At 41.0% G+C, this 72,089-nt stretch overlaps 1 protein-coding gene across 18 annotated transcripts; it reads left to right on the forward strand.

Annotated features, from left to right (window-relative positions):
* Positions 1-11,351: 11,351 nt before the first annotated feature.
* On the forward strand, positions 11,352-49,561 carry abi3bpb (ABI family, member 3 (NESH) binding protein b). Of its 18 annotated transcripts, XM_036565085.1 has the most exons (23): positions 11,352-11,699; positions 20,227-20,406; positions 22,686-22,754; positions 23,042-23,174; positions 24,351-24,532; positions 25,503-25,552; positions 26,352-26,397; positions 26,600-26,686; positions 27,878-27,952; positions 29,888-30,097; positions 31,999-32,175; positions 34,044-34,109; positions 35,717-35,803; positions 38,928-38,996; positions 40,699-40,797; positions 41,010-41,099; positions 41,859-42,068; positions 42,257-42,362; positions 44,018-44,097; positions 45,210-45,239; positions 47,149-47,307; positions 47,981-48,103; positions 48,355-49,561. In XM_036565085.1, the coding sequence occupies exons 1-23, from the start codon at positions 11,606-11,608 to the stop codon at positions 48,468-48,470; spliced, it is 2,538 nt and encodes an 845-aa protein (XP_036420978.1). In that variant the 5' UTR covers positions 11,352-11,605; the 3' UTR covers positions 48,471-49,561. The 18 variants fall into 18 exon arrangements, with proteins under 18 accessions (XP_036420978.1, XP_036420980.1, XP_036420979.1 ...); XM_036565087.1 differs by lacking the exon at positions 27,878-27,952; XM_036565086.1 differs by lacking the exon at positions 34,044-34,109 and having other exon boundaries at positions 11,353-11,699.
* The last annotated feature ends 22,528 nt before the right edge of the window (positions 49,562-72,089 follow it).

Consider the following 72,089-nt stretch of genomic DNA (forward strand, 5'->3'; position numbering starts at 1 on the left):
GGATGCAGAGAGGGACATGTCAAAACATGGACAAGTCTTTTCATTGCAGAGACAAAGCATGAAGCCTCTCCCTGAAGCTCAGTGCTTTCATTAAGGATATTTTGTGTTTGGTAGACTAGGCTATGGTTACAACCTGTTTAAAATATTATTTTATAAATGCCATGAAACATAGCATTATATAAAATTTGTACCATATGTGATTTCTTTAGATCTGTGAAATGAAGCAAATTTTACTGTAAATCTTTCAGAGCCCCATTTATTGTGCACCAGAGCGAACCCTAGCTGGCCTGGAGGTGTGATCAAGCCCTCCAGAGGCAAAGAGGACGTAGGTCCTGACGCATAGCAGTCTCTTCATCATCTATGGACATGTGGAATACTCAAAACCATGTGACATTCCGGCAGCCATGGATGCAGGAGCTGTCCTTTGTTTAACAGGCGATAAAAGAAAAAACGGCAGGCTGGGAAAGAGCTGATCTGGATTGCTTAAGCAGAGTAAATAGAAGTTCTGACCTACATTAGCCAGCGCTCTACTTTCAGCCTACACGCAGTGGAAAAAGAGATACAGGCCGCCCTTCTCGCTCCCAGGGCCCATCCATAACTCCTTATCCCACTCCAGGTGCGTATTAAGCCCCATTAATGCACTCAGGCCGGCCCCCTCCTCTGCTGTCTTCCCGCAACTACCTCCACTTCTATTTCTTGCTCTCGAGAATGGATTCCATCTGTGTAGACACTGCACAATTTACTTAGTGTGTAGATACATCCATCATGGAGAGGTATCAAGAACAGACCACACAACTGTATTAAAATTCGGATATTTCAAGCTGAATATGTAGCTAAACGTCGCTAAAAACTAATGAAAGCTAGCTCACAGTTTGAGGACAGGTGCCAGTTAACTTAATGAAATCAAGCTAACTTAACTCACCACTAGCTTCTGTTCACTATTAGCCATGACAGTATCTTTTGGTTGAGGCATTTGCATTCATTATTGCAACTTCAGCCATGCTAAACCACAAAGCTAAACGAAGCTAATAATGAATGGTGAATGAATTAAATGAATGAAAGCTGGTTGACAGTTTGAGAACAGTTATCATTAAGCTAATAAAATCAAGCTAACTTCACCACTGTCTTCTGTTCACTATTAGCCACATTGGTTTCTTTTGATTGAAGCATTTTATTCATCTTCGTCCACAACAATGCTAAACCACAGCGAAAGCACAACTTCAAAACAGCAGCTTCTTACATTCTTAACTGAAAAATGCTAAAACTTGCTAAGAATGTGAGCTGGGCTACTAGAGGTTAGTTAGCATTGTACAAACATGATTATGCTAGTTAATACTAATTAGTTTTTCATAATTCTAGCTATGTTAGCATCATTCAGTGGACAACGACATCTCAACAGAGGTTGCTGTAGCACAGGTCAGTTCCAAAGCATTTTGTTGAACCTTGCTATGTGCTTATGCTAACCAGACAAGCTTAGACACAAAAATACAGAGAGGCCAATTTATACATCCCCAAACCACATAATATCCTTCGGTAGTAATAGTTCACATGGTTGTTAACTGTCTATGTTGTCTGAATATGAATTTGATCTCATTAATAAGCACCTTCCCTAATTATGAATGCAGTGGTAAACAGTCATTAGCATGTTCTTAGATGGCGGTCAGATTACCTGCTGTTTGATTTACTGGCTGATGTTCTCCAGAAGATCAGGACAGAAGGGAGGCTTCTTGTCTGACTGGCGTGGAAGTGGACCTAATGGAGATGGATGAGGCTTTGTAGCAGGTTAATGGCCTACTAGCATATGTTTGGGATCTTCTTGGGTTAGCATGCTCTGTCTCCAGGGGTCAGGGCATGAGAAGCAGGCCAAAACATGGCAGCATGCTGAGAGCATGACACAAACCAGGTGGTGACCCCTTCTTTAAAGAATCGTCTGACCCAAAAAGTCTAGCATTGCTACTAATAAATGAAAGTTGGTTGGTATTATATTCATGCGATTACACTAACATGCTAACAGGTCACCTTTAGTTACCTAGTTTGGACTAGGTATTCCTTCCTAGTACACCCTCTGAGAATGTCAATGGGAAGTGGTAGTACAGACCGAGGCCGAAGTCTGTTACAGATTGTAGTGTTTTTTAGGCCTTGATGCTAAGGAGTTATGATGAGTCGATCTGCGGTTAGCGCTTTCACAATAACGTTTGACAGCGCTACATGCCAGTTTGACATGGCGAGGATGACGCACCTCAAAACAGAGCCAGGGATTTCTATTCAGCTGTGAACGTCAGTGTTTTTAGGCCTTGACGCTAAAAAGATGTGATGAAACATTCTGTTGTTAACAGTTTCACAATGTTGTTTGACACAGCTAGCTGCCAATTGAATAACACGCTGCACAACAACATGATTCATGCTAATATTTCATTCTGAATTTCTTGTAATCATATGAACACATGCACAGCTTTCCAATTTACTCACTGATGATAATACGTATGCACCCACAAAGTTTTCCCATGTTGCTTCATTGATGATGACAAACACAATCCCACACAGTTTCACATATTATCGAATTAAAGACCACTGCCTTGTCTTTTTCCGACCTTATTCCTTAGCTGCCTTAGCCATGCTAAACCACAGAGAAAGCACAGCTTCAGTTTCTAAACATCAGAAAAGAAGCAAAAGTAAATTCTGGCTTTCTGGCTTTTCACTTTCTGCCAAAAAGTCTAGCATTGCTAATAAATGTTGGACCAGTTTGCATTGTTGTCATGAGATTTTTGCCAGTTTATCCTGATTAGCCATGCTGGCAGCTTTTGGCGAGTCTTCCCTCAAGAACAATCTAGAACGTCTTGTCTGCTGAAGTGCTTTTGGCATCAAAGGAAGCATACAGGCATTCTGTGGTGAGCCAGAGATAAATCTGAGTTGGGTGAGTGCAGGGGGAAGGTGTGGACTGGGGTAATTTAGGACCGTTTTAGTCAGGGTTAATATCTGCATGAAATGTATCACAGATGGCTTTGACAATGCCTCTTTCATTCGTTCTCTTCCCCTACTTAGGTGCTCACTGTTTGCAGGTCTAGCTGCAGTTTCTGCACATATGTTACTGAAATAAGCAGTAGGGTACTACACTGGTGTCAAAAGTACAGGGTCATTTTGTAGTTGGTTTCATGCCCATATAAGGAACTCCAGGTCTAGGCTGTTTTTCTCTATGGAAAAAATAAAAGACATTATTCAAATTGCCACTGTCGCAGTCTTTGGTAAACAAAAGTGTTCCAAAACCAGTACATTTTGTCCTATGCAATTGGATCTCTAAGTACCCTATAGAGACAAAATACAAATATCACCATCGCCATATCCATGTCATTTAAAGTCTACTATTAACATTAGCAATATTTAGCTCTGTCTTTCAGTTTACATTGATTTTGAGTATTTAAAAATATCTGATATTAAATATACAGCTCAATTTGTTATTAAAAATAAAGCCTGTTCTGCTGTGTATATGAGATTTAGCACTCTATAAATCTATAAAAACATGGCTGCCTCACGCTAATTGTTTATTTTTACTCAGTTGTGACCAGTACAATGAATCACCATCAAAATTCTTGCACTTTCAGCTCACAGACACTCCAAACTAACAATTTCTGAAAAGGTATCTAAACCCCAAAAAAAAACGTACAAAATTTTGCAGGCGCTAGGTAAATTTATGAGCAAAAATGAACCAAATTCATAAAGATGTCCAATTCCTGTTAGCATTTACATGTCAAACAATGGCACATCTGAGTAGCCCAGGGTCTCCTGAAAATACACCATATGGCAAATGTGTCTCATGTAAATAATTGTTGTTGTAATTGACCCAAAACACCAAAATTACGCAAAATAATCCTAGGGTTGTAAGGGTTGATGCTACTATGCTTGATAAAACTTGCTGGTTTGTGTGGGGTATTTTGGTAAGGTTGTTTTACGATGTCAATTCAGTTGCCGCAGTGTTAACTTTCATGGAGCTTAGCAGCCTCATAATTCAGAGGACATTCGAGGGTTAAAATGTACATAGGAAATTTGGAAAACTTTTATCCACCACAAAGTGTGATGGTAGCGATTTTTAAAAAATGGCGTTCATTTTTCCCAAAGTGAAAAACACACTGAGACCTGGAGTTCCTTATTTTGGCATTGTGCAGACTTCAAATTGATGACGCAGCTTCAGAAATCAATGCTTGATTTCCATTTTTACTTTTATTTTCAAATAAGAATTAAAAAGTCTTGTTAGCTGCTTCTTCGAGTTAGAGCTCCAAACCAAAAACTTGTGAAGTTATTTCAAATCTTTCTGAAAATCTACATGAGCCCAATCTTCTGACAGGCAGGTGTATAAGTACGATACTGTGTTTCTAAGAAATGCTTTTAGCTTGTAAGTTGTTTGAGGACATCTACTGCTAATACAATACAAATGGTCCAAAAAGACTTGAAATACATCTTTTACTGTAATGAGATTTTAAGTCATGTTTTTTATATTCCTTCTGTAAAGTTATCATTCTGGAGATATGAGGTTTTCTTAGAACAATGGGCTTCATTCACCAACCGTTCTTAAGAAGAAACATCTTCCTAAAACCCACTTACGCAGTTTTTACGAAGATTCTGACATTCACAAATATTTTCTTATTTGGGATTTGCTCTTAGGTAAGAACAGAATCTGCATACATTCAAGACCACAAAGGTGTGAACAGTTCTTTGGTTCAAGAATCTGACAAAGACCTTTTCTTAGGACCTTTCTCAAGAACAAATTTAAGTAAAAACTTTTTTTCGGTGAACGAGGCCCAGTGACAATATCCAACTGGACCTTTATTTAGATCTAAATTCCCTCCTATCCAAACCAGCTGAAGTCATGGATCCAATCTTAGCTGCAAGCTACTACCATTGCCCTGGAACGGTTTTCCAATGCCTTGGGCACAAAACGTGAGCTAGAAGAGTAACTGTTAAATTTGGAGTCCAGCTGGCTGAGACAAACTCCAAGCCAAGCCTGGGTAGAAGGACGAGTACCCACACTAGTGATTTAAGGAGACCAGAAATACTACCTTTCAGTGAGCTCATGGAATATGGCATTTATGTAAGCCAGATAGCTCGGTGAGGACTGCTTGGGAAGTGTTTTTTGCAGGGGATTTGCTGGATTCAATGGTTTGCTCAGGAACTGAAGGACAAAGGTGGTATTGTGAAACAGAGAATGACTTCTCCTTGAAGATGTGTAGACCAGGCCTAAATTGTTACATAAGTCCAATCATTTGGCCTCTTTCTCTTTCATTCACGCTTACATACGTATGTGCCACACACCTTGTGGTTTAAACTCTCATTTTCGTGATATCTTGCAGGTGCTGATTTGACGCAGGAGCTCTGTTTGTGTGTGTGTGTGTGTGTGTGTGTGTGTGTGTGTGATGCTCTGGCTACTCACAATACACTTGACTCAGACTTCATTGCTTCAGAACAGCTCTTCTCTCAGTGTCCTTCAACCTGTTCCATCCTCTTGCTCACATTCCCAGAATCCTCCTCTTCAAACCACCCCAGCATACAGTATAGCTTGAAATATTTGTCCAAACCCCACAGGACCTGACTGACTATTCATGACAGCGTTCAGTCAGATTCAAACTAGATGGGCTAGAGTTGAGTTAAACAACATTTTGTTGGGGGCTATAGTCGAGATTGAACAGAATTTTGTTTCAGGGCTATAGTAATGTTGCACAAAATTTTGTCGGGGCTATAGTTGAGTTGAACAAAATTTTGTCGGGGCTATAGTTGAGTTGAACAAAATTTTGTTGGTGGCTATAGTTGAGTTGAACAAAAAATTTGTTGGGGGTTGTAGTTGTGTTTGAACAAAATTTTGTCAAGGGCTATAGTTGAGATTAAACAGAATTTGTTTGAAGCTATAGTTAAGTTGACCAAAATTTTATTGGGGTTTATAGCCAAGATTGAAATTAAATTCATCTGAGGCTACAGTCAAGTTGAACAAAATTTTGTCAGGGGCTGTAGTCAAGTTGAACACAATTTTGTCAGGGGCTATAGTTGAGATTGAACAGAATTTGTCTGAGGCCATAGTCAAGTTGAATAGAATTTTATCCAGGGCAATAGTAGACATTGAATGGAATTTTGTTGGGGGCTAAAGTCAAGTTAAACAGAATTATGTCTGAGGCTATAGTCAAGTTGAACAAAATTGTGTCCGGGGCTACAGTTGAGATTGAACAGAATTTTGTTGGAGGCTAAAGTCAAGTTGAACAGAATTCTGTTTCAGGGCTATAGTCAAGATTGAAAGGAATTTTGTCAGGGGCTACAGTCAAGGTGGGACAGAACCATGTCGGAGGCTATAGTTGGGTCCAGAGAGAATTTTATCTGGCTGCACTCAAGTTCAGACAGAACTTTGTTTAGCTTCTGTGTGGTTAGAACTTTGTCATGTTCAGACAGAACTTTTTCTGACTACTGTTGGGATTGGATAAAACTGTGAAGCTACAGCTGGGTTCACAAAAAAAAATGTCCGGCTACGGTCAGGGTCGAATAGGATTCTGTCAGATTACATGTGGGTTCAGACAAAACTTTGTCAAGTTACAGTTGGGTTGGGACAGAACTTTGCCAGGCTACAGTAAGGTTAGGACAGAATTTTGTAGGGCTACAGTTGGGTTTGTATTGATTTTTGTCAGGTTTTTACAAAATTTTATTAGGCTTCAGTCAGGTTTGGACAGAATTTTGTCCAAATGGCTAGGTTGCCATTGAGTTGGGACACAACTTTATTGGGCTACAATTGAGTTCAGATAGAATTTTATCAGGCTGTAGTCAGGTTCAGACAGAATTTTGTTTGGCTACCATTGGGTTGGGACAGAATTTCATCAGGCTACAGTCGGGTTCAGAGTCCCAGTATGCTGTCAGGTTGGACATGATGTTCTCAGACTATATTCAGGTTCATTTTGATTAATGCTCTAGAGTATGCCAGGCCTCCACTTTCATGTCCTCATTAGTATAGGCACACAAGCTTCATTCCCTATGCTTGAGTACCAGTATGCATCCACCCAACTAGGCCAGTTTAATGAGAGCTCATAAGATAGCAGGCCCAGCCTGCAAAAAAGCGCTCACATGAGTGTCATTAAGAGCTACAAAGAGCACAAAAACAAACCAGTGAAAAGTTTATTAGCTGAAGGCAGTAAACACCTCACACTCCTCTTGATCAGAACTCAGCAAAACAACTCAGTGGTGTTTCTTGCTAGGTTGAGAGTGAATCTATGGTTGGAAACTGACCACTGATGACGGGTTGGAGAATGACACAAACTATCCATCTCCAGATGGGCTAAAGTCACTAACTGTACGCCAACAAGGGTGGATGTCTGTACTCTTCATGTATAACCATTCACACACACACAAAAAATGAAACTCATTTGAGATCTGTAGACTCTAAAAATCCTGAGAAATCACTTTGTCTGGCAGGCCTACTTTTACTTTAGGAAATCACTAAGGCCAACGGATCACTCAAAAATGTTTCCAATGATCACTTTTCCTGCTCTACAAAGCAAAGATTTCGCAGCGCAGATGAGATGAAGATATTCAAAGGTCAGCCGAGAACTTGAGCAGCCACTGGTTTGACCTAGAGGTCATCGTTAGGCACTAAGTGGAATTCAATGCAGGCTCCAAGAAAAGGCCAAAGGCCAGCATGTGTTGTGTTACGGAAGCAAATCCAGAGTTCCCTGCACAGTCCTCTGTCTCCCTGTGTCACAGTTTGGGCACTAGGCACAATTTTCTGAAGGCCTTTACACGGCAAAAGCAAATTATTTGGTTGTCAATAAATTCATCTGAACACATGTATCTTGATTTTTTTAGGTGACGAATTATTTCATTCACCTTCTGTTTAATTTTTGCAAACCTGGCTTGAATTCACTCAACCAATCACTGATGTCTCTGCGGCTGGTACGGTGACAACCAAGGGGACAAATTGTCCTAGCAACCTATACGTTCAGACAATGCCACAAGGATTAGTTTGTCTTCCACTTCATCATGTGGTATGCTAGTTTCAAAAGCAACCCAATATACAGACATCTAAGCTACAGTTGTATGCAAAAGTTTGTTTCCTATAGAGGATGTGTACTAGTTTTACACTAGTACAAAAACATGTAATTTGACTGGGGGTATACAACAGTCTGCGTATGACTGTATGTGCCAAAGCACTCAAAGTTTAAGTTTCTGAATGAGATGGTTAAACTTTCCATCCTTTCGTTCCCCTTTTTCACAACTTGCACCATGTTCGGTGTGTAAAGCCTTTTACCTGGTATACTATTTATTCTACTTCAATCTCTATCTATTTTTGTAGGGTAGTATTATCTTAAATTAACTGGTAATGGTAAACTACCATGTGGTTTCTCACGTCACTGAATTGTGCCTGCATAGCCTCCATATTAACAAACATGTCTGCCACACAAAAGTGGCTCTACTGCATCAAGTGTGCACAGTGCCAGCGCAGTAAAAGTGGCTAGTACACTGCGGAAGTATTAATATGAGACACAGAACATCTCTCTGACTTTGCCGTGCTTTCAGAGCACCTCGTTAAGACTTTACTAGCTTCACTAATCTTTGAGATCTGGAGTGCTGTTCTGCATTGTAGCATAACCGGCTTGTGGTTTAGTAGATGATGAAGGCTGAACGGACTGAACTTCATGTTCCAAGAAAGTCTGCCAACTTGCTTGTTCATACGTTGTCACTTTAGCAAAGCCTCAGACTGACATGGAGTCATCCTTCCCATTGATCCATGAGAGAGAGACACCTAAGCATGCGCATGCAGGGATAGAAGCACTCCTTTGAGGCGTTTTTTTTCCTCCTGGTCGTTTTCTTGCTTTCCTCTCTGAAAATGTTTTGCGTTCATGTTTTATGACCCTGGCCAGAACCCTGCGCACCCGCCGCTTTCCTATTGCATAATTTCTGGCATTAGTGTTGGCCTGTATGATTCACTTCCTATGGGTAGTCCCTCGCTTGAAGCTGCTCTCGCTCTCCCCTGTCCGTCATCCTCGTCGCATGCCATGGCACGTGTGAGGAGTGTTTGACAAATACACTATCGTTCGAAAGTCGAATCACTAGTACTGTTTTTACTATATACAAAACTAAATTAGAACCAAATGAATCTACTTTTTTGGTGAGGTCTCTGCCTCTGCTATACAGCTTTCACAATCATCTGCACTGCCAATTATGAAGTAGTCACACTGAAAAATTTCACAAAATTCCAGTAACACTTCAATATAGTGAGTCACTATAGTGTTCTTGAACTACTCTTATTAAAGTTGGCAGAATACTTCGAACAGCAAAAAGCTACCACAGAACACACTGTTGTAGGTATACTTACGCAAAAGGTAGTGTCTGCAATTCCCTGTGCAGTGATGCAGGCAACAATATAGCATATGGACCAATCATAATCAGGGGTCTTGTAACATATGATGCTGATTAGGACTAATTACAGTCAGGGAAAGGTCTCTGGACAAATAACGCATGGGTTAGAACCTATCGCAGTCAGGGTGGGTCTCTGAAAAAATGACTCTGGGATTAGAATTTATAGCAGTTAGGGGAAGGTTCCTGAAACACGGATTCAGAGATCAGAACCAATCACAGTCAGGTGGAAGTCTTTTAACAAATGACTCAGGGATTAGAACCAATCGCAGTCAGATAAAGATCTCTGAACAAGTGACTCAGGGATTAGAACCCGTTGCAGTCAAGGGGAGGTTTTAACAAGTTACTCAGGGATTACAGCCAATCGCAGTCAGGGGGAGGTCTCTTAACAAATGGCTCAGGGATTAGAACCTGTATCAGTCAGTGAAAAACTGACTCAGAGATTAGAACCAATCGCAGTCAGATAAAGCTCTCTGAACAAGTGACTCAGGGATTAGAACCCATCGCAGTCAGGGGAAGGTCTCTGAAAAACGACTCATGGATTAGAACCTATTGCAGTTGGGAGAGGTCTCTGAAGAAACAACACAGAGATTAGAACCAATCACAGACAGGTGAAGCTCTCCGAACAAACGATTCAGGGATTAGAACCAATCGCAGACAGGGGAAGGTCATAGAACAAGGTGAGTAAAACAAATCACAGTGAGGGGGATGGAACAAACAAAATGGTGATTAAAACCAATCAGAGTTAGGAGGGCAGTATTAGAACAAACAACAAGATGACTTTGGGTTGAGGTTAAGGTTAGCATTAGGGCCAGTGTGAGGGTTAGGTTTTGGGTAAGGTTGGTAAGATTAGGTTCTGCGTAATGGATGTAACATATTAACAATCTACATCTACCTAACAACATCTACTTAATGTAAGTATCAACAGAACATCTACAAGATATTTACTTCAGTGCATTCACTGTGCTTCACTAGTCAGTGCTTCACTACTGCCACTTCACTGATATGTTGTTGATGTGTTACTGATAATCTGTTAAGAGTTTATTAATCATCTACAAAGGACCACTCCAAATAAACTGTTACAAACAGTTCATGCAGAGCCCATTGTCAGATCAAGCCCACACCAGAAGTTGTCATCTTCTTAGTACATGATGTGCTCTTCATTTTAGAAAAGTGGAACAGTAAATCTAGAACTAATTGGTTTAGTATAACTAGTAATTCACCCTAGTTATTGTAATAATATGGTAATAAGCAGCCAGTTACCAGCTACTGGCTTGACAGGGCATTACAGCTTCCTTCCATCTGAACAAGACTAGCATATTAGAATCATCTTCTACATTTTTTGTAATTAAAGCGGTTTTATGTTATTGAAAACATTTATTCCAAACATCTGAACAGTAATGTATTCCCTTATTTTTGAAGATGCATGGACACCCCCACTGCCTATCTTCATCTTAACCTCCTACACCCCCCTCACCCCCCTTCTCTCTGTCTCCCTGGACCTTGCTGGGAACATGACGCCAATGCTGCAGATTTCAGCACAGTCAGCTCATAACAAGACGTGTAACAGGGGTGCCAGGCTGATAGATACCGTAAGAGCTTCTGGCTCTAAATGACTAGCACTGAATGTTTTTTGCAAGAGCAGAAAAAAAGACTTTTTTCTCTCTCTCTCAATCTCTTGTTTCTTTCTTTGTCACTCTCTCCCTCCCCTTTTTCTCTTTTTTTCTTTTCCTCCCCCTCTCTTTCTTTCTGCTCCCCCCTCTCTCTCTCTTTCTCTCTCTCTTTCCTTTCTTTCACCACTCTCTTTATCACTCTCTCTCTCTATCACTCTCTGGGCCAATTGTCTGCTTCTTGTACTTTCTGAAACAAAAACACACAGACAGACACCCACTCAGGCAAAAGAGAGGGAGAGAGAGAGAGAGAGAGGAGTGGAGAAAGAGAGAGAGAGAGAGAGAGAGAGAGAGAACACAAATCAAAGCCATGAACCCTCCTCCCTGGGCATGTGGGTGTGGGTGTGCTTGCCTCTTCGTGTGTGGTGTGACATCACCACTCCCCTCCCTCCCTGTCCTGTATAGATTACAAGGGGACGCTCTGGAGGTCCGTCATTCAGCAGCTGAGCAACTCTTCTACACCTCCAGCAGCAGCAGCAGCAACAGGTTTCACTGTAGTCGTCCAGCAGCATCCATCCGACCCCTCGTCCAGAGACCCCGAGACCCAGGGATCCGTCATGGCCGTCTCTGCGCTCCTCCGCCCCTGCTTCCTCCTCCTCTTCGCGGCCGGGATACTACTGCTCTCCCTCTCCTCCGCACAGAGAATCAGAGGCAAGTGCATCCACACACCTGGGCTTATTACATCCTGAGGCTTATTGCTCAGTGATAACATGAAATAATGCAAAGTGTGATATTCTGAAGTTCTAGAAGTCAGTAATAAAGGCTTGGAGGCCATTTATAGGGTCAATAATAATCAGGTTTGGAGCAGTTCATTCAAACTCATGCTGAAATTGAGTGCACTTGCACTTGTATTTAGCTTGTGGGGATGCAGACCGTCAGCATGTCGTTCTGCAAGCAGCTGCAAGTCCTAATGCAATACTCACAAGTGTGTTTGAAGAATACTTACAAAAAACTCATTTATCTTTGGTTATGTGGTTTCTGACACTGTATACCATACACAAATATATACATACATGCAGTCTTATGCAAATGTGTAAACACCCCCGGTCCATTTACATGTTTTGTTGATTTTCTAAGTGAAAATAAAATAAAAGTCCTCTGCAGGGAACACACTTCATTTGCATTTTTCTGCACCTTTTTTATTTATGTGCGACTTAACCATATTGGGAAAAAATATCGTAAGTGTACAGGCACAGGCCACGCTTTTGTATGTTTTATTTGTTAAATTCGGCAAATAAACAGTAACAAATGTACACTGAAATGTGCAGAAGTGTGTAGAGGAACTTATTTTCAACAAAACGGCATTTGACCAGGGGTGCACAAACTTTTGCACGCGACTTCATCTGTAATAATGGACAAATGTTTATCAATAAAGCTTCCCTCAATAAATAAAATATGTATGCAATTACTCAATGACTCAGTGCAGTTTGACGCAAGTGTGCAAAGTTAGCCATGCAGTTTGCAGTGCCAATTGGTGGGGTGTAAGTGGTTCCACCTTGTTTGGATAGCCCCCTGTAGATTATCTACAGATGTTCAAATTGGGAACCGACTGTCTGGAGAAACTCGGTTCATTCTCAACAGTAGTAGGTTTAGATTAGGATTTGGACCAGGTTAAGGTGTAGGTTTTGGGCTGAGGTAAAGTCCAAGTTTCGGCTTAGTGAAAGTTAAGGTGAATTCTGTAGTGAAATGTAAGTTATGATTTACAAACAATGCGATCCAAATAAAATGCTACTATATTAGCTTGCAGTGCTTGTTAACTATGTTAGCCTTGTAGTTCCAGAGCAAAACTGAAAAAGCCAACTCCACACACCAAACATGTCTTGGCTGGTCAGCTACATTCGGAGGCGAAATCTGTTTAGACTATTCCTTCAAGGTTTCAGTGAATGCACAGTTGCGGTCATGCAGTGCTGGTCCTGCAGGTGAACTTGCGCCTGTGTCTTGTGTGCTCGTATCTGGAGTCTGGGATTGTTGCATATTTGTCCAGCGCAAATGCCCAGTTCATGTAGATCTCCTGATTCTGATTCTAATTCATGGAAATGTGCACATATAGGCTGGTGGTGGGCTATTTTCTGCAGATGTATTCAGTTAGGGCTGGAACTGCATTGAATGTGCACATTCTGCAGAGCTGGCAGATGTGATGTGTGTTGGCACAAGTGGTCTGGGTTTGTTTCTGGTAGATGGGATCCGATTGGTTCTACTGGGGCTGAACAAGAAGCAAAGCAGCAGAGAGGCGGAGCTTCGGCCAAGCAAAGGCCAAAAGATGCTGGAAAATGTAAAAAATCTGTAAAGCTTTCAAAAGAGCGCATAAGTCTTTTTGCAAACTTATGCAATATGACAGATTTAATTTCGAGGACGAGAGCCGGAGAGCCAGGTTTAGAACAATAAAGCGTTATGGTTCCAGATTACATCATAGACTGATGATGGCCAAGATTGCTGTTTTTCTTATGCAGATGTGTGTGCGTGTGTGCTTTGCAAAAATTGTGTGCAGGTGTGTGTGTGCATACAAGTGCTGAAAAGCTAGAAAAAAAACACACCATAATGATCATTTTTTGTTAGCGCCCCTATGGGATTTCTAATAATATGTTAGTGATAAGCTAATGCTGGTGCTCATGAACATTTTTTGGCCATAACGCAGACATTTGAAGCAAAGGTCTATACAAGGTGCCCCATGTGATCTGTAAAAACAATTTGAGGCGGGATTCATTTTAAGGCACTGCAGTCGTAGCGGGTAAACAGTTAAAAGTTTGCAGGTTTATGCAGTTTGGGTGGGGCAGCCTGGACAATTACAGGCTGCTTGTGGAAGCAGACAAGAGGGCAGCAAATAAGCGACAAGTATGCAGCAGAGGAAAACACATTAGTAATTATTGCATGGTGCACAGATAAGCCATATAACGTTCATTAAATAATTTTCCAAGAAAATTGTTTTGGCTTTTCAAACCATGTCGTAAAATTTCACATCTACCTATATCTGCTTTAAGTTAATTTTGGCTGACTTTTAAACGCTTTGTGGTGTAGTTAGCTAATAAATTAATTTCAATACCTATAAAAGATAATATTGAGACAAAGTATTGTTACACAAAATTGATTAAAAAAAAAAATTGTGGCAGGGTTTGTGGAGGTACAGCAGGTTTGGAGGCTGTCCCTTCATGTTTTGGTGGTTGCATGCACCAGTGGAGTGGATTATAATGGCTAAACACAGGCTGGTACAGAAAAGGACCACAGCCCAAAGTAGGCAGGTGCAGGTAAAAGGGCCATATTAGAAAATCTCAACAAATCTGTGGGCTAGAAAAATAGTTTTTATTTCATTTTTAATTAAAGTTGTGCTATAACTCAAACCGACCATTGTTTATTCAAAATACACAATAACCTCAACAGTAAAATACAGGCACTTGTTGTAGACCTTAGAATATTACATGAATACTTAAAATATTCAATATTTAAATGTCCCCAGGAGCTCAGTCTTTTAAACCTACCTATCTCCTTAAACTAGACACCTGGCATCCTTTCTTTGCTGCATTAAGACTTGGGCTCAGTTTCTGAGCTGCTGAGCTGGTGTTTAGTTGGTTGAAATGCAGCTGGTGATAAGGCAGGTGTGGAATTGTGTAGAATTGAGGTGTAACTGTTGTCTCATAGATTGTTGTTGGGTTACGAGAGACGGAGTGTCCATTAACTTGCAGTGCATGCTGGGGAATGTAGTGCATGGCATTGTAAAACAGGCTAATATTAATAGAAAATTAAAACACCTTTGCAGGCCAGATGGGATTGTAGAATTTATCAGGCCCACGGACTTTGTGTATGACACATGGGATCTAGACCGACGATCTTAATGTAGACCAATCTAAACTCACAAAATTTTCCAAACAAAACTTAATAAAATAAGTGTATTTCTACAATACCTGCAGAATTGGAATACAAAAGGCATGATAATTATATAAATAAACTCATAATTACAGACATGTATTATTTTTTAGTTTCCCAAAATCAGAAGTCCAGAAGTGTAGGCCCATCTAAGCATGTAATGGTCTCTGGAGACTCTCTGTGACATACTCTTTGATCTCCAAAGCACCTCTGTCTCTGTTTCTCCTGCTCTCTATCTGCATCAGTGGGTGACCTTTGACCCTGCTGCTAAAAAATGCCCATTCCCCTGTCTCGGATGATCTGTACCAGGTTGCACTCAGCAAAACCTTTTGTGTAGTTAACTGGACCATGACTGACCATCACAGACTGGGCAGTTTACGGCTATTTGTCAATACAGTCGTTAGTACATGGTCCTGGATTTTCCGTCACTGGTAGGTATGTCACTAGGTGGCCAATCATTTCAGTTGTAACTGATTGTTTATCTAGTTTCACATCTTCCATTCATTACAAAATCCAGCTGGAAAGTGGATTCAGGTCCAGATTTGAAGACCTGTGGTGTATGACCTAATGCTACCCTGCAACAAGCCTGCAAACAGACACAGTTCTGTTATGTGAGATTCATCAAGTCCCAGTTTGTGGCTGTTTCAAGTGATGAGAAGAAAATAAACAAGTCTGTGAAAACCATCTGAGCTTCTTGATGGTAAAATCTTGCTTTCTTGGCTGAGGTGTTGAAACCTCTTAAAAATCGCTGAGTTTTACTGTACCATGAGCTGCAGCACTGTTAACTCGAGGACAGGAGATGAAAGAAGCGCTGTCCAGAGTGCCAGAGTGAAAACAGTCTTTGAAAAACAGCTGATTGTATCTTTATCTGAGCGCCACGGATGAATAAAAGACATGAAAAGTAGATGAAAGAGCAAAGGAAAAATAGGGATTAAGGTACTGTCAAAGGTGACAGCATGGTGTTCTGGTAGAACAGTCGTGGTGTGTGTTTGTTGAGAAGACAAGGCAAGGGTCTATGCATTGATCACAGAGGATTTATTTTTCCTGCTAGTGCATGAACAAGAAGGTAAACCAGAGGAAGAAAACAAGAAAAGCTATGATAAGCAGTGAGAGGGGAAGTAAGAAAAGGGGATGGTCTGTCTCAGTGCCGGAAAAGGATGCAGAAGTGGACCAGTGCGATAAATCTGCTCACACACTTTACTGTAAATGTGCCTGAAGGGCACCCCACTTCTGGATCCCCAATGCCTCAGAACTTCCTAAATCATTTCCATCCTCCAAGAGAGATCATGGAACATTGTGACATTCCCAAACTCAAGCATCTAAAGTCAGGACGTGGACATGGTGCCCATTGCAGATATTTTAGAAACTTTTTGAAATGAGGGCTCCCAAGTTGTGCAACCACTTGATTGTTGGCATCAGAAGATCATGGGTTCGATTCCTGAAGATGCCACAGTCCTCCGTCTACCCTCAGCGCAATGCTGTTGGCTCTTTGCTGACAAAACGGAACTGGCGCAAACCAATTTGTAATGCATAGCACCCATAGCACCTTTGTTTCTGTTAAAGTCAGTTGCAATGAAACAGCCAACCGTGTCCCAGATTCTGGATGCACAGTTGGCAGGCAATCCGTATACCATTGGATTCAGTCCAGGCAACGGGAATACTTATCAAACATGTTTATACAAAAACTCAGCATGTTTATACATTTGTTCAAGTGGAACAGCTGCCAGACGATTGTCAGCTCAGTTAACACTGGACAGAGCTCGTGCCTGGGCCTGGTTCTAAGAGTGTCCGGCTTCTAGCATAGGAGTTGCCGCTGATCCTCCTGGTCTGGAAAGCATTCAACGGTGAAAAAAGACTTGAGTGCCAAGAAAAGAGCTTGCAAGATCCCTCCCAAGTAGAGGTCAAAGTCAGAGATATGCCTGCGTGACCACTTCCCCTACCTATTCTAGTCCCTATGGAAGTGCATTGAATTAAATGGATACATTCTGTTGAAAGTGTGGGTTCAAAACTTTCAATTTATGCCACATTTGTGTTCTAAATCGTTAGTGAAATATGTTCAATATGATTTTAATCTGATCTAATGTAATACATTACATGACTAACTTCTGTAATTAAATACTTCATTGTGTATCTGCATCTAAATAGTGTAGCAAAACAACAATAGGAAATCCAGATAAATACTGAGGGGCAGGGGGATGATCATAAATGGGCCCATGGCACAGGTAGGCCATGCTAGCTATTCCACTGATTCTAAACTTCTAAAGGATAAAGGATGCACAAGATCCAGCTGACAGTACAAGCCAAGAACAACATGAACGTTCCTCCAGGCCTCCTTCTACGAGGCCATTAATAATGCTAATTGTTGGGAAGAAGAAACAAGCTGTCATCTGCACGTTTGTGCTGACTTTGCCAGAGGGGATTGGCAGGTTCCTCTCAGCACGTGAAACCCTCAACAGCTAAGAATTCTCAGTCTGTCAGCTGTTTTTGCAATCTCAAGAGATTCTTTTATAAAATTACAATGGTCTCATTTCAAAATACAGGTGTGTTAACTGATTTATGCCTGTTGGTTTGGAAAGGGGCCTGATTACTTTCGAAAGGACGAGAACATTTTTTATAAACCACTGATAAATATCATGGAAATTCACACCATTAGCTGTAAAAACTTATAAATTCTCACAGAAGTACTTGGAAGCTTAAAAGTATATGTTTGCATAGCAGCATAAGCAGATCCTGAATATTGTCTACAAAAGTACTTTCGCCAGGTTTTCCCTCTTATCCCAGAAGTGAAAGGGTTGTGCGGTCCCCTCTGGCCACTCCTCAAGCCCCGTGGAACTTTTACTGCACTTGTTAGGTCTTAAAACTGTAAAACCTCACGAAACGGAAAGCATATTTTCTGCTAATGTGGAAGGTTTGGCATTAACAAGCTGGTGTCAGGTAAGCAGAGTCGACTTTACGTCATAGGTTCATAGGTTCCTCCACATCACTCACTTTCATGTATTCCTCACTTTTGCACACTTTTGAGCTGCCAAAATGAAACATTATGTGAATTATGTGTTCTTAAATGGATTACTCCTGAATTACTGCCATACTTTCAGCTAAGAAGAAGGCCTATTACATGTCCAATATGTCCAAAGACCATTATAAACCTATGCCCAATGGAGATGAATTGCATAAAGGTGCTTCTAAGGTTATTCATCTTCATTGAGTTTATTTAAAGGTTACAAATGTGGTACACTGAGGAATTCTGGAGCTCATCCAGAAAGCATTTTATTATGTAACAGGACCTGAGCTATACCAGTAGCTAATGTACCATTTGGCCACCCAGCCCAGTGGCTGGGCTTCCTTATCATCACATGTAACATATCTGAATGATTAAAGCAAGAGCAGCAAGACAAGCTTTTTAATGAATGTTCCATAGGGTAGCTCATCATCGGCCGATTGCAAGGTTTTGATCTTAATTAATGCCATTCAATGCACTTAATGAGTGCTTTGTGCAAATGGCCGAAACTTCTCTGGGTGAGTTTGATTGATGTGGCTGATGATCCAGAGCTCCTAAGCTTGTAATGATCCGTTAAGAATCCTTGCTTCCCCAACGCCAAAGCTGAGCCACATTCAAACAGCTTAAAGAGGATATTTTTTGGGCTATTTAACCCACTCAAATCAGCCAGCTTCTGATTGATGGGGAAGCCTGGTGGAAACGGAAAAACTCCCCTTGGTTGTCTGGCTTACGGGATTTAGGAAAAGGATCTAAGACTGAACCCAGATATTCTCCATGCTGACATTTAGCCCTCATTACACTACTAAGAGAAGAAATGGGCCCCTACATCGCAAAAGCCTCAGAGTGAAACTGCTGGCCTGCTCCTGTCATTGGAGTTTTATTCATTAGGACGAGACAGAAATCATATCTTATATGAGCAAAAAATAAATAAATGAAGCCATGCCAGATATTGAGGGCCAGACAAATTCAGAATGTCTCCAAACAACTTATAATGAGCCTTACAGTCTTGCTACATATAAAGACACGAAGGGCCTCACTCATTCCATTTTTTTTTTTAAATTTGTTCCTGAGAAAGGTCCTAAGAAAAAGTCTATGTCAGATTCACGATGTGTTCTTAAATCGTGCTCTTGAGCGTGCATACCTAAGAATAAATCCTAAAAAGAAAACATTGGTGAATGTCAGAATCTTACGTAAGTGGGCTTTAAGAGGAAATTTCTTCTTAAGATCGGTTGGTAAATGAGACCCAATGTCCTTGATTTACTCCCAATTTGCATGACATGAGATCTAGGTTTCATAAAAGGGGTCCCCTCTCAGCATCTTCCTGAATCCCATAAATCAGAAAAGCCCACAAATCCTGCAGAAGGGAAATGAACATATGATCACAATTCTCTAAATTCATTTATACAAGTTAGTTCCGGCCATGCAAGCTCATTGGTTGAGAAGCATTCTAAACGTGCTGTTATTTCACCATAACATCAAGATTTTTTCACAAACACTGTATCACTCCGCTGAGACACCATCGCTAAGCAACGACTTTGACAGCTGTAGGAGACGCTCAAGCCATTTGGATGTTTTTACTTCTTACTTTGCCACAAACAGAAAATGGACACTTTTAAGATCACATTTGACCGACAGCCGATTTGGACTCTGAAGATGAGACTACACTAAATTCCCAAACTGTCATCAACACTGAGCAGCTTTTCAGTCGGCAGCTGAGACAGAAGAACAGCTAAACAACCTGGAATCAGCCAGAAATGAACCCAATACCATTCGCCAAACTAAACGGGCTGTAAGATGCTTTACAGACTGGCTGGAACAAAACAACATTAATATTGATCTGGCAAAAACTGACAAAACTGAGCTAAACTTGATATTGCGGCTGTTTTATGGCTCAGTCTGTACTTCAAAAGGCGAGGCTTACAGCAGACTGAGCAGAGTGAGTGGAGTTTGTTACTCTGACGTAGCAACACGCTGCTTGGCGGAAGGAATTGCTAACATTAAAACATATTAAACGCCGCATTCACAGCCCAATTTATTTAGTTCTTATTTTATTTATTTAACTGTTGTATAAAAGCAATAGAACACTCGAGGTCATGTGTTATTGCGAATAACATCACGGCTGTGTTAATCTATGGCGACCATATCACAGCCGTGATGTTATTACGCGATAACACATCCCTTTTGTGTTCTATTGCTTAAGTATGTAATTAATCATTTCTACGTTACAGTGCTATGGGAATTCCTGTAGAATATCAAAAGGAACTTGAATGTTGTTTACATCAATGTCATTAATGGAAGTTCAACTGTGTTTTTCCACCACAGTGAGAAGACAGAACATGAAGGTTCGGATCAATGCCACCGGCGACACCATCGTTCTGAAGTTTCTTAAGCCAAACCCTGACACCAAGCTTGAAGGCTACATCCTGGGCTATGGTTCTAGCATGTTCTCCAAGCAGTTCATCCAGCTGCCAGAGAATGGAGTACCCTACGAGACAGAGATTGGTAAGTCTCACCACCAACATGGGCATCCGCTGCATAATAAATCTGTTAGTGTTCATGCCCCAAAACAAAAGGGATGGAAAACCCAACAAATCAACAAAACAAGATTAGCGAGGCCTTTTGATATCATTCTGCAAAAAACACCAAAATCACAGTCTCTTGTGGGCTTCCAACATGAGTAAACTGTTCTGTTGATTGAAACTGCAAACAAAAGTGAAACACTACCCCAACGGAATGTTCTTGGTTATGCTTTGCTAGACAGTAAGACACACGACCAACCTCACTTTGTTCCTTAAATTAGACAGATCCACTTTGAGAAGGTCAGGAGGTCACACAGCACCCTGAGCGTTGCTCACCAAGTTTATTTTCATCTGTTGAACTGTTTCCCCTTGTCCATCCGTCTCTGTTATCTGCGGTCTAGCCCTGATCTCCCAGCTGTGCAGGGTCAGCTGTAGGGCAGAGGTCCACTACCCTGAGGTCAATGTTGGGTTTTGATTTGTGAAAGATGGTTTTCTACTTTTGTTTTCAGAGAGGGCACTGGCTGTACCTCAACATGTTCTTAAAGCCCTCAGGCCCTGTGCATGAGAAAGCAAAAACAAATGTTTCCATGAATTTCATTTAGCATTTCTAGGCACACCAACAAAAGGGTGACATATAAAGAATGATTCCTGGTTGATGTATAGTATGATAAAGTGTTTTTTTGTTCAGCATGCTTAGCTTCTTTGTTGTGCAGTGCATGATTTATTTGGTTAACTGTAAACTGTTGCCTCAGCAACTGCTTTTCTTCCCAGGGTCAAGACATTTTGACAAATCTCAAATGGTAATGCGTACTGTGTTTTGAAAAAGGCTTCACTGTGTTTAATGCACGAGTGAGGACAAGCACAGGAGCCCAAAGGCAAGTTAGGGTGACCAGGCACCATTCCAGAACATTACCTCAGTGTGGTTATCTCCTTCCGTTGTTTGGTCACCCGTGGTGTTTTTCCACTTGAGCTGTATACGTCGGGATCAGTGGGGGCACGCCAGGGCCCGCAGTGGACAAGGTCTTGCAGGTACTGGAGTGCACTGTATAACTAGCCAGGTCCCAAATCCAAGGAGTTAGTGAATAAAGCCTTTTTTGTATGGAACACTTGGCCCCCCTACAGCTCTCATTTGCTGAAGCAAAAACACACAGCGGGATCATATACTTACATCAGTTGTCTGAAAAAGCTGAGCAGTCAACGCTCCAGAAATGTACTGCCTGGGCTGAGATTGGGATCAGATGCATGTGCACAGCAGATGACTGGAACAACTTTGTGCTTTGATATTCAAGACCCTTATAGGCCATAGCTGACTTCAGCATGGCTGTCTGCAAAGTGGCAAACTTTATATCATGCTAACCAGTGGTACAGCTGCGCTACAAGTGGATTTTGATCCAAAATCTACGCATAAATCAAAATTATGAACACATTTTTATCATGGCGGATCAGCTGCTTTGCCAGAGTGGTATATTTTCCTTTAATTATCGGCCATTACACACAGAGAATGTATTGGTCTCCCTCGTTTTATTGTCACTCAGACATAAATAATTTAAAACCATACATTAATCAACCTGTTTAATGAATTTGGCCTGGTTCTTGCCAAACAGTGGGCATTGTGCCTGGCCTGCCAGACTTATCTGTTGTTCTACAGGCTAATGAACATCTGTATGTCCAAATACACACTGTGCTGCAGTTTACATTTCTTTCCCTGGCTATTTGAAGCCTCTTAACTCATAACAACAAATGGATTTGACAGCTCAGATGGCTTAAAAGAGTGTTTCATTTCACACACATATCAGATATCAAATCTTTTAAGCCTTCCGTCCCCGACAACTAAAATGAAAGCTGCACTTTTCCTGAAGAGATAATCCACTTAGCTTTGTAGCCAGGCTCTCTGATGAATGAATGGCTTGTTGTTCGTGAGTTCTAAGCCCTTGTCAGCACACAAGCAGTTCCGTTTTTAGCTTGGGCTCTGTGGTCTGCCCACTTTTTGGTGGCCTACCTGACCTTCCACAGAGCAAGAACCAAGAACATCTTGGGAGGGGGTGTCCTTGAGTTTGCACAGATTTGTAATTACCCTGCACAAGCACGCTTGATCCCACTCAGCAGTAGAGTACCAGGTTTAGTAGGTTTAATAGTTTTAAATCCATGAAATTACTAAACGACTGGACTCCAGCTCTCCAGGTCAAGAACTGGACACCCTTCATTTTATTTAAACTTGTTTTCTGTGTTTGAGTAATCGGTCTGAATGTGTCTCATTTGTAGATGCTGAACCCAAGTACCTGGTTGCCGTTCAGCCAATTCCAACCAATGATGTGAAGAAGCAATGCACAGGTAAAGCACAGATCTCAATCCCAAAGTGCCACAAATTCTGAAGTGGCAATGTGTTGCAATGACACTGATGTGCACAGATGTATCATTTAGGATCAGATTTTGCTCTTTAAAATGGATCCTGACTGCATGGAACCCAATCCTGATCCTGGTGCACCCCTGTCCTGCACGTTTTTGTGTGGCAGGAAAAGTTTATGACAGAGACATTCCAGGACCAGGTTTGGGAACCATATAGATCTATGATCTTCCTCTTGACATTTGAACCCTGAGCTGATATGATTCACCCACAGGCAAGGTAAACCTGGACAAACCTCTTCATCTGGTGATCGGCTCGGTTACGCCCACCTCAGTGCTCCTGTCTTGGGGAACATTACTGAAGACCCCTTATGAGGGAAACATCATGAATGACTGCCTTGAGGATGGGTGAGTTAAATACACACTCACCAGCATCTGGATTTCACTCTCCTTTGTTTTCCATTCATACTCTCCACAAGTGACCCAGATCTCAAAAGGCAAGAGATGAATGCCCTTACATCATATTTAGGGATAATCCAGCATTCAGTCAAATCTTGACAGATACTAGCAAATTGTCCTGCTCACCCTGTCTCCAGCACCTTGTGGCTGCAGCTTTGAGATGCAAACCAAAGACAGACAGTTTTGCTTTGCTTATGGAAAAAAGTAGTATATAAATTTGTCCATACTCTCCTTGCACTGGCAGGATTTCATGATTTATGTTGCATAACTCCTCGATAAAGAGGAGGTCTCTCCCTTTGGGTGGAAAAAGACTGTGGGATATGGGTTCCTGCCATAGCAGGTGTGTGTGTGTTTTGTATTTGAGTCCATGTCATGGTCTTTCGGAACGACGTAAGTGCAACTGGGACTTGTTGATGCGCTTTTCAACTTCTCTGTTTCTCACATACACTGCTATATGTATTTTTCTTTTGCACTCTGGAGAAGGAGAACTGTTGGAAAAGCTATTGGAAACACTGACCCGTCCCAGATCGGCGGAGAAGTGAAGTCTCGCACCAGGCCTGGCTCTTATTAAAACCTAATGTTAGTTCATCTGTGTCCTGGCTGCCACTTTGCACATTACTGAACATGGGCACGAGGAAAATAAAGTCTTGTGAATCTGAGAAACACAATCCATTGACAGTGAGACTCAGTGCTCAGTGCTTGGGCCAGACTTAACAGCACCTAATGGGGCCAGGGGTCTCTGGATGCAAAGAAACCAGTGCCACTGTTCACACCTGGAGTCAGAGATCTATATTTACCACACCAAGAGTACTAATGAAGCTGAGACTGTCAGCATTTACAGTTTACAGCAACACAGTTGCACTGGCAGACAGGACTTGATCCTAGATCAGTGCTCTTATTAACCATCAGTCATTCTCTTTCTCAGAGGTTTTTGTTTTATTTCCCATCATCCTTATAATGGTTCATTGATACAAAAAAGGTATATGCATGTAATGGCTCATTGGTATGAGAAGTCCAAACACGTTCTGTAGAACGTCTATGCAAAATGATCCCTGCATAGTTGAATTGAGAGATTTAAAAATTTCACCCTTAGAACTAAATTCATTTTCATGCTTTCCTTTCTAGGCACTACACAATCCGCTACAGAGAAAGGAACAGGAAGTGGATCTATCAGACCTGCCCCACCAGCGACACAGTCATTGACAACCTAAAGCCCAACACAGCCTATGAGTTTGGAGTCCGCCCCAACAAAGATGACCGCAGCGGCATGTGGAGCAAACCCATCATTCACAACACCAACATGGGAGGTATGTATCACAAGTATCCCAAAAGTCTTACTCTTACAATATTACGTAACTCTTAAAATATAATACTTACAATGATAGAAATGATAATCCTTCTTTGACAATATATTCTGAAGTTTGGGCCTTCTGAAGTATCTGCAAAGACTTTTAAAACAGTTAACAGTTCAAACTATTGCTGAAAGCACATACTGGGTGCTCCCGGAGTGTGCAACCATTTAGGCATTGGCCCTCATCTGTTGCTGGGAGTCCAAGAGAGCATAATTGGCCTCGCTCCCTCTTGGTGTGTAGGATGACCCTTCCTCTCCCCCCAACACTCAGTGCAATGCTAGCCAAAGCAGGCATCTGTTAGCAGACAAAACAGAATTGGCAGTTAGCATTCTCCAAGTGTGTTGAACTGTCTAATGATTCATTAGCTGCAGTTTGAAAAGATGCAACCGAGCTTCACCTGACTCGGAGGAAGCAAGTGTTGGCTTTCAACCCCTAGCTTAGTTGCATCATGTGTGATGGGGAGACCTAGCTAGTTGGAGGGAAATTGGCCACTACTAAAATATAGAAGAAAACCATGCAAAAATCCAGTTTGTTAATCCAATGTCAGTTGTTCATTTATTAAAAACATTCCTAAAAGCTTGATGTTCTCAAACTTTGGATGGGCAGTGTTCGTAAAGATGTTTATTTTCTCTATAACTTGCAATGTATTATGAGGTTTATTTTTGTTACCACCGGAGAAAGTCTTCCAAACCCAACATAAAAAACCTGTTTGGACTTTCCAAACCACAAATGATCTGTTTGCATGTTGGCAGTAAAACCTCCAGTGAAGAATAGTAAAAACAGTGGTCACACAGCAGGTGTTGGGAGAGCATTTGCAAATATGATTTTGACCACCTTTAACTCCTGAGTGTTACTCACATGTTGACTTGCTACTCCTTTGGCGTTTGTCCACATAGGACTAATCTCCTCTCACTTTGTCTTTCAGACAAAAGCATGCAGAAACCTTACAAGCACAGCCGGACCCCCAAGCCTGTGGTACGTCTTGCTGCTGCTCATAAACCTGCCGAACAGGGAATCTGTAGGAGGGTGCTTGAACTTAATGATTATACCAGAGAAAAACATTTGGAAACATCCCACACACACCTACCCAAGGGGCGGTTTATGCTGTCGAAACACAGCATAAACAGGCAGAAAGACACCAAATGAGTAAGAGAGAATGGGAACGAGCGCAAAGCAGAGATGGCGAGTCGCATGTTGACTGACTCGGACTTGAGACCAAAGTAAAATGAAAGGCTCATTATTTTAAACCATGTTATAGCTGACAGGTTTTTAGTCAGAGTTTACTTTTGAACAGTGCAATGCCTGCAGCTAATAAAGAGGCTAAACTAAAAGTCCCTACTAAAGATTCTAGACACACAATGCAGAGACCCAGAAACATCTCTAGTTTTTAGCCTTCTGTGATGTCAGCCTTTGATACCTCTCATGCTGGACTTGTTCTGGGAGACATTAATGGGGGTCAGAGAGAACCAGACTCCCCTCTACAGCTGGATCTGAACATGAACAGCTCCCGAAATCCCTCTTCACACGCTTGCGCATGCCATGGAATTCAATTAGGACTCCAGCTGTGCAAATGTGCGCACTGGACAGTATTTGTGAAACTGTTCCAAAGGGACTTTCACGGTAAATTAAGAAAAGAATCGCATTCTTAGTCACATTACAACACCACAAAGGAAACATAGACCAAAGGAACACTGCTGCTTTCTATCACATTGCTGAATTTGTATGTTGTCGGAGAACAGGGGGCAAAAAAACAGGTGTCCTTTTGTTCTTTCAGAACCCGATCCTGTCCGGACATCGCGCCCTCTTTAACCCACGGCATGGTAAGTTACTTAACTTTTTGTTCCCCCAAAAGAGCAAGGCCAAAGGAGAAATGTGTTTGGCCATTAACATCTGTTTGTTTTCCATGTGTATTTGTGCTTGTGTGCTTGTGTGCTTGCGGGACAAATGACACATCTACACTGTTTTTCTGCCTGTTTGAAAGTGTACTCTTGCTGTCCCTCACCTTCCTTCCCTCACCATTAGCTCTGCTCAACGTGTCCAAGCAGTCCACGGACCTCCATTCTCTGCACACAAACCCAGCCTTTCCTGGAGCTCCAAGAACTTCTTTTGGTAATTTCTTTAACTGGCACTTTATTACAGCACTTCCAGCTTTGACACTTGACTATTTACACATCTATAGAGGCACATGGAGCACAGAGTATTTCTGTTCAAACTTTCAAGAACCTTCAAGGGCACCTTAAATGGCTCCTTATTCCCTATATAGTGCTTCTTCACCCAAATAGTGCACAGTCCGATAGGAAAGTGGCTCTTTTTTAGCGAAGCTACACAAAAAATAGCGCAGATTTGACTACTTTTAATGAACTATGAACTGCCTTGCATCTAATGAGTGAAACTTTGGTACAACGCTGAAACGAGTGGCAGTCTGAGCACAAATGATGAATCAGCTTCAGTGTGTGAAATCAAGTGCCAACCTACCAGTACCTAATTTACATATCATTTACATGAAGCACGCCATAATTTATTCAGATGTTTCAGTAAGGAGGCAATAAAAAGACTGCATGAGTCACTGGTGTGGTCTGAAGTGGAGCAGTCAGTAGACAGCTCCCCCTACTGACCGCATTTTATAGTGTTAAAATTAATTAAAAAGAATAAGATGTAAAATAAATATTTTAGTGTTTTTAAGAGGGTAGAATGAGGTGATTGTACAGTAAAAAATATAATGTTTAAACGCTTTTGCAGTGTATGACACAGCTCTGTTTTGCATTGTTTATTTTGTGGGCGAAGTCAGTAGTATAAAGCAAAAGCACAGTGTAATATGTCTTTAAATGGAACATGGAATAGTTGCAGCATATGTTTATATCAATGTGCATGTAAAATAAGTACATCTACTTTTTTACCAGATTGCCATGAGCCCAATTATTAGCATTGTTTGTATTCTTATTGTTGGTATTCTAGATGATATTGGTAATAGTTTTGGTTAATTAACTGCAAATTAAGCATTTTTTAAGTTGTCAAACTATAATGCCTTAAATGTACACACACTCTGGCCTGGGTTTGATCATACTGATACCCCAAAGATGAAATTGATGCATAAAACTACTGTCAGTGAATTTTGCATGCACTCATTTTATAATCAGATTTGATCACATGCGAGTTTGATGAATAACAATCATTATGCATTGTTTGGGTGCAGAAGCCATTATTTTAGGACCTATGTTGTGCACTATGCATGGAGCAGAGAGCCATTTGAGATTCTTTTTCTCCTTTCCTGCTTATGCAACATTACATTATTTCCCACAGCGCCTCCCCCGGTCCAGCAGGAAACTGCACTCACCCCCTCATCCAAAGAGCCAAAATGGCCTCAGCGCCCCTTGGGTAACACCAAGTGTCTTTTTTTTTAATTTTCCAGTCACTCAGCTTTGCGTGCAGATGCTTCACTCTAGTATTGCTGCTGTGGGGCGGGTGGGATGGGGTGGGGGGAAGACTGAGATCCTCAGCTTCATTACAATTGGTTGCATGCTGGCATGTTGCGCACCAGTTACGAGTTAGAAAGTCCTGATTCCGTGGAGAGGAGGATTCCTGATCAGCAGAATCGGAATTTAGAGTGTAAGTTTTTCCGGTTGCCATGCACAGGAAAGCCTATGGTTGGTGCATGGTATCGTCAGCCCCATACGCATTAGAACTGTCCACTGACCACTTCACTGCCTTCACTTTCTGACCACCATCTTGACCTTCACTCTCTAATTACCATTCTAACCAACTTCCTGACATCAACTAAGCTCTCAGCCCATCTTTTACATGTCAGCTCTTTATCCATCTATCCACCTATACCTCCACCTAGCCAGCTAGCTAGCTTGTTTATTTTTCTTTGTCACTGTATGACTTCATCTGTAGATTTTTCACAATGAATATAAAACATATTGCACTACTAATGTTACCTTTTCATACTGTAGGTCTTGCTGTTGTTGAATACTTTTGTAAAGACCTTCACATTTATTTACATTTACTGAGATTCAACTTAATTCAGATTACATCCTCATTATATGCTAATTAACATATAGGCCACTGCTGGTCCACCCTCAGACCACCAAGATTATTGTCCTGCGTACAATGTCAAACTAGTTTTTATTCTCCTCAAACAGAATTTTAATACACATAGTCTTTTATTTTATTTTGGAAACTAAACTGAGACAAATATTACAAACAACTGAGAGAAAGAAAAAAACCTATGCCTAATATAAAATGATTTTGTTGAAAATATTGCTGACACTGTGCTAGATTTGTTGCAGCTGTATAATCGGCTTTATTTATGATATTGCTGTTAAAACTATTTACTGAAGTAATTTCCAAAAGAAGGAAATGAAGGAAAAATAAGTAGATTGGACTGTGAGTGGAAAATTACTTTGGCAATTTGTCTAATGCTCTGCTTAAGCACCGGGGCCTCCTGGAAATGCGCTGAAAGTGCAGTGGGCCGCCAGCTTTTCCATGAGTGGGCCAACAGTGGCCTGCTATCCTCTTGCTACCGGGGATATGAAGATGTAGATATATGATGAATTAATGAACATAAATTCTGTATGAGAGATTTAGCCTTAACCTTTGGCATAACGTTGCTAGACGCCGAAGAAAGCTGTATGTAACTTTAGGAAACACTGAACATGGCTTACCAACAAATGTTAACCATGTCTCAATCTCTGTCATCTTTTGAGTCACTTTGTCAGTGTTCACCTTTTGTCTGTCCACCTCACCTCATCACTCAGCTGCTCTTCACCTTTCTTCATGTTCCACAGAGATTGGATTTGTTTTTAGCATCGCTGCATTTCAGTCTTTGGCCTTGGTTCAAGTCTGCATGAAACTGAAGCATGCCGAAAGACACCAGTCACTCACTCTTTTCAGTCCCAGCAGGGAAAGGCAGTGTTCTGGAGTCCTCTCCTCCTTTCCTGTCTTCCTCTGTCTCTCGCTCTGCGAGCCAGCCGATTATGAGACCAAGTGCTAATTAAAACAATAAAAAAAAGCACCAGGCTGACTGGTGAGCCAAATGCTAAAGCAAGCAAAAAGAAAGATAAAGGGGAAGTTGCTTTTATTTTTAACTGCCGCTTGACAGGCTTTCAAAAATCTGTGCCATCTGGAGTCGATGGAGGGAATTTGAACGCCGGTCACTCACGTGTAGATGTCCCTCATTACCCCGCGGCCCTGCGGGATAGTGAGGCTGTGAAAAACTAATCCATATGTGCTGCTTGTTTGAAATGGGAGCCTGTTGATAGCCACGGTCTCAATAGTCAAAGCTGCTCTGCTACTTTTCTCTCAAAACAGATTCAGACAGCCATGCTAGAAATGCCTCCTCTGAGCTGGGTGGGATTTCTCCTGCCCTCCCCAATCTCCCGTCTACCCAACCCCCTCGTGACACCACCACTACCACCGCTACCACTACTACCACTCAGTCCCCCTCCGGCGGTGACCCGAAGCGCGGCCTCTCCCAGACCAGGGCACCTATTGCCACTCACAAGCCTCATAGTTCTCCTGGTAATTCCCACGATTTTAAGGTTTTTTTCACCTTTGTGTTGGGTTGTTTTCAAAATTAATGATCAAATCACAGGAGTTTCCAGGGTGTCCTTCGATGTTTACGGTGTTTGCTATATGTTTCCTCTTTTCCCAACTGGAGCAAACGAAACCTTACTCTGATTGCCCACTTTCCAACAATTTCTACTTTACAGTATTTATAGCAGGTGTTGTTTTGGATGAAATTAAGACATTTGCAGGACAGAGTAAGAAAAGGGCAGAAAGAAAATCTGCTTCTCTGTCGGATGCCGTAATCGCGTAACTCGACCTTCCACAAATAGATAAAACACTCCACCCTAGCCGCTGTCCACTGTGTCTGCAGGAAGAGCCGTCTCCAGTTTGAGTCAGATAGACGGCCAGTAATAACAATGGGAGTAGAGCTGACATCACTGCAGCAGTATGCTTGTTGGTTTGTGTTGTCAGACTGACTGAGGCCACCCCAGAGTCTGTCTGAGAGGTGTACGCTACTTCTTGCCAGGGCTAATATTTGGCCTCACATTTATTCTGATCTTTCCTCAAGAAGTCTCACTCTGTTTTACCTCCACAGGAACTGCACAGATGCATCATACCACACCTACAATTACACAACAAAGGGCACTGAAACACTTGTTATTCATATTTAACACTGTATGTAATGTCTGCCATGATGAATGATGAGCTATACTTGGTCTATATGTCTTAAAGTTCTCATTACTGAGTAGCATTAGCATAAGAACATACTAGCAATTAACACTTAAGCAGAAGCCACACTAGAAATGTAGCAACCTAGCAAATTCAGCAATCATAAACAGTAATATGATTATGCCAGAGAGTTGTTTGGCAAGAACGTCTGAGGACAACCGTGAGACATTTTGGGCTAAACGTAGACTTAACTGAAATTTCCAATACTTTTTAAAGGCAGAGCTCAAATTAAGGGGCGTTAGTGCACTCGTCAACATTATCCAACAGACAAGACTGTCCCAAAGATGTAATGTAAGTTAGCATGGCTGAAAAGTCCCCCCAAGAACTCAGATTAAGCATGTAGATGGCCTGTGCAGAGAAAATAAACTCTACCTCTTGCAAGGGAAAAAAGTTCTATTAGCTAATGATTGCATTTTGCTAGCTAGCTTGTTTTGCATTTGTTTTCAATTGTACTCTGGACATTCAAAGAGCATGGACAAGAGAAATTTGGAGGAAGGTTTTAGAGGAGGCAAACATTAGTTAGTGGTGTATTTTACTGCAATCTAGTACCAAAAAAATTGCAAGTTGTCTTGCAGAATGTGTGTTCTCATTACAAGATCATGTCTAGCCATGCAAGACTAGACAGTTATATGTTTGCGAGGGCATAGTGCTGCACAGTGTTGTATCCAAAGCTGGTTTAAGCTGGTTTATGCTGGGCTAGTGCTGGTTTAGCTGTCACCCAGCACGGCCATGCCAGTTGACCAGAATCCAAAAACAACATATGTTTGTTTTCCTTTTGACCAGCCATGCTGGTCTGCTGATTTTTCTTGCAGGGTAATAAAAGTCTAACAGGCACGACTGCCAGCAGCACTTGCAGTGCTTAGCCAAGCAGTTAATCTAGCAGCTAACATAGCAGTTGGCAAGCTGCAGAATTCACCTACCATTAACAATGAAAGCCCAACAGTAAAGTAGATACCTTCAAAACTTCAAAACAGCCTCTCAACTGACTGTATTGCTCTCTGATTTGCTGAGCTATGTTTAGGGTTGGGCTTAGTATACAGTATAATGTGAGTCAAGCAGTTCCACTTATATGAGCCCAAAAGCTAATGTGGCATCTGCCATTGTTTACATGACATTACACAGTTCATATCCCTCACACAGTCCACTCACTCTAACCACAAGTGCTGTTGTCTTTCTTTATCCAGGTAAAACCTTTCTGAGACACCCAAGCTTGTCTGTTCCACCCAAACCCTTCGATTCCATTGTAGCAGTGAACGGCAGGAACCAGACGGCTGTGGGCAGAAACCCTTTCTCTCCCTTCTTTAACGGCATGCGGCCTCCCTCTTTCCCCAGGGCCAACGACTCGTCCAGCAGATTTGGGGGTAAAAGAACCACTCTAACCCCCTTTAATGCTTCTTAAGGCTTCCCTACCTCCATCTCCATTCTTTCTCTCTCCTTCCAGTTGCACTTTTGGGACCAAAGCTTTTCTCATTCCTCACAGCTGTTTGTTCTCCAAATGGACTAGTCCCCAGGAAGCAGTGCAGATTGGCATTGCATTGCTCCCAGTCTCTTTTAAAGCAGTGGTTTTCACTCCTGGTCCTACCACAGGACACCTTTTGTCCTATCAGAGAACTTTGGCCTTTGAAATCAAATACAGTTGCACTACATTTTTCTGCACCCCAAAAGCCTGGATGAAGGCAGAGGTTTGCTTAGCAGGTCTCTGAGACTTTAGCCTTTTTGGAGCTGGATTATTTTTACCTGGGGAAGTGTAATTTAGTGATTATCAATAATATCCTTTATGTTAATCCAGAATGAATCTTCAAAGTCTGACGGTAATAACTGTGCAGTGAATGACCTGTAACTGGCAGAACCTATAGCTCCCCCAGTAATAGCAGTACTGTTCCAATTATAGATGGCACAATTCCATTTTTGTTTAAATACCGATACTGAATACTAGTTGATACCGATAAATGAAGCAATCAGGAATAACATCTAAAAGTAGACTATCGTGCTGAAACTACTCAATCATTCTATGACTCCACAGGAAGAGCTACACAGCTAACAACATCACATCCACAAAGTTAGAAAGAGCAATTTCAGGACAGATTTGTTACAGGATCAGGTCAGATTCATTCTTTATTTTCCTTTGATGTCTTGGCATTTTTCTTTTCAATACCTGGTATTGAGTTGATCCTATCTCATGCTAACAGACATGGCTATGTGTCATGTTGTTTTGTTAGTGTAGCGCCTACGTACATCCAAGCTAAGTCCTTCCAGCCCTTCCAAAACGAGTTACATTAAGGACCTTCCCTTGTAAAACTAATCCAGCTACAGACATGCTTAAAATTACTGATTTGTCCGTATTCTTCCCTGGCAAGAATCCCATGGAAGGTCACAACACAGTATGATCACAAAACAGAAATTAGTGGAGATTTTCCTGCTCTATATCCACGGTCACACCAATCACAAGTGAAATTTGCCTGGCAAAAAAGCCAGTTCACTTAATAGGAATAATAGAAATTGATGGAACACTTGTAGTGGTTATTGATTTGTGGACCTCAGAAGTATGAGCCAATAGAAAACGAGAGTGCAAGCTGTGGTTTCTTCTGAAAAGACTAACCACTCCTTAGTCAACATAAAGTCAGGTTGCTCCCACAGCTGCACAAAAGCCTAGTTAACGTTAGCTTTTTACCCAGCCATACATTCCCTCCACAACCACGTCACATCCGAACTGAATTTTGCTCTACTCCAGCAAAGGCGACAGCCCGGTGTGACCGTGGCTTTATGCATCTGATTCAGCTTACGTAACTGATCCAACTAATTATCTAATTGCAGTAGGTAGCTTTCCATGAGTTGAATCAGGTGTGCTACAGGAGAGAAAACACTAAAATTGTTCAGTGATGTGACCCTCCAGGGTTGGGAGTGAAGAACACTGCCTCCAAGCCAGACCCCCCCCAAGCCACATGTGGTATGTGTGCAGACTGGCCGTCACGCTCACTGATTTCCTGACAGCTTTACAGTTAGCCTAAGTGTGTGTGATTTATACTGACGGGCACGGACTAACTGCCTTCCCGCCATCTGGGCTGATCCTTTTCTCCCCCAAGGCCGCTGACCAGCCATCTATAACACACTATTTAAGCCCTATCCAAAATTCCCTAAAAGGCTCCGTCCCTGTAGGCTTCTCATGCTAACAGTGCACTGCCGTGTTGTGCCCTTTTCTGCGTAACATCCCTTCTTTTCCCTTCAACAGTGAACGGAGAGCATCACAAAGGATTCTCTTACCCCAAACCAGTCATGTGGTCCAGAACCAGAATGGGTAAAAAGAGCCGACTCGAAAAGCCATGTTTGTCAGCCACCATTAACCTGCATTTCTCTTGTCTGCCGCATAGCCCATGTCGGTGTCTTTACCCATTCGTTCGCCATCTCTGTCCATCCAAACCATTCATCCATCAGCCAGCCCATCTGCTCGCCACATCTGTCGTCTTTCTTGTGTGTCCTTGACTCAGTGTTGGTGTTTTTCGCAAGCTTCTGCAGGCACAACGCTGCTGCGGGCTTGAGTTTTTATGACGGCTAAGCATTCTCTCTCGCTAGCACAATGTGACATTATCATGATGTAAGCATACTCCCACGAGTGGCAGTCTTCTGAGAATTCACAAAAACAGCAACTGGCTTCTTCACAACTTGTTTCGTAACTGTAGCTACAAAATGTATGTGGGTTTACTCTACCAGTTTTGCTTGGGAGTCCCTTGAGGGTGAACTGAAAGGTTTTTCATGCTAGCGTTGAGCGTTTATTGTGTGCATGAGTGTCTGCATGCTCATCATGTTGTGTTTAAGAGCTTCGATGTGGTGTGAGGGCTCCCATCATCCTGCTCTTTTCCGTATCCATTACCTGTTTCATATAAGAACTATACAAAAAGAGTATAAAATGGTGGTGCTGGGCGCTTACGACACTGTACAGTCGCTTAAATGTTCAGTTAAACTGAACTATTGAACTTAGTAAACCGTTAAAAATGAACTCTGTTGCTAGTACTGGATTTGCATTTGTGTTAGAGTTAGCATTAAGGCAAGACTTAGCACCATCATTTTGATGTCTTTTGTACCAAACCAAGGACGTTCTTTGTGTAAGTGGATTTCATGATGAGCAAAGTATAGGAAAGTATTTTTCGTTCTGAATTGTAGATAAAAGGTGACCACAAATCAAAAAGTGGTTGGCACAGCGTAGTGGCTACCCCTTTGGCAGACTCGGGTTCGATTCCCCACCTAGGCATGATCACCATGCTATACCAAAAAAAGTCTGTGGGCAAGGCTCCTGCTATGTTTACCTCCCTAAACGCGTCTGCCAAATGTCGTAAATGTAAAATATACATTTTTTTTTCCCTTTTTTTTTTACAAAACAGTGGAATACTTGGTGGGAAGTTGAAAGCGAACGAGGAATTCCACAGATTTTTCTAAATTGTTACATAATTTAAAGTCACTCAGTGTGGTTTGATTAGAGAGAACTTGTAGAGAAAGTTACCACCTTGGATTTCTTTACAGCGGAGATGATAGGAGCACAAAGTCTACAACTTCAATGTAGCTATTTTATTTATTACCCAAAACCACAAGTGAACCTACCTTCCTCTTCTAAATTTTTATACGTAATGTTAATAATGATAACCATGTATACCTCCGCAATGAATTACAGGCTCATTTCTGGTTCCTATCACCACCACTGTGTACAATTCTGACTCGGAATGTTTCTCTAGAACCCAGCATTTCACATGATGTTAACTATGATCTTAACAAGCACTTCTGTTTTAAACTAAGAGCACTACGTGAAAAAGAAACAACTTAAGTATTAGTGTGAACTTGTTGTGCCTTGCCTCCATGAAGAGCCTACTGGAGCAGGAGACATTGGTTTTAATCGCCCTCCTTTTCCCGCAGCTAATAACTCCCTGTCTGAGGACGTATCTCCAGTGGCTCACAGTGACACCGGACGCTCACGAGCTCCTGTTGTGGAGCAATTCTATGGTAAAGGCATGGGCAGATTTGTTTGCAATCCACCCTGGCTGCCCCTCTTGACTTGCGCCCCGAAAGCGTTTAGCCGCAGGCTGCATGAGCCCCACCCGCTTCTGGACCAATCCAAAATTGTCGGCCAGCTCGGCCACAGACCCCAGCCGAGTCTTTGGAAAGTACTTTCCCCAACATGTGGAAGCACGGCGTCTGCTGGTCTTCAGCTTTATTTTAGAAGATGAGCGTTTTGGCTTGTTTTGCACCTGGCTTTGCACTTAGTTTTTTATTTATATTTATTTATGTATTTATTTTTCTAATTCTCATCGCAGCTTATTTTTGTTAGTCGCCATGACCTGTTAAGAGGCGAGCCTTTCAATTGATGCTTCTAATGCAGTTTCCAGGGTAGCATCCAAGAGCTTAATCGGTTTGCTTTTGGCTGCGCTGAGAGAACGGAAAGCTTGCAAGAAACTCAAAGTTTTACTTATGATGTCAGGGTCATTTTTTTTCTAGTTTTGCATTAAGTCCGAAGTGTTTGAATTTCAATATCCAGTATGTTTCTTGTATTTGCTAGCATTTTTTATTTGCCTGAAAACTAAGAGTACCATGGGCCAGATGTATATATGATTGCAGACGCAGTGGAAAATGTGCCGCAATATGTGCTCACAATGCGTCCGAAGTTAACAATAGATTGACTAAGCCTGCGCAAACTGCGTATAGGACCACCTACTTGCCCCTCAGGCACAGGGATTAAAGGGCCCTAGCATTTTACAGTGATGTAAACAGAATTTGGGAAATAAAAACATGGACTGCGAGCACATATAACAGCTGCAATATGGCATATTTTACATTGCATCTTCTAACGCATGCACATCTGGTCTTCTGAAATAACGTGGTAAATATTCTTCCAGCACATTCTCCCATAGTTTGCAGCTCCTCCCTTAAATGCATATGCAAGAGGGAGTGAAGCGCATCCTGAATTTTTCATTGCAAGTTGCACGTTTAGGCTCGTGCATTAGTTTCGTACAAAACACGTAGGCCCGATTACGCCTGAAAGTTACAGCAAAGCCTTAGTACATTAAGATCTATGTGAGGGGTGTCCAAACTTATGAAGTGCCATTCAATAATAGAAAAGATATTAAGGGTTTAAGTCTCCCAAAAAAATCACCATCTGGTTTATTTCTGTGCTGCACACTACAGCAAAAGTTGGTAAAATTAAACTCTTGACGAAATTTTTCCTCGTGTCCCTGTTAAAAACAATGCAATATAAAGTTTGCCATTGTCTGTCTACTGCCAACGTTTAAACCAGGGGTGCACAACTCTGGTCCTGGAGTCCAGCAGAGTTGGGTGATTTACCTGCTCCAACACACCTGATTACACTTATCTGTTAATTGCCAGGTTTAGTGGGTGTGTTTGAGTGGAGAAACTTCCAAACTGCCCTCCAGGACCGGAGTTGTGCACCCCTGGTTTAAACGCAGCATTAGTACAAGTCTTTCAGATAAGATTGGACACCTGACCTACATGTTTTGACAAGCAATGCCCTACATCACAGGTCTTCAAATCCAGATCTTGAATCCAGTCCTGGATTTTGTAATCACTGGTAGTTAACTGAACTGTTGGTGTAATTGATTGGCCATCTAGTGCCATCCCTACTAGTGATTTCCAGGACCAGAAACTAGACTCAAAGTCCAGACTTGAAGACCTCTGGACAACATCATGGATGCTGAGCATCACGATTTTGTAGGCCAAGTTTATATCCAGAGTAAACAGAGAATTTGAAACTGTATAAATGCATAAGAGTAGATTCACCATAGATTGAGTAAAGCGAAACAGAATTATCCTTTCGACTTTCTGCTGGCAATGCTTTTCAGCATTGTCCTCCAACATGTATAGCCGAGGGTTGATTGAGGGCATTTCGCCCACCGCTTCGTATTACGAGTTAAGATATTTCAGAACACAAACCTTCACATATTAGTTAATGCCATGTTTTAGTCTACAAAGACTTGGACCGATTCCTTCAATTGTTAAAAATTTGGCTCCAGCAAACACTGGCTAATTGGCAGCATGTGTTTTTATTTTTCTGAGAAGAACTTTTGCTTTTTTACACCCTGTATCGTGGCCTTATGATTAGATTTTATATATGCAGAGTGAGTGAAAGAGTTCTGTGGAAAGTGCTTTTCTTTCAAACTCTTTATATCTTCTCCTGGGGCCAGTCTCAGCAAGCAGGAGCCAGCTAACTTTAAGCTAACCTAGATTTTCTCTCTTTTGATGGTGGACCACCATTTTTTCTGGGGCTTCACCACCATGGCAATTTACGTTGCATGCCTAACTTGCTCCAAGGCTCATTAGGTTTGGGATTTTGTATCATAAACAACTCTTGGACCAATCAGGGCTGAGCTCCTTCCAATCAGTGACAGCCTTCTAGCCTGCTGACAGAGGTAGAGGTGGACCCCTCAGGTTCTTTTCGGGTCGTTTTGTTTCCCCCATATAAAATACGAAGCAATAATTACTTCAGTAAGCAGTCAGAGATTTACCTTGTGTTGTTGGAAAACAGATGTTTTCACTTCTGATGCTGTATCAAACACCAGTTTCCACTGAAAACCACAATGACCCCAATCAGGAACATTTACAGCTGGCTAGCTGCCTTCAAACAACAACAACAAAAACAAAATCAACAATGCTGCAGGACTACACCCTCTGTAACAAACACCTTTGGATGTGTCGAATTGGTGATTTTTAGCAAGTAAAAGTCATTGTTTGGCTAAAATTACTCAATGTATGACTAAATGAAAAATGGGTGGCACACTTTACACCCGTTTCTTGAGTTCCAGAAGTGGTGCAAGTGTTCCACTGTTTTTTTTTTTGTTTTGTTTTTTTTTGTTTTTTGTTTTTTTCTTCTCGTTTAGTTTGATTACCGCACAGAAGAACCTTGAGATTTAGTCAATTAGTCCTCCTTGCTACTCTGAAATCCCAAAGGTTTGGTCACACTGTCAGTAAGCAGCCACATTGTCAGCATTAATTAGATTTAGGCATTAAGAATTTAGTGCTACTGTTTTGGTCGGGTTCAGCCCAAGTGTTTCTCATGCTGGCATGAAGGTCTTTGTTTACTCCAGCCCTGTTAACACCTCCTCAATCTGGTTTCCAGGCTCCCCCGCTCGGCCTCCTATCTCCCCTAATAAGAAGACCAACATTGTGGGCAAACCTACTGGACTGGGTGAGTGCTAACATTCATTTAGCATTTTGTGTTGTTCAATATCTAATCAGTGACCTTCGATTGTTAAATAAAGTAGATAATCAGGAACTGTCAAAACAACAGCATGGCTGCTCCAAACTGCTTGCCAATGAAAGCCTGAACATTTTAGTGGATCCAGAATTGTAGTTTTGTTGTTATGAAATTCTTAAAATGAAATTCCTAACAAATGTTTAATAAGTAGTGTTAAACCTTCACAATCTAAGCCAAAAAGTGCCCACCTGGACATATCTTTAAAAACTGTAATATATTTGGCTTATTCCAAGCAAGTTATTTAATTTATGTAGTCATGCAAAATTTCAAACGTGTGCTCCAAGAACTTTTTAGTTATGAATTTTCAAAGTTTGCCATTGTAACTTAAATACTGAGTTTACGTACTCACAGAAAGTTTGATCTGACACGAACAAAATATGCAAATTGCAAGATATTCTAACCTTAATATATACCCTAACACCAGGAAATACAACAACATTACTTCTCAAAAAAGGATACGAACATTCTAGAGCATTATATATATATATATATATATATATATATATATATTATTTATAAATTTATATTGTGCTTCTTAGATAAATATGTCATGTATAAAACGTTGTTAAACCATAAAGGAGTCATAGCACAACTGAATTTTTTTTTGTAGGTTAATCGGACATAACTGTTTTCATTCAGGAAAAGGTTGGATGGTAATAGAATCGGTGCCTTTTGAGAAAATATGGGGTCAAACATAGATTTTTTGGTTGTGAAGGTATTTTGAATTCATAGTGCAGTTTCAAATATTCAATGCAGAACAGAATTAACTGATACATTTAGTCACAATTAATGAATATTATAGAAAACTTAAATTTCTGAAAACGATTTAAAAAAAGATTATATTTCTGAAAAAAGTGACATAAAAAAAAAGACATTCTCCAATAAATGAGCTGGTCATGGACATTTATTGACATAAAAGTAGTTGATTTAAAGTAAATTATTATTTATAGTGTTTTTAGCTCAGTTCAGTCATTCAGTAAGCAGTTAAAACCAAAATTTAAGATCCATTTCAGACTTTGAAATTTCTAAAATTCATAACCAAAAAAACTATTTAGAGCACAGGTTTGAAATTTTGTGTAGGTACAGACATTAAATTAAAGTCTTTGCTTGATTTTTTCCATTTGTCAGAACAAAACCTTATATTTTCAAAGTGTTGATTTTACAGGAGCAGGAAAAAAACATATAACAATAATGGAAGATACTGGAATAAGATTATTCAATTTGCATTGTTTCAATTGGTCTGTTCACTGTGAAATTTTAACACAATGCAAAGGGTAACTGGAGTTTTCAGATTATGTAATAAATAAAAAAAAACAATAATGGAAATACAAGGCTTTCGTATGACACCAGTAATATAATACACTGTCATAGAACAATCTATGTGCACAATGGCACAAACTCAGTTTTACCATCTCACAAGTTACTGTAGATTAAGCCAAAAGATTTTACAGGATTTTTCTAGTTTACTGTGAAGTTTGAAGGATGTTGATCTCAAATGGTCATACAGTTCCTCGAGTTGGAAGGCATGCCTGGCCTTAAATGCAGTGGCAAAGTAAAGTGCAAATTCTCTATTACATTCCTTAATTTTGGAAGTCAGTGCTGTTCAAACACACTGTTTGGTCCCTCGTTACAGATAAGACGATTGACCTGAGGCAGGCCATTCTGAAGCCAAAAGTGCCCCCTGTGTCTGCAAAGCCGACCAAACCCAAAACAACGTCTTCCCCACTGAACGGTAAAACTCGCAGGACAAGAAGAGAAAAAAGGCCCAGAATCTTTTGCTGGATTGTGTTGTAACCATAGCATTAACAGTACAATGTTAGGATTAATGATTTTAACAACAGTGAGAGTGGAAAGGTTTATATAATGAAAGTTGTGATTCCGAAAGGAAAACCTCCTATAACCCTTCTAATGTCTGACGTTCCTTGTGTTTTTGCGGTTCCACAGCAACACGGTTTGAAACGTGGGAGAACTCCTCCGTCTTCAGCTCCATTCCAGCATCCAAAGTCGACGCCATGGGCAAGGAACGCTTCATTGGTAAAGCAACATTTCTGACTTTTTTCGTAATAAGGGATGAAAGCTGATAGGAGACAGACAGCCTTATGAAATGCACCAGTAACAAAGGCTTATATAACATCAGCAAGTCAAATTTTCATAATTTTCCACTTATCCCAGATGTAGTCGATTGGTCCAGACATGTTTACTTGTCTATTTAGGTAGTTTAGGTCAAAATATGACTTACTGTGAGCTATAAAATAGAACAAAACTGCAGGCAACTGCTTTAGACATCTGTATTCACAAGCCACCTCAGCAAGAGTGCTGATCCAGAATCAGTGACCATAATAAATACAGATCTATGAATACCAGCCCTGGTGTTGTCTGAAATGGCTACCCATAGTGGTAAAGTTGCTGCTATACTATGCTAAACACCCCTGTGGTGGGTCTGTGCAACCTGAATGAAGACCTGGGTGTGGTTTGAACGAGTTGAGAGAAGTTTTAGGGTATTTCTACAGAAACGATTTGGGCTATTTAGATGACTATTGAGTTCTAGTGTTAGCAACAATAGCCATGAGCACCAGTTATAAACTAAAGAAGCAACATTTAGACTCCAAACAGTTTCCTACATCTGGGGTAAGTGTAAAATTGGATGAATTTGCAAATAAATCTATTTGTTTAATCCTTTTAACTGCTGTAGTCCTCACATTTCATGAATTCCATTGAACAGCCTTGACCTGAATTACCTTTAATTTGTTAGATGTTGAGATGTTACTACATGAATATAAATTTTTCTCCTAGCTCCTCACGTGGTGTACAAGACGGATAAGAAACCGGACGAGCCATGCTCAATTACCACATCTCTGAGCTATTTCCCTGAGGAGGAGGCCATGGAGACAAATGTCACCGGTCCACCCCGCACCGCTCCATCCAACCTCACTGTGGTGACTGTGGAAGGTTGTCCCTCCTTCATTATCCTCGACTGGGAGAAAACGGACAATGAAACCACAGGTAAAACTATAGGAGGTGGTAAAAAGTGATCACTCAACTAATAGCTCCACGAAAAAACACTATTACTGCACCACTATGACCTTATGGAGGCCAGGAATCTGTATCCTATAGTTATACAAGGCTTTTTTCCAACAGCAACCAATTATGTGAATAATAATAAATGTTTTGACTTGTCATTCTTCTGGCAGAGTACGAGGTCATCTCCACAACGAAAGGCCCAGATGGTGAAAAGGTGTCCATCCTGACCACCAACCAAACCCACACGGCAGTGGAGAACCTCAAGCCTGAGAGCAGGTATGGTCTTGGCAAACAGATGCATGAACATAAACCGAGCATGTAGGCTGAGTACGCTCTTTTTAAAACTCAAAACATTCTAATCAACGGCCAAGAACATTGAAAATGGAGGACGTTAGGACCTGCAGTGGCTCGGTGTGCCGGCCAGGCCTTGGGCTGTCTGTCAGAGAGCTGCCACGCTCGCTAGCTTTTTAATGAGCCCAAAATGGGACTGTGATCTGGCCCCGTTCGCAGCATAAAACAGGTCTCCATATGAACTGGGAGCTGGCGCACGTGGGCCCTCCTGATGTCAGTACTTCACATGGAAGATCCATTAAAGAGGCCTCGAAGCTCCTAGTCAATAGAATACGTGTATCAAGTGTCGCAGCTTAGCAGACGCAGAAACACGAGAATCACTTTAAATGAATGTTAAATGCAATGACTGAGTAGACTTCCAGTTCTCTGGGACGTAAAACTCATGGGATGAGACTAAGAGCACGGTGATGATACAGGCACTAGGGAGTAAAACTGATCACTGAATTAGCATTTTTAGCACTATTAGACAATTAGCTTCTCTCTAAATTTATACATTCTCATATTTGAGAGCCATAACTGTTTACACCACCAGAGAGTAGTGAAAAACCTGTGTCAGAGATTCTAATCTGTGTAGTCCAAAGAAGAAAGCACACAAAGACTACTGCAGCCAGCTAAGGGCAAGCGCACACCAGGCGAGGAGCGCCACACAGCAGTGATACAGGCGCTAAAGCTATAGGACCAAGGAGGTATCACAGAAAAACATCAAACTTCAGCTCTTTTTTAACTCTATTTTTACATATTTAATGGAATAAATGTTTTGTTTGATATTAACTTTCTGTTTTCAAGCTAAACGGGATGAGGTGAAATAAGCTATGATGTGACTAGGCTAAGCAAAGTTAGCTAAGGTGAAAACATTAGCATCTGTCTGTTTATCTTAAAAACCTTTGACTTTTGAGTGCCCCCTTGGCATAAATTTCAAGCCAGATGTCACCTATTATATATTTTTGTGGTCTTCATTTATTATAGTACAGTAATAGTAATATGTAATATTTTGTCCTACTGATGCATCTGGCAAGTGGTAGCCTGTAGCCTTAAGAGTGCTATGTGATTTTTTGGAGGGGGGTATTTATCTAATATTTTGAATAATACAGTGCCTTACAAGTTAAAAAAATGAATATCAAATTGGACTGTAATGCCCATCCATCCATAACATCACATTCAACTTTGTGCTATATTAAGTAATTTTGCACCTATTACACTATTTTATAGACTAGGATCACTCAATTTGTGCTATTTTGAAAATACTTTCTACTAAAATCCACCACTTTATATGCTTACTTACATTCAACTAAATATCCATTAATCTATTTTATCTATTATATACGAGCCCCACTGGTGACATCCTGTATAAATAAAAATCATGCGTGGCCACAACTTAGTAAGGCGTGGGAACAAGATAATGAATTACTTTTAAAAATGTCAGAAAATGCTACCCCAAAGCATGAAGTGTAGCCCTATCAGTCGCGGCCACGACTTATTAAGACGTAGGAATGAGATCCTAATACATGGCCACAACTTTCCACGCCTTACTAATCTATCACTAACCAACAAAATAAATATATTTCTGTCTTACCTTGTAGTTACGAATTCAAGGTTAAGCCAAAGAATGAGCTCGGGGAGGGACCACCCAGCGAACCAGTGTCCTTCAACACGGAGTCTGGTAAGTGTGTTAAAATAAATGCGCAACAACACACCTTCAAATCCATTACACTAATACGAGTGTTGTACGTCCAACAAAGTCGGTGAAGTTACTGACGTTTTCGTGGAGCAACACGTTACAATAGCAGTCCAGTGTGTATTACGTATAAAAAGGTTTATATAAGTAGTCAGCTTGTCAAAGTACATTTCCCTTTGTTTTAGACATCTGCCATTTCATTTTCTGTGTGCTTGTCTGTCCAAATCTGCACAATTCCAAATGTCTGTGCTTTTAAAGTGTCAGAAAATGCTACCCCAATAAGTGAGGTGTAGCCCTATCTGTCTGTCCAAATGTGCCTGTCAAAGGCAGACATGCTTTTGAACCTGCCTCTACCTCTGAAAGAAGTATGTTTGTGACTAATATAATGAGTGCAGTATGTTGTTGGTCGGATCCCCTTGCAGTCTGGAATAGCTGAACCTCCGCCAAGGTTCCCCTTGTCTTACAAACCCAGTAACAACATGTCATAAATGCACAGCAAATGAATACTCACGTCATCCTTGAGTTTATTGAGGGAACTTTAGCTTTGGGCCCAAGTTTAAGAGCAAGGGTGGTGAAGGATAAACTGAATTAGGTGGAGGGAGAAGCATTAGAATGAAGAAGGAAAGGAGAGAGCAGGATGGAATGACAGAAAGATGGAGGTAGAGTGTGAGAGATTGGGAGATAGATCAAGAGCCAAGTGATGGAAGGAGATATAGTGAGTGAGCAAAAAAGCATGAGATGAGATGTGGAAAGAGAATCAGAGTGATGGATTTTGTACCTCCAGTTGTCTTGCAGCTGGATCAGCTCTGGATGCCCCAGAAGGCTCGTCCATGCCAGTGGATCTGTCCTCAGCAGAGACGTTCAAAGCGTTTTTGGAAAAACACGCTATTTTTCTGCTTGTTGGAATTTATTGTAGTTTTATACTCGAGGCACACTGCCCACCCATGGTTAGCCAGTGCAGAGTTGGAACTTTGTAACTTTCCTATAGCCTACAGATCATTTTGATAGCTTCAACGACCAGGTTGCTTTCAAATGAACCAGTGATTGAGAACGTCTCATCTATTTTTCTTCCTTTCTTTCTCCCTTTCTCCCTGCAGCGGATCCCAGAGTGAGTGAGAACGTTTCAGGTGAGTGTCCAGGGTGCACGGATTCAAAATTGAGAGAGCAGAAAAAGGAAAGAAATTCCAAATTCTTTGGAGGCTCTGCTCAAATAAAAACACATTCGTCCTTCCAAATCCAATTCCCAGCCAGACTTAATGTCCATGTTGCAGCAACAGAAAGAGAACACAAACTTCTAGAGTCTAAAACTCCCATATCAGAGATCCCATTCTAGAACTTAGAGACTCATGCTAAAATAGACACACCCTTCCACACACAGAGACCCTACCCTAAAAGTGATCTCACTCTGCAACAGAGATCCACAGAACCCCGACCCCAACAAGGAGACCCTCATTTAGAACGGAAACTCCTCTGAGACAGTCCAAAAATTTCCATGCTAGAACACAGAGCTTCCATGCTGAGAAAGAAACACCAGTTCCACACACAGACACTCTAGAACAGTGTTTCCCCAGCCAGTCCACATTTTTGCAAATTTGGTTGGGCAAAAATTTGGACTGGCTGGGGAAACACTGTTCTAGAGTTTTGGTCTGAGGATCCCTGAGGACCAGTTTGCTCTAGAACACACTACGATTGAAACTGATCGTTCTACAAAGAGAAAAAACTCACTCTAAACAATCTAGACATGCCAAAACTCCTAAAATTAAAGGAGCCTAAAGGGGTTCTTTACATGATATCATAGAAGAACGATTTTTCCTGAAGAACCTTTCAATGGTTCTTTAGAGAACATGAGGTGTGAGAGTGTGAAGAATGTGTCTAAAGTTTAAAGAACCTCCACATAATGTAATGGTTCCAGGAAGAACCCTAAATTTCTTTTCCACAGCAGCCATTAAATACATTTTCCACATTTTGGAGGAGGTCCCTCTAGAGTATATTTCAATGGGAATGTATATGATTTGCAACACCTGAACGTTTGTAGGTGAGCAAGCAAGCCAATTTTTTACTGTGGCAGCTGTACATGATTTTTTTTGATATAAAGAAAGCTCTAGTTGTCCTTTTGACTCCGCATGGTCGATTTTGTCGGAATTGTCTGAATGGTTTTCAAAGCAGGGGTTCTTACCCCACGCCTTTCACCTCTACTTTCTTGCTAGCAGCTCAAAACAGAGTCAATTCACACACAGAATTCCCACCGTGTCCTAGCTAATCTGATGACAGAATTATGGTGAAAAGTACGTTACCAGATTATACTGTTTAACAATATACAGATCTCCATTCTATCAGCGGAAAAGCCACTAGGAGGCCTGCAGAAAGAGGCTGTATTGGTACAGAAGCTTTATATTGTGTTATATAGAGTAAAGGTTCTTCACACTCACAAATCCTTCTTTTAGATATGGTTCTTTTGGGTAACCAAGAGTGGTTCTTCTTTCAAAGAATTCTTTGTGACACTTTAATGTTTTTCAAGTAACCCCATCCACTTTTGAACCCTGTCGTCAACCTCAGACTCATTCAAAAAGCTCAAAACTGCATAACACAATGCCCTTGCAGGGATCGTTTCAAAGAGCTGGAAGACGTTCACCTCCTGTCTTTCTGGTCTCTGTTACAGCCCAAATTCACAGTGTAATGGATATTCTTACAGAGAGTACAATGAGTCAATAGAGAGCAAGGCGAGTGAGTGATGAGCCAGTGGAAACAGACTAATGGAATGGCCCCTCAACTCTGCTAACAGGTCTAGCAGGCCTTCGCCACAGGTGTACAAACAGAGCGAAGACCTGGGGTCCAGACAGCGCTGAAGAAAACATTACTGTTGGAGATTGTTCTTGCACGGCATACGTTAACAGATGATCTGTAGGCACATCAGGGAATGAAATCAACTCATGAGCATTCTTATTTACTACTATGTTTACTACACTAAGGAACTAGTTTGTGACGTTGAGCTAAACTAAATTGACTAAACTAAACAAGTTGCTTGTGTTGTTTCAGGTAAAGATGCTATCTGGACACAGTTCCCTTTCAGGACGGATTCGTACTCCGAGTGCAACGGCAAGCAGTACGTGAAGAGGACGTGGTACCGCAAGTTTGTCGGCATTCAGCTCTGCAACTCACTCCGATACAAGATCTACCTGAGCGACTCACTCAATGGTCAGTACTCCAAAAACGATTCAGAGGATACAATCTGATTGACTGAAAAGCATTCTACTCACAATTAATATAGCCCATTTGGTCAGATTCTGAAAAGGAGTACAAATAGGCCTATCAAGTTCCGAACCTGTCATAGCAAAAGCCTACTACCCTTTTGATGCAAGGAATGTTCAGGGTTTTTTTGCTTTACTTTGTTCTTTATTTTGCAGAACTATGGTATAAAAGCCATAGAATACTTGAGGTTAGGTTCAGGGGATTCAGAATCCCATAGACCTACTACATATGATGGCATAGTTCCATACCTAATTTAGTTTACCTGATTCAGCTAATTGGGCCTTAATCATATAAGGTAATAGATCTCCAGGAATAAGGTTGAAACTAAACTTTGCACAGCAGTAAAAAATCAAAGGTGACTAATACTATGCATTGCTCTTGAGCTAAGCTTAAGACATCCAGTTACTCTTAATTTAAAGCTTATTTTAAACTGTCAGGTCAATTTTACTGTAGTATTTCACCAAAATTGAAAGATTTTATGTTAGTAGCTTGCTGTTAACTACTAAAATAAAGAAAGTTGCTTTATCTTAATGTAAGATTGGAGCTAATTTGTTTCCAAGCTGTTCCTAACTGGAGCTTCAGTATTGTGGTTAACATTTCTCAATGTACCTTTGCTCAGGTAAATTCTACAACATCGGGGACCAGACGGGTCACGGGGAGGACCACTGTCAGTTTGTGGACTCCTTCCTGGATGGAAGAACTGGCACGCAACTGCCTGCAGACCAGCTCCCAGCCAGGACAGGTACGGAGGCAACAGCCTGTCAAATGGCATAACTGATGAACTAGTGTGATTGGATGAAGTGAACAAGAACCCATTTTATGAACACAAGTTTTAGCCCTATACAAAATTTGTCTTGACACATTTGTCTAACTGAGGGTCAACATTGACTCCAACCAAACAAAAAAGATTCACTTTTTACAACCAAAGCTCCTTTGGAAAGGAAGTCACAGCCATTGATCCATAACTTACCCACTTTTTCTGCCTTTTTTCAGGTTTTTACAGAGCTGTGAGGCAAGAGCCAGTCCATTTCGGCCAGATAGGCGGCAACTCCCACATCACTTACGTAGCGTGGTATGAGTGTGGCACACCAATCCCAGGCAAATGGTAGAAACGCAATTGGGTGTCAGTGCAGAAGCCTGAGGAGCAACTCTCATTGGCTGGTGAAGGTCACATGCTGTTTTTGTTTTTCACCAACGGCTTGGTGTCCTGTGATACCTCAACTTCCAGCAACTTCAAGTCCAAACCTTGTATTATAATGTACAGGATTGAAGAGTCAGGGACTTTTAATGAGTGCATCTGTGTTATGTATTATTAACGAACCGCTGTCTTATTTATCATTACTAAGAAGTACAAGTTTAAAGATGGAAAACTAGAACAAGAAACCACAATGAGAAGTCTTTACTTCAGATACATTGAAGTTAAGATTAGTATAAAAAAATATGCTTTAATATTGGGAAGCTGGCTCCCAGAAAGTATTTTGGTATTTTGTGTAATGTTATTTATCAGCGTTCATGGTGACTTGTTTCTTGGCTTGCCAGTGAGTGAGAAGGGTTTGGGTTTTGATTCAGCTCTTCAGCAATAATGGCTAGATGGGTTCTCTCTATTGTCAGAGACTACTGTGTAAACTTTACAGGTCTCTGGTAAGTCACGTACAGACTGAAACTCATGTATAACTAAACCTCTTTGCTTTATTTTGTACTCAGCTGAATCGAAGCGAGACCACAACAGTTGTTCGAGGTCACAACAACATAGTATGAAGACATTTTCCATTCATTCATCCATGCATTCATGTCCTTGCTCACTCGGCCCACTCATTTGCTCATTATATTCATCCGAAAGAATGAAAGAAACCCTCAGAGGCCCTGTGCCACGTTTAGCGTCTTCCTTCGTAAGCCCTGCTAGGCCTGGTGGGACCTTACACTTGCAATTTGCACAGCATAAATATATTTATATGTATATGGAGAGAAAGTATTTTTTCAGTAAATGTACGCAAGAAGAAAAAAGGTCTCTGTTTATGCTCACGAACCACAGTTGACGGGGTTCGAGCCCACTGAAAGCAACAGGAACAGATTTTTTGTTTTGTTCTGTTTTTTATGGTTTCCATTGTCTTTAGGGAAGCGTGTCTCCAAGTATGTTTTGTACAGTCATTCTCTGCCTTCTTCCCCCAGACAGAGGACAATTAATCAGTATATATATATATATATATATATATATATATATATATATATATATATATATATATATTTTTTTTATGGAGTTGTTTGTAAGATGAAGTTGCATTGTTGTTGTTTTGGACGCAATCCGTCCATTTGCCTATGTATTTTTTCCAATAAAAAACAGATTTTCCCTTTTTTAATAAAAAAGAAGAATCCTGTCATTTTTTCTGTCATCGCCACATGAAGCACTCAGGTTGGCCACTCATAGATGTGAAGAACCTCATGGACCTGACTTGTTAACTCACTCACTCACATTTAGCAGGCTGCTTTCCACTGTCTTTCTATTCATTCAATTGTTACCCATGAATTAATTCTTTCTTTCTGGTTTATTTTTACTTTTAGCTTGTTTGTCTATTATAACCATTACAAAAGAAAGTTCAATGTCCATATGGTGCCCACACTGTAACTAGCTTTTCAAATAAAACCACACCAAGGCCCTTTGAGACACCACATATAATCGCATGGATTTCTTAGCGGACATAGATAAAGTCCAGGTTTCCTGCAGCAGCCTGCCTGTTAATGCAGGGGCTTAGATTCTCCGCGAGTCGCACCACGACTGAGCTTCAACCTCTTTTCCTCACTCCCTGTGTCACTGCCGACCGATTAGAAATGTCAACAGAAATACACACATTACCACACTTTTCCAGCCTCGGAGAGTGAGCGAGGCACTGCCAAACTCAACACAGGGACGTTCTCGGAGAAACCACACAGCCAGGAAAGAAAAAAAGACAAAAAAGGGGCCTATGAAAACTTTAAAAATGCCTCGCCGTGACTTTATTAGCTTTCCAAGTGAAAGTTACAGTCTGGGCACGACAGCTAATGTCACATGGAAGTGGAACTTTCTCTTGGGTAGAATATAGCAGAAAAGTAAAGCAAAGAATGAAACGAATAATGAAAGAAAGAACAAATAAATTGATCAGTTCAATAAATAGACAATAGAAGGAAATAAAGATGAGAGAAGTAAGCACTTAACCAAATTAAACTCGTGTGAAATGCAAAATCTGTTATTTATTGCTCACAATGCATGACCACAAAGCGTTTCCTCTTGTTTACATGCAAATGGTTTACAGTAATGCCACAGCAAGGCTCATAATTCGGGTCGTAGAGTAGTTAGAGGTCACTGAGTCTCCTATTCTGTAGATTTAAGGCCATCGCTTGGTGAGCATGGCTAGAACAGTAGTATCTGACCCTAATGTTGTCCATTTTTTCAGATAACAGCATGTCATACAGTGTCAGAAGACACATAAGCAAGTCTATTTGAGGCAATTTACATCATGTGTTATGTTCAGGCATGAACTTGGCACAACTGCCTCAGAGCTCCAGTGCAAACCTGAAGACACAAACATGTCCTGGCAGCTACGAATCTTGAAACGTGGTGGATGTATTTGAAGAGATAAAGGATATAGAGAGTTGAACACCTAAATTATTAGTCCCACTGGCCCCTATGAGTGTCCAGGGTGGTCAGTCATGTTGCCCACCCACACACCATCGCTCTGTGCAGCTGGTTCTCTAGAGGGGCATTCACACACATCAGCAGCTCCTGCCCTTTATTTTACGACCAGCTCCTGCCTGGAGACTTTGTTATAGCTCTAGCCAGTTTTAAAGTCCTGTTAGTGAGAAACATGGCAGAGAATCAAAGTGACAATGCTAGCTAGCCGCCAGGCTAAAATCCCAGCTCCCTGCCCGGTGGCAAATCACCGTCCAGGGGAACCAAATGAACATGAGGCCAAACACGTGTTGAGAAAAAAAAAAATTGTCTCATAACTATTTAACTCCAGTCAGTGGAGTAAAAAAAGGTTTTCACAGTTAGTGTTGTAAATTCTACATGAGTTCTCTTTTTTTAATGAAATCTATGGGAAATCATAGTGAAACTACAGAATAACACCCGTCATCTTGTAAAATAACAGCAATAAGTTGTAAACGTGAGCGAAAGGTTTTGTTAATTTATGATATCCCAACAGCAAATTTGCAAGGAAACATTCTACAGTAGCTAAGAGGATCTTACACTCACTGGTCACTTTATTAGAAAACCTACCACATTGCTCAGCGGTTTACAATCTTGCTCCTGGGTACAGCTGCCCTGGATGTTGGAGTGTTTTTCCATTCTAGATCACCTCAAGAAGGGCTTGTTTATTAGTTCATTCGTTGCATCAGTCCCAAATGCTGCCCTTAGCCCTGTGGTCCATGCTTTGGTGATGTCAACAACGTGCAAACCTTATAGGCCAAGAGTCCTTGAGGGTGCTTTGTTTAAGACGGACTCATCAAATGTGCAGCACCTGGTAAATTGGTTGTACATGTTTTTTAAATTGGCTAATTTGTTTATCCACAGGGGCACAATTAAGATTATAATGCATTTAAATGGCAAGTTCAATTAATCAGCAAATGCATTTCTTAGTATCTTCCCCTGTGCCATGTTGGCCAGACAGTTGTTAACTAAACCATTGCTTCTGGTTTGTCCTTGCCTATATCTCAAGGAATTTTGGGTAATAGGCTATTACAGAGTTTGCACTGATGCAGTCCTTGCCGAAGGGGGCATAGACGGCATTCGTGGGGAACAAGACATCCTAGACAGGCATGTCAAACAGGGGATCTACTGGGTCAAAGTTCTGCGGAGATTAGCATTTACCCTCATCTAACACTCTGAATTCAGTTTATGAAGGCCTTGCTAATTAGCTGATGAGCTGAATCAGATGTGTTTAATGAGGCAGTGTGCAGTGTTTTGGCCCACATGAACTGGAGCCTGACACGTGTCCTAGGGCCTCATCTGCATGTGCAATTGTGGACTGCAGCGCCATTTCAGACGGTCGGTTGTCTCAGCCTCAGAACTAAGAGCATCTTAGATCTTTAGTACATTAAGCTGGCCACAATTATCGGGACTTAGACAGTTCCATGTGCCCTGTAAACACTTCCGTGCAATGAGTTTTACCAACAGGAAACAAATTGCAAGTAGTTGCCTGCTCTGCGCTCTGTGACTGAGCCGTTCCGAATGAGATATTGTTGCAGGGCTGAAAAAAGTTTGTAAAGTTCACCTTCTAGCATCTATAAAAGTTATTCAAGAGACTTTTGAAGCATTTACAGCTTTTAAGTGCAATACCCTTGCATTTGCTGACATGCATACCAATTTGTCGTAACCCATTTTGCTACAGCTAGAGTTGATTATTTTGCATTAGCAAAACAGCCCTTTCCTGTCAAAGGCAATTCTTGGCCTTGTTAAGGAAGGAAGAGCACCAGACTCTGGCAATAAGCAGAAGTCTGGCTTGCAGGACTAGAGTAAACGCTAAAACGTGCAAGGCCTGCAGGGCCTGCAGGACCTGGATTGAGGATGACTAGAGAATGCAGCCGACACGTTGCATAACAGGCCAACACAGGCAAATAATATGGTCAACACAAGAGCTTCTGCAACTCAATAATCACAAGCTCTCTCCTTCACAGTTAAAAGACCAGGATGATCCAGGTAATGAAGGTCTTCAGGGGCATCCAAATATTAGACAGATCTGAAATCTCCAGGGACGTAGATCCCCAGGACCAAGTTTGGGCACCCCTGACCCTAAGAACCCACTGGCTTCTTACCCAACCTTACATGATCTTTATGTCAGTACGTAGGTCTTCGTAAAATCACAATAGGCTGCTCTGTCGAAATAAGTGGTTATTTTTCTGGTAGGTCTCCATCCGGTTTATTAGCCAATTAGTGGACGTTATCCATAATAAAGGAGGGTAGAAATGGTTTGGACCCTCTAGGCTACGTTCTCTCTTCCTGGCTTTAAACGGGATATCTGATTGGACCTTATGCTGTAAGTGTTCTTGGTATCTGACAGGAACTCTGTAGAGTTGTAGATGGACAGTGAGATGATGATCACCGGACATTTGTGAACATCTGCCCATTCACCGTTTCTTCTGAAGGGTATTAATATGGAGCTGCAGTAACATCCTCTACTCTTCTGGCAAGGCTTTACAAAAGATGCTGGAACATTACGGTGAGGATTTATTGCATTCAGCCACAAGTGTGATCAGGTACTGATGTTGGATGATTAGATCACTCCAACTCATCCCAAAGGTACTGAATGGGGCTCCAACACTCCCGAGAAGTTGCTCCACAGCCCAATGCTGGGGGCTTTATACCTCTCTAACTGACGCTTGACATTGAGCATGGTGACCTTAGGCTCATGTGTGGCTGCTCCAGAGCATTCCATTCTATTGCCAATGCTTTTCTGTGAAGATTAAATGAGCTGCATGCATAAGAAGGGGTGTCTATACAGGGGTGTCTAAACATACAGTGAAAGCTTAGTCAGAATGTGGCCAACACTGTAGCTGATTTATGACCAGCAATGCTGAGCACAATAAGCTTGATGCTTTACCTCACGAACTGCCACAAATCATTCCCACTGAATCTTTTCTGACATGAATTGTGGATCTTGGCTCAACGCTACATGCCAGCAGAGAAAACAAACACAGATAATTCATTCATTAACACGGACGGGATATTTATGATAGACAACTTTTGAGCATGAATGTGCTCTATTATCTTCCTCTCTTTCTCTGACATGCATGCACAAACACACAGCTGTTCATTTGTTTTGGCACTGAGCAAGCATGTGCTATTGAATGCCCTATCAGATAATCATGCACTTATCAGAGAATCTGTAATGCTGAAAACTGCCTCTGGTCAATGAATACAAAAGCAAGGCTTTACGGAAATTATTTGGCAGAAAATTAAATAGAGGGAAAATGGGAAAAATGTTCTCTTTAAAGGAATAGTTTAGCAAAAAATCAAATATACATGATTTTCCATTTACCCCAACTGCAGTCGATGAGCCAAGAGATGTCCAAATTTAGCTTCTTTAGTTTAGTACTGGAGCTTCTAGGCTAATGTTGCTAATAAATACTGGAAGTCAATAGTCACCCAAATGCTTCCACAAAAAAACATGCCCAAAACTACTCTCAATTTGCTTAAAGCGCATTCAGGTCCCGGGTTGCACAGACACCTTGATGTGGTTAGAAAAATGGTTCTATAAAAATGGAAAAGGCTCTTTGTGTATGTGGTTCCAATATTAGATTATGCTAATGCTAGCTAGTTAGTGAAACTCCAATGAACAATTATGCATCATTCTAGGCCAATATGATAAAGGGGGTCGTTTTCACCTTGTCGGGGGAACTTCTGAGTGAAAGTTAACTGTACATTTTCTTCTTTTTTCCCTTGGAAAACTACTGTTTTCTTGTACAGTTACTGGTTTAGTTGCTGAGTTTTAAGAGTCTTTAGTCAAAAACTAGATACTAAAGAAAACATGGACAACAATAAACACTATACTAATATTCACAAACATAAATCAATTTTTTAGATCAGTCCTTTTTCTTAATGAGTTCTTGCAACATGATGCCTTTATATTTATCTGCAGTCAGTTTACCTTTGTACATCTGATGGAGGCCCTAAATGCAAAGGAGAACTGTCAGAGCCTTTTAGGCCTTCAGCGAAGCAGAAAGCAGTGCCCGGCAGAAAACTGGCAGATATAGCTCTGCTAGCTCTCTTGTTGGTTAGGACTTCTGGAGCTGATGAGTAGGCCTAACACGTTAGATTAGCTATCAGCATAATTACGAAGTGACAGAGAAATCATCTCACAAATCACATTCTGATTTCCAATAGACGGGACCTGTTTTGTGAGAAAAAAAATCATCACTCTAGGTGTTCTGGAAGTCCTAGATACATCACTGAATGTAAGCGGCAGCCTGAACAACTCATATCAAATCAGAACTCACTACTGAAACAGTCACTGTGAAAGTGCTACAAGGTAAACTATATGATGGTATGTCTGTCACAAGCTTCACGTAAAACACGCAGTATCTTTTAGAAGCTTCAAATGTCTGTGTTTAATCTAGATTGGCCAAATTGGTTGTACAAATCACTGACAGCTTAGCGCTGACGAAATACTTCAAGAGATGCTGGCAGAAGTTTGCTTTATAGCGAAGTTTTGACCGAGTTCTCACACGTACGGCACAAACTGTAGGTCTAGTGATGAATAATAATAATAATAATAAGTTTAACTTATATAGCGCCTTTCACAAACCTAAGGACGCTTTACATAGTGTAAAAAAAAATCTAGAAGACTAAAGAGAAGAAAAAAGGAAGGTTTTTAGCAGAGATTAGAAGGAAGGAAGACAAAGAAGAGCAATTACGAAGAGTGGAAGGTAGAGAATTCCAGAGTTTAGGGGCAGCAGCACTGAAAGATCTGCCACCCATGGTAGAAAATCTAGTTGAGGGAACTGTGATAAGTCCAGAATTAGAAGATCGGAGAGCACGAGAAGGAAAATATAATGAAATGAGATCAGAAAAGTATGTCAGAACCATGTAAAGCCTTGAAGGTAAGAAGAAGGATTTCGTACTTCTTAGAATGTAATCCTAGAACTAATATGAAGCCAATGCAATGGTCGAAGAACAGGAGTAATATGAGCTGTGAGTTTGGTGGAGGTAAGAACCTTGGCTGCTGAGTTTTGGATGTATTGAAGACGATTAATTAGTTTAGCTGGAAGGCCATAGAAAAGTGAGTTACGGTAATCGATGCGAGAGAAGATGAAAGCATTAACCAACATTTTAGTGTCAGAATCACTTAGCATAGGGCACAAGCGTGCAATGTTGCACAATTGATAAACTGATAAAATGCAGTTTTGGAGACTAGCTTAATGTGAGACTCAAAAGTGAGAGATGAATCAAGAAGACAGCCAAGGTTCTTAACAAATTGGCATGGTTCAATATCGACACCATCAATGGATGGATTGCCACTGCTCGAATCTGGGCCGAGACGTCATTTTTATCTAAATAACATCGTTTTTGCTGGTATAGATTGAGTGTTGCACCTCTTTTTGGCAAGTAAATTGACTCTAAACAGTCAACTGACTTAACTTTTAATTTATTAGTAACTTAACATTGACCTGTTGGTTCAAAGTGAGGCAGTTGGCTCCTAATGGTTTCTGATCTGAACATAAAAGCCGTATTTCCTGTGAAATTTACACATTTTACCCCTTACCCCAAATGTGGTTAATTAGCCAAGACTCTTTTGGTTTGCTTCTTTAGCTATTTTGCTCTGCTGCTTTTCCTAAAAAAAAGCCCTCGCGACATAAGGATTCTGTTATATTTTTGGAGTGATGTGGTTTAGACACATGTAAGATTTGCAGCTGTAGCGGACTTGGAGAGAAAGACAAGTTAAAAAGAAGAAACAAATAAATAAAGTTGTTTTCACAGTCTTTGTAGGCGTTGTTTTATGACTTTTTTCCTTCTTTGTATTCAACCAGATGTGCAGTGGGAGGACATTTTGCTGAGAAGTGCCCTTGAGCACAGTAAGAGACATTTACAGTGATCATATTTACACTTACTATCCACTTTATTAGAAGCCTCTATTTTGTACTTCCACAATTACAGACTGTGGCCCATCTGTTGATGCACAGTTTGTGTAAGTCATCTTCTAGCCCTTAATCTATGGTCAGTTTCTGACCACAGAGCTGCTTTAGTCTGGATAGTCTCAACCTAGCAGTGACACTGACGTGTGTAAAAACCCCAGCAACACTGCTGTGTCTGATACATTCAGCAGCACCACACACACACACACACACACACACACACACATACACTACCATGTCAGTGTCACTGCTGTGCTGAGAATAGACCACCACCCAAATGATACCTTGACAGCAGCGGTCCTGTGGTCAGAAACTGATTAATGATGAATGTGGCTGACAAACTGTGTGTAATAACAGATGAGTTAAAGTACAGTTCTTCTCTAATACTCTTAGATAGTGGACCTTCAAATGTACGGGTTTCCAATAAAGTTGCCAGTACAAAGTAGGTGTTTCTAATAAAGTGGACAGTTTTTGGAAGTACAAGGTAGATGTTTCTAAAAAAGTGGCCACAGAGTGGAAGCACAAAGTAGGTGTTTCTAATAAACTGATCAATGAGTGGAAGCCTAAAGTAGGTGTTTTTAATAAAATGGCCAGACAGTGGAAGCACAAAGTAGTTGTTTCTAATGAAGTGGCCAGTGAGTGGAAGCACAAAGTAGGTGTTTCTAATAAAGTGGCCAGAGAGTGGAAGCACAAAAAACATGTTTCTAATAAAATGGCCAGTAAGTGGAAGCACGAAGTAGGTATTTCTAATAAAGTGGCCAGTGAGTGGAAGCACAAAGTAGATGTTTCTAATAAAGTGGTCAGTTTATGATAGAACAAGGTGTTTCTAATAAAGTGGCCCATTTGTGGAAGCATTAAGTAAGTGTTTCTAATAAAGTGGATGGTAAGTACATACACAGTTCCAAAGTATGTCCAACTGTTGTTGAAGAACAACAATTCACACATTATGCCACTGGCCTACTTGACCATTCAGTGGAGCAATAACTGCTCACAGGTGGCCAGCGAGTGCATTAGCTAATATTGGTAAAGAAAAGGTCTATTAACAACAAACCTCAATGGCTAATTTATGTTTTTTTATTCCTTTGTAATGTCTTGGGTTAAACCCTTCAGCAGAAGGCTGCACACACACACACACACACACACACACACATATTCACAGATATCTAACTAAATCCCCAAACCAGAGCAACAATTTGGAATAAACAGATAAACTGTCATTAAATAAAACAACCTGCAAACCAAACAATGATTAGTCAGCATCCGTTTTGCTGTGAGAGCAAGCAAAGTATGAAAACAATACAACAAGGTCTGTTTTCTATTATCGGATGTTCTGCGTGAGGTCCATCTCTTCATCTGAGGCATGCAATATGTTATGTCAATAAGAAATCCACCAGTGACCAGGCCAGACAGACAGCAAAGAGAATAGAGACAGGAAGAAACTCTCATCTTGCAGCTCTTGGTGTCTCAGATTGACCACCTCATATAGTTCTTCATATATCTGATTGACTACTTTATGTAGCACTGGCTGTCTGATCAACTACTTCATGTAGCTCTAGATATCTTTAACGTCCTCATGGAGAATTGGCTGTCTGATCAACCACTTCTTGTGGTTCTTGCTGTCTCTGATTGACCATCTTATGTAGTTATTGGTGTCTGATGGACCATCTCTTGTAGCTCCTGATGTCTTGGATTAACCACTTCATGTAGCTCTTGCTGTCTTAGACAGACCACCTCATGTAACTTTTATTGTCTAGGATAGACCATCTAATGTAGCTCTTACTGTCTTGGATTGACCACCTCATGCTGTTTTGGATAGATCTCATGTCAGTCTTGCTGTCTTGGATTGACCACCTCATATAGTTCTTAATGTCTCTGATTGACCATCTCATGTAATTCATGGTGTCTCATTGACCACTTCATGTGGTTCTTGATGTCTCTGATTGACCATCTTATGTAGTTATTGGTGTCTGATGGACCATCTCTTGCAGCGCCTGCTGTCTTGGAGTGACAGCCTCATGTAACTCTTACTGTCTTGGATTGATCATCTCTTATAGCTCTTACTATCTTGGATTGACTATCTCATATAGCTCTTGCTGTCTTGGATAGACCACCTCATGTAGGTCTTACTGTCTTGGATGGACCATCTCATGTAGCTCTAACCATCTCATATAGCTGACTGAACAACTCATCTAGCTCTTGCTGTCTCTGACTAACCACTACATGTAGCACTGGCTGTCTAATTGACAAATTCATGCAGCTCTTGATGTCTTGGATTGACCACCTCATACAGTGCTTGATGTTTTCAATTGACTACCACATGTAGTTCTTCATCAATTAATTAAACCATTCATTAAACAGTCAAATGGACCAATCAGAATCTGCCATTTCATCAATCCCTGGTTCAAATATTGACCCGTTGTCTGTTAAAAATGGTGGGGAAACAGTTGAGGATGGGGTTTCCATGATAAATGGTTGAGGATGGGGTTAGCAGGAAAAATACTCATCTCTGATTGGCCAGGTTGGTATGGGAAAATGGTTTAGGTAGCATTTTCCAAGAAAAACAGTCAAGGAGAAGGGATGGTGGGACTTCTGAGGCAGGACTTTCCTGGCTAAATTAACACTTCTAACTGATTGGACAATTAGACATTTTAGAACTGTATAATGAGTGCCCCTCTACATATCTCCCTTTGGTTTCTACCAAAGAATCTGACATGACCCTTTTCTAACACAAATAATTCCAAACCTATGTGGAGCTCCTGTACAAATCCTGTCAACAAGAATTTCATTCCTATATCCCTCCAACTTGTTACTACTCTCAAAAATATTAGCATCACTAGTAGTGAACTAGTGAACATTCATATGAAATAATGTTAATTATTCCATACTACACTTTAAGCTACATAAGCATTTTTCAGTGATGTGATCCTTTAATGATGTGGCATCTCCAGTGTTCCCTCGTGGGGGGAATCCTGTCCCACAGAGGATTTTGGGAGGGGGGATTCCTCCAGCATTCTTTGTCTCTTCTGTCAAACCAAAGCCAGCCAAGGAAGCATGACAACAAGGCCGAAAAACCCCAACAAACTTCAGTTTTCCAAAACACAGTCTCTCTTGAGTGTGAGAATGTAATCAAAAACAGTGTTTCCCCATTCGGTGGAGTGTGCACACACACACACACACACGCACACACACGCACACACACGCACACATACTTCTATTTTTGACGGAACACATTTTTCCAGAAAACAGGCCAAAGCATGTGCTCCAATAACTCATTAATCATGTGCAAAAGAGACAGAAGAAATTACAGAATCAATAAGACAGAGAGAGAGAGAGAGAGAGAGAGAGAGAGAGAGAGAGAGAGAGAGAAATTGTCATGACTTTTGCATTTGCTGACTGATTCGCTTGTTCCAACATCTTAAAGAGACACAGAAGGAAAACAGAACCAAACTGCATGAAGGCAATATGAACTAAAACAAAACAGAGCAATTACAGTGGGGTCCAAATGTCTGAGACCACTAGTGAAAATGCTCCTATTTTGCATTCCTTTCTAATTTAATACGTCTTTTTTACAAATGATTTTATCAGCATAACAATCTGAGTGAAAAGTCGAATCTTACAAATTTCAACATGAATTTCATCATTTGTTAGTGTTTGATATGTCCTTCTTTTGCTTTAATGACACAGTGCACTCAAGTTATGGACTGTGAACATCAGAGTCATCTGAATATGTTTCAGTGGAAGAGATAAGACTGAAAAAATCTGACCTTTTGTACAAAGGCCTCAACGTGGTCAGCGTGACAAATCTGCTTCAATATGAGTAGTGATGTAGAATAGAAATAGAACATTTACCAAATTCTTAAATGTGCTGGTGTTTATTTCCAAGTTGAAATTAAATAAATCCCAGATTTTCAATGTGGTCTCAAAATTTTGGACCTCACTGTAGATCCAGAGAGTTATCCCAATCTGCACAGTGAGCCAAGCTTCTGAGCAATGTTAAGCTATATGGCAAAAAACCCAAAACACATTTTATAAAGTCTGTAAATGCTTTAGTGCTGTGGTTGAAAAAGAAAAATACACCATACAGACTGATAAAGAGTCTGTTGAGCTATACCCGATTTTGTCCCCAATTTAATCATCTCCAATTCCACCCGCTAGTTAGGACTCCCCCAATCACACGATGCTATCAACGCTAGGAGGGTGAAGGCTAACACAGGCTTCCTCCGAGACCTGTGAAGCCAACCACCGCTTCTTTTCGAACTGCCGCTCACGCAACGTCATTGGACAGCTGAACGCGCTCGGAGGAAAGCGCCAACCGCCAGATCTGTTACGTCAGCTAACAGACGCCTGCGCTGACTAGCATCGCGTTGGGTGATGGGGGGAGAAGGAGGGGCCATCCTACCCACCCAGAGAGAGCGAGGCCAATTGTGCTCTCGTGGACTCCCGGCTACGGATGGCTGTAGCATCACCAGGGACCGAACTCACGATCTCCTGATGATAGGGCCAACACTTAGACGGTTGCGCCACTCGGGAGCCTATGTTGAGCTATTTTATCAGAAATCTTGACCTTATTCTTCCCTTACTGTGCAGCTGCAGTCAGCCAAAGAGCTAATAGCTACCAAACATTTACATTAAGCTGCAGTCACACTAGATATTTGCGGTTCGCATCACCTTGTGAACTGGCTATAAGGCTGGATGTAAGATTAGCGATGAAAAAAATCCTCCATGTTGGTGCTGATATCAAGCTGGCTGACTCGCTAACCATAAAAGTGAACACAATTACATATACTCATAAGAATATAATGCTGCTTGGTTGGCAGCAGTGGGGTGACATGTAGCTGCAGTTAGCCAGAGAGCTAGCAGTTAGCAAGCTTGCTAGCTCGCCTAGCATAATGAGTAAAAACACAAAGTAAACATATAATATCAAATAACTACACACTCACCACAGCACGGAGCTGCACACTGATCTGTCACAAAAATGTGTGGACAAACTGACCACACTGGGGTGACTCTGCAGCTGTGGTTTCCCAATGAGCTAACATAGCGGTTAGCAAACCCACTAACTCATCTAAAACAACAGGAAAACTATGAATGTAAAGATAATAATACAGTAGTAAAGATACAGTAAAGATAATAAAATAATCCCAACCAACAGCATATTATGCCGTATGTGCTTATATAGCCATTGGGGAAGAAATATAAAAAGGTCTTACACTCAAGTTAGCATTGGCTCAATTGTGGAGTTTCAGTGCTGCTAGCTCTCCCGGAAAGAAAAAAAAAAAAAAACATGGAATGGAATTCATGCTGGTCTAAGCTGGTTTATTCTGAATTATGCTGTCTGGTGCTGGTTTAGCTGGTCACCCAGCATGGTCAGCATCCAAAACACCACAGATTCTGTTTTTGCTGGTGATCAGCAATGCTAGTCTATGCTGTTTTTTCTAGCAGGTACATGAAGGTCTGCTCCTTCAATGAAGCCAAAAACTGCAAAATTTTGCCTTGAATGTTCTGGACATGAATTTGCTCATTCAGGAGAATTCCACTGAAATTAATTTAATTTCAGTCACGAAATTTCACTGGCAATAGCTAGTGTGAACTGGCCTGTTGGAGGCAACGAGGAGGCTACTTTCACCTCAAGTTTGTCTCTTCTGGATGTGTTTAAGGCTGACTGCTACATATGTGTCACTGTTTTGTTTAATATATGAACCACAGTTATAAGTTTACAAGTTCATCTTTTTTTTTCATATTTTAAATTATACTGCAGGGAAATGGAACAAAATGGCATTAGGAACAAAAAGTCCAGAGATTAGAGGATGAGGACCATGGACACCGTGTTTACAACAGGTCCAAGATATTTGTTTGAACCAATAACTTAGATTGTTGCTTCACAATGACATATTTTATTTGTATAAAGCTGAGCAAAAGTAAATTAGTTATTTTTTAATGACTTTGCGTTGAGTACTTTAAGCTATCGTCTCAGAAAGAAGCTGCAATGCTGAGGAGATTTCAAAGTTTCACAGGGTTTATGGCTAGGCTACCTCAATGTTAGCTTGCTTTAGCTAAATTAGCTAACAGACACTGCTGTTTCTCATTGCCTCCTTATCTGTCATTTTAGAATAACGAGCATGACGGATTTCTATTAAACCTAAAGTCTGCTTTTTATTTACTTTGTTAGCTAATTTAGCTAATTTAAGCCAAGCTACTGTCAAGGTAATAAGCCCAGTGAAAAATGGAAGCTTTTTCAGCATTAGAGCTTCTTTTCTGTGAGGTGAATAGCTTGTAGTAGTTGACTCAAAGTGAAAACTCAAGCAATAAAGCACTTTTTTACTCTTCACGGTGTCATTTTCTTTATTAATACTAGGATTCAAGTGAATTAGCGCTACAGTAGCAAAGCTCAATACCTGCTATTTAAAAGCTCCAGGATGCAGCTGGGTCAAACTGGAACAGAAGCTGACCAATGAAGAATGGTGTTGGTGACAAATTGTGCATGACAACAGATGGGTTACAGTCAGTTGTGGACCTATAAGGTAGGTGGAGCTCATAAAGTGGCCAGTGAAGTACAAAGTAAGTGTTTCTAATTAAGTGGATGGTGAGTGTATTCAGTAATGATTTATGACTGGGTCCAATGACCCGAAGGTGGTCGGCGCTCTAACGCAGACCAGAGCATGAATAAATAATCAACCACATGGCAGCCTCACAAAATCACACTCGCGCCAGCGTCGCACTTCAAACTGCTGGAACGCAAACCGGCCATTTAAATGTCCAGGGTAAAGAACCACAGGAAAAACAAGAGTGAAGGCTAGCTAAATGTGCCGCTAATTTTTCAGCTGCTGTTAAAACTGGACTGCTTGAGTAGAAAGACATCTGGTCAGTTTTCTTCCTGACAGAGACGTCTTGATGCTGTTTGACTGCTAGGTCACAAACACTGATTCACCCCTGGCCAGGACTGGGACCGGAAGGGTCACTCAAGTCAGCCACCGTGAAACTCTGGGTTCAAGGGGTCAAACAAGGGTGCAGACAAACGCTCACTTTTGAAGACTTCTACACTAATGTTGGAGAGCCAGAGGAAGTGCATGTATGTGTGTTTCATATAAAAGCAGCAAATTCCACCCTGCAGACCTTGAACTCTGACAGGATTACATAACCAACCGCAAATTCTCTTCCAGCTGACCCTCTGAATGCTAGATATTACTGAACTGAAAAGGAAAATCATGATCATGGGCGTTTTTTAAGACTCAGTTGACACGAATGGATTCCATAACTAACCTCAACAGCACTTATATGTATTGAAATGGCATTCAAATAACCTCCAGGCCTCCTTTGGCTATTGGCCTAGAAAACCCTGAATCATAAAGAGTAATTTTACTGATTTTTCAAAAAGTCTGCATAGGTCAATGGTTAAGGCGTAACCAAAGTCATTAAGAGTGGTTTGACGTGAAATGCTTTGTTCTAGAGAAATGTACCAAATCAGAATTCACCACAGTGGTGGTGATAAGAACCAGGAGTCTAAAGAGTTCAAAGCCACTAAAAGCTTGCTCACAGAAAGTTATTACATGAAATGGTAATGCTGCCCAATACCTGATACAGTTTTTAGACAGGACTTAGGCCTAAAAATAAATTTTTAAAAAGAAATTCATGGCAGTGAGGTGCATATGCATATACTTTCTTTTACAGATTTTTTACACATTTACCACCCATTTACCATCATCAACATATAACAACTCAGAAGACACATTCACGGATTGTTTTGTATAGCAAATAAAATTTGCGTTGTAAATTTGTGGTTCCTATCACCACCACTGTAAAGACATCTGAGTCATTAAGCTTCTATTTTTCACATTTCACATTAAACCACTCTGAATGACTTTGTTTACTTCTTTACAAGTAACACAGTTTCCCTTTAAAGATTTAACATGTGTTTTGTGTCAATATGCTTTCCTCTACAGAGGGACCAGTGCTGCTTTTTAGGACTTGCATAGTCCTCTTAAATGAGAAAAGCTGGCTGGCTTTTCCTGGATCACTACAAAGCAACATCCTCTACAGAAAATAAACTTAAATATTGATATTTCCCTGCTAATTATAAAGCATGGTTTCTATTCAGAGTTTTATAAACTGGTGTCTTCTCCGTGGAAAATCAACAATACATGCAATTTGACCAGGGGCGCCCAAACATCTGCACATGACTATGTACAGAGTGGGAGTTTTTGAAATTGAAGAGGTGCGCCAATGTTATCAGTGTACGCTGAGGGAATTATGGGCCTGGAGGACAAGGGCTGGACAATCTTGGTCAAAGCCCCATAGACCTGAAGTCAATGGACTTCCAGTTCCACAATGCAAATCCGCAGCAGCCTGGTCTCCATCAAAAATGTTAAGTAAAGAAGAAAGTCCCAGGTATCCCGAGACATCAGCATCAAAAGTCCATCTGTATACGCAGCTGGTTTGTTTTGACCTAAGTGGATGGGGCATCTTTAAATGGAACCAGTGGTGTACCATGACTGTTAGAGCTAAGCCTTCAGTTCTGACCATAAATGTCAAAACTCAGTTTAAAAAAGCGAAACACCTCTGCTACAGTGCTAATTTCTGTTAGTGCCCCTATGAGATTTCCAACAGTATGCTAAGCTAATGTTGGTGCATATAAATGCATTTTTGGCCATTATAGGTTAAACACAGACATTTGAAGCTTACAAAAGCCACTTAGTGTTTTATTGGAAGATTTCAACAGACAGCATATATTTCATCTTGTGTATTTCAGTTTTACTGTCAGCACAGGGTCCTGGGATGGAGTCACCACTACTGTTTTCCATTCTTTACAACTATCAGAAACCTGGTTAGACTACAGCTCATATTCACAGTCAGAGATATATATAGAAATTCTAGAAGGCATATAATAACATTACATTAATAATAACATTTTTCTCCTTAAATTGATCCCATTGTACAACCCCATTTCCAAAAGAGTTGGGGCACTGTGCAGAATGTAAATAAAAACAGAATGCAATGATATGCAAATCATGTAAACCATATTTTTAAAAGAAAATACTACAAAGACAGCATATCAAATGTTGAAACTGAGAAATATATATATATATATATATATATATATATATATATATATATATATATATATATATATATTTCTCAGTTTCAACATTGTGAATTTGATGCCAACAACACATTCCAAAAAAGGGACAGGGACATGTTTACCACTGTGTTTCATCACCTCTTCTTTTAATAACACTCTGTAAGGGTTTGAGATCTAAGGAGATCAATTACTGTAGTTTGAAAGTGAAATGTTTTCCCGTTCTTGCTTGATATAAGATGTCGGGGTCTCATTTGTCGTATTTTTCATTTCAATACGCCAAATGTTTTCAGTGGTGGCAGGTCTGGACTGCAGGCAGGCCAGTTTAGCACCCAGACTCTTTTAATAGGGAGCCATGCTGTTGTAATACATGCAGAATGTGGTTTGACCTTGTCTTGCTGAAATAAGCAAGGCCTTCCCAGAAAAAAATGTCGGCTGGATGGCAGCATATGTTGCCAACATGGATATATCATTCAGCATCAGTGGTGCCTTCACAGATGTGCACGTCACCCATGTCATTTGCACTAATGCACCCCTAACATACCATCATGGATACTGGCTTTTGAACTGTGTACTGATACTGAGTGGTCTTTAGCCCAGAGAACACAGTGTCCATGATTTCCAAAAAAAAAAAAAAATCAAATTTTGATTCGTCAGACCACAAGACACATTTCAACTTCCCCTCAGTCCATTTTAAATGAGCTCAGACCCAGAGAAGGTGGCAGCATTTCTCGATCCTGTTTATATATGGTTTCTTTTTTGCATTTTAGAGTTTTATCTTGCATTTGTGGATGCAGCAATGAACTGTTTTCACAGACAGTGGTTTTCAGAAGTGTTCCTGAGCCCATGCAGTGATTTCCATTACAGAATCATGTCTCTTTTTAATGCAGTGCCGTCTGAGGGCCCAAAGATCACGGCCAGCAAACACTGGTTTTCGACCTTGTCCCTTGCATACAGAGATTTCTCCAGATTCTCTGAATATTTTTAATGATATTATGTAAAATAATATCAAAAATATAAAAAGCAAAAGTTCTTTGCTATTTTACGTTGAGAAACGTTATTCTTGAATTGTTACACTATTTGCTCATGCAATCTTTCACAGAGCGGTGAACCCCTCCCCATCTTTACTTCTGAAAGACTCAGGCTCTCTGGCATGCTCTTTTTATACCCAATCATGTTACTGACCTGTTGTCAATCAACCACCAGGTGTTTTTTTTAGCATTATACAACTTTACCAGCCTTTTGTTGCCCCCATCTCAACTTTTTTGGAACATGTTGCTGGCATCAAATTCAAAATGGGCATATATTTTTCAATAAACAATAACATTTCTCAGTTTCAACATTTGACATATTGTCTTTGTACTATTTTCAATGAAATATAGGGCTTAAATCTGCACATTATTGCATTTTGTTTTTATTTACATTTTACACAGTGTCCCAACTTTTTAGAAATGGGGTTGCAAATCAAGACATGATTAGTTGATTCCACTGTCAGTTCCTTATTATGTTGGTAGTTAATAAACCACGTAAGGCCTTCAGTTTGGCCCCTGAAGTCCTAATCAATGGGAGAGTTCGCTTGGCTGTTTCTACTGAAATACACAAGACAATCCTGGTTAGACCATTTTCCATTTCAAATTTTTAAATCTATTATTTGTAAATATTTGCAGAGCTTAGATACAACAATCATGATTCTTTTAAAAACAAGTTAATGAGATATAGAGGTTTATGTTTTAGTTCCCAGAAATCATCTTCTTTGAAGGCCTAGAAGGCCTTGAGGGTTCCCCACTGCCTGGAACAGTCTGACCGGTTGCCCTACTGTACACATTAACAATCCTGGAAAATGTCTAAAGGAAAGACATTCCTTATTGAAAATCCATACCACCATACTCTTGGGGAGCAATTTTAAAGATGCTCCTGTGGATAATTGGACCGATCTGTTTTTTGCTAGACCATTGCTCTGACAGCACACTACATCGATTCTCAAGTATTTAGACACCTGCAGTCGGGAATTATGCAGAAGGGATACACTCCATTACAGACAATCACTCCATCAAATGAATATCATATGTATCTATACACTTGACAGAAAGATGATGTCCAGCATTTAAAGTCAGAAGACTAGCCCTGGGGTCTGTCTAATAAAACAAGTTCAACTATAGGCCCCATCACACTTGCATTCAACAGCAAATTTTTGCAAGCAAATTTTATTCATTTCAAAGAAAGGTGCTGACTTCTGGGACAAATACGTTTTGCATTGAGTTGAACTTAGACACTCAAATTCATGTCCCAGACTAATAGTGCTATTGCCTTGGCAGTAACACAGTTATATTGATAAAAAGCTACTCTGTTGTCACTGTTATTGGAGTAATAATTGCTTTATATTAAAAAATAAAGCCATATTCTTCACATAATTGATGCCACAAATGTCACAAAGGTATAAAAAGTGACCCAAAAACCCATATGTGTCGGTAAATCTAGCGTTAGGAGTCTTGCCCAAGGATTCTTATTAGTATAGTGTAATATGCTTACCCGGATGGGGAATTGAACCCTGCTCTACCATGCGGAGGGCGATATTACCCACTACACTTTTCTCAACTACTGAAGGCTGTCCCTGATTGGTCAGATGCTTGCTCTTATTGATCAAAGAGCTGTTTATAACAAAATCCCAGACTTAATCCGCACTGGAGGAGGTCAGGTATGCAGCATACCCTGCCATGGTGATGTAGCCTCGTGATGCACCATGATAAGATTAGATTGAACTGAGCTTAAAATTAGCTAGCTGAGCAAGAAATCCTGTTAAGTGAGAAACCCATGGCTAATGCTAATTTATTTTTTTCCTCTCATGCCAAGAAAAAATGAGGACAGGAAAAAAGAACATAAGAAGGGAAACACGAGAGAGTTCAGAAGGGGGAAGAGAGAAAAAAGGAGAATGCGAGAGAGAGAGAAGGAGAAAGAACATTTTGTTCTGTGCAGGAATTTCCTGAAAGTCAGTGTCCTCTCCATCCACATCATAGCCCTGCTGACCCTGCCGTCCGCTCCGTCTCTGCCCAGGGCTGAACCCAGAGACCCAGAGCTTCAGATGGCTTCCGCACCTGTGACATTACCAGCTGCCGCTCTTTCAAGAGCTATTTGATCAGATTTCGGCTTCCGGATTGAATCCTATCCCCGGACTGGCCAGTGAAACAGCCAGATTGGTGGGCTACAATCCAAGCCAGAAGCCAGACTCCAAAGGAACATGTCTGGAGAACACAACTCCGGGCCTGATGTTGTGGAGCATGTCTCTAGGGGAGAAAGAAGCTTTGAAGTACGAGAAAGAGAGAGGGCACAGAGATGGCCACACCACAGTAAGAGTTTATGAGGGCTTTTTAACAGGACGTTTTCACCTCGTTTCCTGCAATGTGTGTCGCTCTCTCCTTAGGACTCCTTTACCAATGCACATAACATTGATGCAAGAAGGAGTGCAGCTTTTGATGGGTAATTTTTTTCCCCGAGTGTTCTCCCCAATTTAGTCATGGCCAATTCAACCCACTATCACATGATGCTAGTAAACTGGGAGGGTAAGGACTAGCCTATGCTTCCTCTGAGTCATACAAAGCCAGAGATGTTCACAAGTGTTCTTGCGAGTCGGAGTCTAGAGTCTCGAGGTTGAGTCCCGAGTCTCCAAAATGTGAATCCCAGTTGATTCAAGTGCAAGTCTGAGTTGAGCCACAAGTCTCTGAGGTGCAAGTCCGAGTTGAGTCTCAAGTCACTGAGGTGTAAGTCTGAGTCAAGTCTTGAGCCCATGCGATGCAAGTCTGAGTAAAGTCTCGAGCCCATGAGGTGCAAGTCTCAGTTGAGTCTCGAGCCCATGAGGTGTAAGTCTGAATCGAGTCTCGAGTCTCTGAGGTGCAAGTCTGAGTTGAGTTTTAAGTTTCTGAGATGTGAGCCAGAGGTGTGAGTCCAAGTTAAGTTTTAAGCCCAAGAGAAGCGAGTGCAAATCAAGTCTCGAGTCTCTGAGGTTTGAGTCTGAGTTGAGTCTAAGGCCCAATCCCATTTCTTCTTTTTGCCCCTACCGCTTGTTTTCGAATGTCACCCTAACCCCTTGGAATGGAGTCACAAAGGGTAGTGGTTGAAATCTTGCCCCCCGAAATGGGACAACCCTCAATTAAAAAAAAAACAAAAAACAAACACTGCTTCATTAACAGCCTACTAGCGGTGCTCTGTAGTCGACCCGGCCCGTCTTCAGTGATAGGGAAAAGTTTAGCAACCTCGCTGCTGGGCTTTAGTTAAATTTAGGGCATCATATGCCTTCAAAGAGGGGGTATAAGACTACTATTTATTATGGCCCACCGTTAATTCATTGGTGATACGAAGCAGAAGTCAGCTACTCACCAGGTTCTTGTTTGAATTTTCCCGTTTTACCTTAAATGGTGCAGCAGTTACATTCTGGCTCTTGAGGCGTCAGAACTGCTGGACTATTTAAAGTGAGATGGGAAAATTAGCTAGCTAGCTACCGAGACATTAGCATGCTATTAGCGATTTTTTATGCTTGTTACGAAGAAAACGACCATAATACATTAAAACGACACTAAACTATGATAATACAATGGTTATCGTAATTTTTTAACAGAGAAAATACTTACATTTGTGGGTTTCTTTGGTCGCTCCTGCAGTCATCTTGCTGGTTTTTCTTTTTCTCCTCATAACACTCTGCTGAAAAGCCTCCATTTGGAGGACCATACAGCCCTAACACTTTGCTCTACCCCTCTATTTCAACAAAAATTGGGACACCCTAACCCTAGACGTGAACACGCAAAACAGAGAGCTAAGGGCTAAGTGGTAGGGGCAAGGGGTGAAATGGGATTGGGCCTAAAGTTTCTGAGGCACAAGTTTGAGGTAAGTCTCGAGCCAAAGAGGTGCGAGGTGGCAAGTTTTTCTTACTGAAACTTCGGCTAGATTACCTGACAGCTAAAACTAATTTACTGTGTGCATCGTATTGTTTTGTCCTTCAGACTGATGGTTTTTCTATAATGAAAGGATTGTTATTTGAAGCCACATCAAAGGTGACACCACTGTGGGCTGCAAGGAGATTGGGTTTAGAGTAATTACTGCTGTTTACCTTTCCAGATTTCTGCCACCAGGCCCTGGTCGAAATGACCCATTAGCCGCTCTGGGATAATACCCATGTTTTTGTTTCCCTTTTCCAGAAAGATGAAAAAAATGGGTACCTACCATACCATAAATAAAATCCTACCGAAAGAAATACAGCCAACAATCAAAGCTTAATAAATATCGTATTAAGTACCTTTTGTGCAAGTGTTTCTCAACTTTGGCCAAAGAATTCATTCTTTTTTTGCTATTGTTAGCAACAAGCCTTTACAGCACTGAAAGACATACACATATGCCAACTTGATTTATATGTTATCAGAAGATATCTGTGAAAAAGTTGGAGGCCAGGACTCATTCCAGGATTAATATCAAGATCTACAGCCATTCTAAAACCCGTTTGTTCCGAACAAATCAAAGATTGTGTTGCTTCCACTTGGGAACTTCAAATAATATCTGACACAAGACGTGGGCCTGAACAGCACTGAAAGCTCCTGAACCTTGATTTAGTGTATGAGTATGCGTGTACGTGTGTCCCTCTTTCTCTCTACCATCTGCTCCACTGAAGATTTTCCTTGGAGTTTCAAACAAAAGGAATAACTAAAACTAACTCTTCATCCAAAAGACATCACTTAATCAGGGCTGGAGTGGGATCTTACACCGGGGACTCAGAGGGGACAACCGCTGCCAGCACTCTGTCATGTCCAGGGCCTGATCGTCGAAACAGACCTAATACAGAGCGAGTGAATCCTCTAGCCTTCTCCCACCTGATGGGATCTGCAGCCACGCGCTTGCCCTGCCAAACTCACTGGCTGCCACTGGAGCCTCAGGATCAAAACTCGCATTGGCCCTTCCAACCTCAACGCTTGGCAAGAGCCTGGAGACTTATGCTTGAAATTACCGCTTGGCAGTTGCTCAGCAAGAGGGACGGTTGCTGCTGCAGTGTTTTAGGGGCCATGCCGAAGCT

The sequence above is a fragment of the Colossoma macropomum genome, unplaced genomic scaffold, assembly GCF_904425465.1.
Source record: "Colossoma macropomum unplaced genomic scaffold, Colossoma_macropomum, whole genome shotgun sequence".
Taxonomy (NCBI): Eukaryota; Metazoa; Chordata; class Actinopteri; order Characiformes; family Serrasalmidae; genus Colossoma; species Colossoma macropomum.

Bases quoted from the DNA above. Each gene is read 5' to 3' on its own strand.
- abi3bpb (XM_036565085.1), top strand. From the start codon at position 11,606: ATGGCCGTCTCTGCGCTCCTCCGCCCCTGCTTCCTCCTCCTCTTCGCG. The intron at 25,553-26,351 runs GTACGTCTTGCT...TTGTTCTTTCAG, and splicing joins GCCGGACCCCCAAGCCTGTG to AACCCGATCCTGTCCGGACA. The intron at 27,953-29,887 runs GTAACACCAAGT...CTCTCAAAACAG, and splicing joins ATGGCCTCAGCGCCCCTTGG to ATTCAGACAGCCATGCTAGA.